General features: G+C 39.2%; 1 protein-coding gene across 1 annotated transcript; it reads right to left on the bottom strand.

Moving 5' to 3' along the window:
* Positions 1-45,438: 45,438 nt before the first annotated feature.
* On the bottom strand, positions 45,439-68,299 carry LOC309436576 (desmocollin-1-like). The gene is made up of 16 exons (XM_082045853.1): positions 68,056-68,299; positions 65,473-65,557; positions 62,749-62,951; positions 62,174-62,284; positions 60,805-60,960; positions 59,769-59,913; positions 58,383-58,549; positions 57,014-57,148; positions 55,566-55,751; positions 53,865-54,124; positions 53,522-53,664; positions 51,889-52,104; positions 50,074-50,307; positions 47,980-48,101; positions 46,439-46,675; positions 45,439-45,674 (listed from the first exon to the last, which is right to left on the bottom strand). The coding sequence occupies exons 1-16, from the start codon at positions 68,092-68,094 to the stop codon at positions 45,477-45,479; spliced, it is 2,637 nt and encodes an 878-aa protein (XP_081901979.1). The 5' UTR covers positions 68,095-68,299; the 3' UTR covers positions 45,439-45,476.
* Between the last annotated feature and the right edge of the window lie 3,790 nt (positions 68,300-72,089).

Below are 72,089 nucleotides of genomic sequence, written 5' to 3'. Positions count from 1 at the left end.
TTTTATTAGTTATTGATTACCGAGTTTGTAAAAATCTTTCTGCTCAGAACCTTTTACTTGCTTATAGCTAGGTGCAATGGACTTTTTTATCCCTTAATGAAAAGCAGGTTCTCAATCTCCAGGTTCCTGACTTCAGGTTCTGTCTGGTGGTCTTTTCTTTTAATGCTGATTTCTTTGGGATCTCTGCCTGAAAGCTATGATTACTGAAGTTTTGAGCCAATAAGTGTATATATGAAATGCTAACCATGTGTTTGGGTGCTGCCTAGTGGGTTCTAGAGAACAGCAGGGAAAATTTTTGGCCTGATACAAACTTATTATTCTGATATCTTTTCCTTCCTAGTGCTTTCTCTCTTGCCTTCATTCTTAGATAACCTTACACAGCCAGTAAAATAAGAGAAATTAAGGGAAGGCTTAAGGGGGAAGAAAAAGAAGTAATAACAACAAAGCAAGAAGAAAACAAAGTATATATATCAAGAGGAAGTCCATGGAATTAGACTCTCAAGAAAAAGTGAACTGCTCTAGCCATCTCTTGCTACTAACCTAATTAACAAATCAGAGCAAGCTCCTCACCATTCCCCAGCACTCATTACGGGGGCCAGTTCTGTTTAATATCTTTGTCAGTGATCTGGATGAGGAGATCGAGTGCACCTTGAGTATGTTTGCAGATGACACCAAGTTGGTTGGGAGTATTGATCTGCTTGAGGGTAGGAAGGCTCTACAGCAGCATCTGGACAGGCTAGATCAATGGGCTCAGGTCAATTGTATAAGGATCAACAAGGCCAAATGCCATGTGTCCTGCACTTGTGTCACGACAACCCAGGCAGAGCTACAGGCTCGGGGAAGAGTGGCTGTAAAGCTACTTGACAGAAAAGAATCTGGTGGTGTTGGCTGATAAGCACCTGAACAGGAGCCAGCGGTGCGCCCAGGTGGCCAAGAAGGACAACAGCATCCTGGTTTGTATGAGAAATAGTGTGGCCAGCAGGACTAGAGAAGTGATCATCCCCCGGCACTGGTGAGTCTACACTTTGAGTACTGTATTCAGTTTAGGGCCCCGCACTACAGGAAAGACACTGAGGTGCTGGAGAGAGTTCAGAGAAGGGCAACTAAGCTGGGGAAGGGTCTGGAGCACAAGTCTGATGAGCAGCAGCTGAGGGTCAGATTGGATATTAGGAAAAATTTCTTCACCAGAATGGTTGTCAAACATTGGAACAGGCTGCCCAGGGAAGTGGTTGAGTCACCATCCCTGGAGGTGTTCAAAACACTTATAGATGTGTCAATTAGGAACACAGTTTAGTGGTGGACTTGAAAGTGTTATGTTTACAGTTGCACTCAGTTATCTAAAGCGTTTTTTCCAACCTAAATGATTCTATGATTCCATGATTTTTGCTGTTCATATAGCTGCACTCAGTGGCCCTGAGTTTTGCTTTATTCCCTGAAGTAATGTTTTCTATATGACAATGTTCTTTCCCTGGGAATACATTATTTGACCTGAGATGTATACTCAATGAGGGACAGAAAAAAATAAAAAGACCAGGAATTTTCAGGTGCTTTGAAGGATAAAGGCAGATGTTCATCTATTGGAAGTTGCCTGTTACATTAGTTTTTGCTTATCAGCTGCCTGTAGATGTGTTGTCTTTGTCATATCTGTGCTTACATTTAATTACTTCTGAAGTTCTCATTGTTTATTTATGAAAACACCTAATCTATTTTTTTTAGATTTTCTGTTCAAATTATTTCTTTTAAATTAAGCCTGAGTCATGTTAGTGTTCCAGCGTGTTGACCTTTAACTGTCTGCATTAGTTGTAATGAATGCATCAGCATTGCCAGTCACAAGAATCCACTGCTGTAGAAGCAGGAAGGCTTCAATTTTCCCCCTGAAACAAGAAAAGTAGGTTGTTGGGTTTTTTTAAATCCAAATAACAGCAGAAATAACAAGTCTGTAATTATTAGCTGGAAGGTGCTAACTACTATCTTACCATGCCTTTTTCTTTATTTTTGTTAGCTGTTTACAATAAAATGGTAGTGAAAAGTGACAACATATGGAAGTGGGCAAGGGAGAGGACACATGGGTAATGGAATGTACCAAGACAAAAATAAGTAAAAGTCAAATCTGTACTGCTGGGTCATTTTGTCTCATCTCTGCATGAGGTTAATTAACAGCAAAATATGCCTTACATATACTAATGTGCTCACTGAGTCTCACAGTAAATTATTCTGTTTTCATCCATTAAATTACAGGAATAGCTTGTGTTTCTCAGCCTTTAATTTTAACTTGAACTGGTGAGACAGAAAAATAAATAAATGGGACTTCAAACTGAGCTTGAAAAGCATTTTGGGTCTTCAAAATATGTGACTTGGTTTACATGTGAGTCAACAATATAATGTTGTAACACATGATTTTTGACTGCAGCTGGAAAAGGGATGACTTGTACTTTCTGCCTTAAATTCTTTAGAAGACCAAACGCTGGTCAACATAAAAAGTTGTTTCCCTGGTCCAGCCTGAAAGAGCAACAACGCTTTAATTCCCAAATTCTATAGGTTTTGTTTGTGTTATCTGCTCCATTTAATTGCCTTTGTAAATAAATTATTGGACTTGTTACAAGCCTGACAGTATTCAAGAAGCAATTGGACAATGCCCTCAGACACATCGTGTGAATTTGGGGGTTGTCATTTGCAGGGACAGGAGTTGTACTCAATTATCCTTGTGTGTCCCTTCCAACACAGGTCGTTCTATGATTCTGTGATTCTAAGAAAAGTAAAATGTGTTCTGTTTTTAATTTAATTTAAGGGAGCAAGGAGAAGACCATGGCTTTTAGTCTTAGAGAGATGTTGTTTCTCCTGTTGACACGTGTTGGCAAAAGCAACATTTGTGTTGCTGGTAGATGAGCTGCTGTGCCTTGACTAGCAGATTATATGTAGTCTTGGCAGAGTCAGTAATTGTAACAGCAATAGATTCTAGCTACAGTAGAGTACAGTTTGATAGGATATAGTGCTAAATGCCTAAGGGATGAAAGGATGTGCATTCAAGTTCCCCACTGAGACTTTGGATCTTATATTAGCACATACCATGTAGTAGGACAAGCACAAGAAAGGAGCACTCTCTTGAATGCAGTGCATAGAGTCTAGTCTCTTTTCTCTGTTTCTCTCTCTCCTTCCACCAAAAGGCAGATCTTGGAGTGATTTCTGAAAGAAGCAAACCTAATATAATTTCCATAAGCCTACCTGTACTTTCTCTTTGTAAAAGAGCTTCTGACTTCAGAGACTATTTGTTAGTTGGTACTGAGCACAGTGATGGTCATAGTTGTTCTCTATCTCTCAATTTATCAAATGCTCTGATATGTACTTGGAACAAAAGACTTTACAATGAACTTTAGTTTATAATAACCTGTTAACCTCAATACTGTCTTATTTCTTTCTCTATTATGTGTACATGCATATATATTTGCTATTATCTGGGCATTTGTTTTCTGTATTTCTGGTTATCATTTGATTTTTAATACTGAGTGCTCAAATATTGCTTCCTTAACCATCAACACAAAACTCTCATTAACTTTCTTCCCAACTTCTACTTCAGTAGTAACTAGCCTTTTTCATTGTAAATGTTAAGCTGGGGAAAGCAACAGGTTTTATGTCCAACTATGACTGATATCTTCAGACTTGGACTCTTGTTTTGTAGTATTCTGAGGCTGTGGTGTTTTCTCCAGGTAATCGTTCTAATGGCGGCCTGACCTAATTTACCTAGCTGTTCAGAACCAAGCTATTTTATGAAGTATTTTGTTTCTTAACAAGAAATAGAATGGCTGAATTCCAGTCTCTCAAATACAGTGAATTTTGTTGTGTTTCTAAAACAGATTTTTTTTTTTCAGTTTAGTGCATGACCAAAGAGTGGAGAGAGCTTCTACCGTTCATCCAGTTCTCTCATAAAGATCAATTAAGGATTTGCTCATCACCCAAGAGCAAGGAAATGGAATGAAGCTGCATCAGGGGAAAATAAGGTTGGACGTTAGGAAAAGGTTCTTCACTGAGAGAGCGGTCAGTCACTGAAACGGGGTCCCCAGGGAAGTGGCCACATCACCAAGCCTGTTCAAGGAGCATCTGAACAAAGCTCTTAGTTATATGGTTCAGTTTTAGGCAGTCCTGCGAGGAGCAGGGTGTTAGACTTGGTTATTGTTATGATCATGATCCCTTACAACTTTATATATTCTATGATTCTATGATTTCCTGATGCTAAAATGGAGCAGTCTAAAGTGTTCTTAGGACAGCTAGATATTTTCTGAAAGCAATGATTTTCCATCATGTGCTCTATGTGCTTTCTATACCAGTGGCTGAAAAGAACAGAAATGGGTAGAGGGAACTTGATCAACTTAGTTCTACTATGGGGCAGTGGGAAAGTCTTTGCTATGCCACAGCCTCCCTCTGTCTGCAGAAATGTACAGCAACAAAAGAATAACATACTGTCTTTTAAACCTGAGACTGTCATGTAGAAAGGGAGAGAAAGCCAGATGGCTTTAAATCCTGGTCACAGATTGTGGAATGTCTTACTTATCTTTTGAGCTACTGATATTGGTACTAACCTGATAGACTTCAGAATTGTTGCTGCTGTGCTTTTGGAGTATAATTTATCAAGAGCTATATTAGGGTCCCATGCTATCACTTGATCTAAGAATAATGAACACCAAAGGTGGCAAATTTTGGAGTAATCTTGATACAGGGAACTAAATAGCTAACACTTAAAAAGCTAACCCTTAACCTACATAACAATTGCCTAGCTTAGAGCTTTGTGTAACTTATTGTATGAGAAACAGGAGTTCGCTGACAACTTCACAGGCCTTGCAAAGATAAAAATCCCTAGCTACGTCACTGGGTGAACTAGATAAAGAATCTTGGGCACAGGACACAAGATATGCCAGTTCTAACCAACTCATCAGTTTGAGTCCCAGCCAACTCAGCACACAGGCCAGAGGTAAAAGCGTACAAAGATCTCATCCAGGAGACCCTGGCCCACGACCACCAGGTGGCATCGTGCAGGCGCAACTGGGAGGTGAAGACTATGGAAATGATTTCCCGGAACTCATTGTAATAAAAACCGCCTCCTCGGGGACAGGTTATGAACATGTATAGGCATTCCTAGAACTGTCATTAATATATAATACTTTACAGCATTTAACCAAGCTCGCAGCTGCTGGAAATTCACACATGTCTTGGGCAGAGCTATCCACCGTGTGTCCAGCTCTGAATAAACATACCTTCTTTATAACCTCACAGGTTGTAAAGTAATTTCTGTGTCTCAGTCTGACTCATCTTTCTACCAGTGACATGGCTGGGTGAGAGGCAGACTAAAGGCTAGGTTGACTCTGTGCATCTGGTGGCTGGGCTGACATAGATAAAACACAAGTTTCTACTGACACAGATATTGTGTTTAGGCCTAAGTGCAGGGCTGATATCATCATCTCAGTCTATCAAAGTCTCCACCTAGGCTGATTATTCCATTATGTTTCTTATTTATTTGCAGTAACTTGAGTGTTGTCAAAGGCAAAATCTCTGGTATGTAATAGCATTCCTTACTTTCTCAGGGGAATCCATTCAAATAGTCCAGTGTCCTAGAAAACCTCTTGAATGTTGCTTCATTTTGAGTGATTTTGTCTCCTCTTTCATAACTGATCATTGGTGGTGGTTTTAAAACTATTCCTGTAATAATTACCTGTACAACAAGGAATGTTTCCCTTGGGCTGTTGCATGACATCATGCACTTAGTAGAAAGTGCAACAGGGGGATATAATTGCCCTATGATTGCTACGAGGCTTTATGTGGTATATCCCATCTTACTGGTCTGGACAACTCATCTGGGCAAGTACCACTGCTCTTCATACACACGTGGTGCCTTGTGGACTAATAGGTTCAAGTCTCTGCTAATTTGGGCATCTCTGCAGTTTAACCCTTTGCAGAGTATCAAATCTATTGACAGAGCTAAGAGCTGTCAGATAACTGAAGAACGAGGACTTACTTGCCATTCTCTAATGGGGACAGATCTTTGGAGGTGGTATATAAATGCCCATAAAACAAGTAAGCAAAACATGAAATGTGATGGGCTTCCCATTTAATTTGGAGCTAGCTTTCTTATCTGAAATGAATACTCTTCAGGTAAAGCTCTTCTTTCTGTACTGTTTTAAATACTACTAGCTCGGAACACCAGAGTCAGGCAACCTAATTACTGGGACATGATTGTATTACCTAAACTCAAGGGAAAAATCAGAAAGACAAAGAAAAAGGGTAATTTTTGGAAAAAAAATGATAGTGAGGTCAATGCATGCATGTTGTTCTCCACTCTGTGGCTGCTGAAAAGTACATGTCCCAGAATTTCTGTCCAGTAGACCAATATTGCTATGTTTTCTGACTTGTTCAGTAGATTGAATTGGGTGACACTGATGAGTTCTTTCTATTATAACTGTGAGGCCTGCCTTTTATTTTTGTCAGCAAAATTGTTTAACAAGTAATAGAATGGACGATCGAAAAAAAATATATCCTCTTTAAAAGCATTGATTTTGTTTTTTCTTTGATAGTTTGCCTTTTCACTTCATTACTCTAAAACAAAACCCTCCTTTATTCTAAAGGTAAGAGTATGCATATCCAGACTTTTAGACAACTGACCTCTACAGTGAAATAGAAGAGGCAGGAAAAGGTTCTTTATAGAAGAGACATCTAAGTTCTGTTTTCACATCAGGATAGATTTATTTTACAATTTGGATGAATGTCAATAGAAATGTTTGTCTTTTCTGCAGAATTGTCTACATCTCTGTAAATAATTTAATTGAGCTGTGAATATGCAGTGATTGAAACCTAATTACTTTGTGGCTTAATTTGAGTACTGCCTGACTGCTCTGGAGTTGTGGGCAATTTAACAATGTAGATAGTACATGAACATAGAATGTTAAATAGTGACTGAGACAGTGTTAAAAATTAAAAAATAACTCCTACAGTTTAAAAGAATGCCACTGACTGGGCTGTTTATACCATCCAAGGGCTTTATGCAGACAGCTTTATGCACAGTGCTTTCTGAAATATATATGGGGATGTTTTTATACATCATTAAGTAATTGCCTTCCCCTCCCCATAGAATTTTGTAATCATTTTGCTCATAAAGTTTAATGATGTAGCACAATGAATCGCATTCACTCCTGTGAGCTTCAGCTTTCAATTGTAATAGCAGGTTAGGCATCATGCAGTTATTTTTCCAATGAGTTTCTTTAAACATTTCCACCAACAGTCTCATTGTTTCTGGAGGGAATGTGAAGTCTGTGGTTTCCTTGAAGAGATATTTCAATCATATTAAATTGCAAAGCATGTAGTGCTTCTGCTTTGTGTGTTTCTGATACCCGTAAAATGCAGCCATCATTTAATATTTTTCCTATAGGACTTTAATCCCTGTCTTCTGGGGTCACAACAAATCAAAACTGTTATTCCTCTTATATATGATTCTATGCTTCTAGTTTTCATCTGCCTTGTAATAGACTCCTAGTATGAATGTTTACTGTTAAATTATATCTAGAATTAATATTTAGCTGCCCAGAAATTAGTATACTTCTAAAGAACTCTGCATTTTAAATTGCATTCTCATTGTTTAGAAGTGATTGGGCAAAGTTCAGGGAATGTGTGAGGGAATTCATTTGCAAAAAAAAATGTGTACTATGGACTCTTCAGTGGAAAACAAGGGAAACACCAATAACAGAAAAATGAAAGCACATGAATAAAGATGATGCACAATGCTTGTATTGTTCATCTGTTCTATGAATCAGTCACCAATAGTGATGTAACCAATAATTTACTAGCAGTTTACTGAGACGAATAAATACAAATTCCCATTAATTTTTCGGCCTGTTATCTAAGTTTCTGTTCTATGCCCATATATCCCAAGGAAAAAGTGTAAGAATTGTCAGAAGAATGGGTTTAAGAGCTATAAGGGTTTCATTACAATGACCTAAAAGAATTTAAAGATGCTACTCTACTGATGTAACTACTATCATGATAAAAATATTTGTTGAGTTTGGTTCACTTTCTCTAACTATGTGCTTACACGAGTAAAATGTGAACTTTTCACAAGTAGTTCTCATCTTCAGTAAATTAGCTGAAGGCATAAGGGGAAGAACCTTGCAGTTCAGGCAGGCCTTCAGAGTCAATATGTGTTAAGTATGTTAGATTACTGCATAGACGTTGCAAAACAAAACCTGTGAGCTTAGCCCGAGCAATTCCTGAAGCAGGTCAGAGCCTGACTGTGCTCTTTTAAGAAGAGGTCTCTCTTTATTGGGCATCACATTACATCAGAGATGGGTCTTCTGCAATGCCAAACAGAGTTCAGTGCTGCAAGAGCATCAAGAGGTGTCCCTGTGGCATAATAGGGTTAGTTCTTGGGAATGACTGTAACAGCCATTATAGCCTGATGCAGAAATAGTCAACCAAGCTACAGGTGCAGCAGGGAATCCTTGATCTGTTAAAATAAACAAACAACCTCCACAGGCATTCTTGATTGACTGAGGTGTTTTGGTATTTTAATATTTGTTCTGTCCTATTTGCAAATCACTGTAATAACACTGCTTAGTTTACATTATTTCCTTACTTGGTTTTTAGTCTACCAAAAATGTTTCAGCAATATTAAGGAAAATTTCTCCTCCCTAGGTTTTTTGAAGCAGAAACTCAGGCATGGATTCCAGAAATTATTCTTAAATAAATAATTTGTTGGTAAGGAACAACAAAGAGAGAAGTTTGAGCTGGGTGCCTTCAGAAGAGAGACCCAAGCAATTAAAACCCTGGGCAACTATCTATTTATGATCTAAGCTTCCCACCCATCGCACATTGGTTGGGGTCAATTGTAAAATCAGAGCCTGGGGTCTCCCCGTTCTTTGTTGGATCATTTCATTTCCATCAGATGGGCCTTTTCTTATTTCTGTGGGTATTATTTGTTTTTCACCAACCAGACTAGGTGTTAATCTGAGTCCTGTCCCTCAGCTACTGTTTTGTGCCTGCATCTGGGAAGAAAAATAAGACCTTGGCAACAGCCAAAACATTATTCTGCCTCTCATCTGCTTTAGACCTACCGTTCTGCTTTTTTCACTTATTTCTAGGAATGCATCTCCTATTGATGATAGAAAGCTCCTTTATCTTCAAGCTTGTACCAAATCTAGGACCCTTCTAGGCAGAAAGTTCAGAAGTTCACGGCTTGTGGCCTAAGCAAACTTAGTTACTTATGCTAACTGGGTTATGCAAAGCAAGTTCTATATAAGCAGTTTCTGGCCATGTTCTATAAGAAGTATACTAAATAATTCAATAAGATAAGGCAGTCTGTATTTCCTAGCAGTGAGTATTCCTAAATTTGTACTTTGGCTATATCTTTATTCTGCTCATACCTATGCAATCTGCAATCTGTCAAAATAAACAGTAAACTTTTTAATCTTTGTCACATTCCAAACAATTCACAGCATGTTTAGAAATTCATGTTCTCCCAGAAACTGCACTGCACAAAGGAGACCAGAGTAGAAGCTTGATCTTGGATCCAGGCTAGCTATTGTGGCACTGCACTTTGGCTAATACTCTCCTCTAAGAGTCCAAGCTTGTTTGGATAGATATGTACAGTTTAACTCCTGAACCAATGGCACTGCAGTGTATTGAAACAGCTTTGATAGTGTATCTTGCAGATTTTTCTGTTGTGATTTAGGTACTGTATAAGGGGTGGAGGATGGTGTGGTGTGGTGTGGTGTGGGTTGGGTTGGTTTGGTTTGGTTGAGGCAGCCTACTTTGCCCCTGCTAAGAGAGGGGAAAGACCAGATTTTCTCTACTATTGTAGCTTGATGGGTGGAATTGGTGATTAAACTCACCTGGTGCAACAAGAGCTGGACCACTCTCCATCATCTTTGCCAAGTCTTGGGAGACAGGAGAGGTGCCTGAGGACTGGAGGAAAGCTAACATCACCCCAGTCTTCAAAAAGGGCAAGAAGGAAGACCCGGGTAATTATAGACTGGTCAGCCTCACCTCCATCCCTGGGAAAGTAATGGAATGACTTATCCTTGGTGCCATCTCAAGGCATATCAAGGATAAGAGGGCCATTAGGGGCAGTCAACATGGCTTCAGCAAGGGGAAGTCGTGCTTGACCAACCTCATAGCCTTTTATGAAGATATAACGAGGTGGATGGATGATGGCAGAGCGGTGGATGTGGTCTGTCTTGACTCCAGTAAAGCATTTGACACGGTCTCCCACAGCATTCTCATAGCTAAACTGAGGAAGTGTGGTCTGGATGATCGGGTAGTGAGGTGGACTGCGAACTGGCTGAAGGAAAGAAGCCAGAGAGTCGTGGTCAATGGGGCAGAGTCAGGTTAGAGGTCTGTATCTAGTGGAGTGCCTCAAGGGTCGGTGCTGGGACCAGCACTGTTCAATATATTCATCAATGACTTGGATGAGGGACTAGAGTGTACTATCAGCAAGTTTGCTGATGACACGAAGCTGGGAGGAGTGGCTGACACGCCAGAAGGCTGTGCTGCCATCCAGCATGACCTGGACAGGCTGGAGAGCTGGGCGGGGAAAAATGTAATGAAATATAACAAGGGCAAATGTAGAGTCTTGCACCTGGGCAGGAACAATCCCAGGTTCCAGAATAAGTTGGGGAATGATCCATTAGAGAGCAGTGTAGGGGAAAGGGACCTGGGGATCCTGGTGGACAGGAGGATGACCATGAACCAGCACTGTGCCCTTGTGGCCAAGAGGGCCAATGGCATCCTGGGGTGTATTAGAAGGGGGGTGGTTAGTAGGTTGAGAAAGGTTCTCCTTCCTCTCTACTCTGCCCTGGTGAGACCACATCTGGAATATTGTGTGCAGTTCTGGACTCCTCAGTTCCAGAAGGACAGGGAACTGCTGGAGAGAGTCCAGCGTAGGGCAACAAAGATGATTAAAGGAGTGGAGCATCTCCCTTATGAGGAAAGGCTGAGGGAGCTGGGGCTCTTTAGCTTGGAGAAGAGGAGACTGAGGGGTGACCTCATTAATGTTTACAAATATACAAAGGGTGAGTTTCACGAGGATGGAGCCAGGCTCTTCTCGGTGACAAACAATGATAGGACATGGGGTAATGGGTTTAAGCTGGAACATAAGAGGTTCCACTTAAACTTGAGAAGAAACTTCTTCTCAGTGAAGGTAACAGAGCACTGGAACAGGCTTCCCAGCGAGGTTGTGGAGTCTCCTGCTCTGGAGACATTCAAAACCCGCATGCACACGTTCCTGTGTAACCTCATCTAAGTGTTCCTGCTCCGGCAGGGGGATTGGACTAGATGATCTTTCGAGGTCCCTTCCAATCCCTAGCATTCTGGGATTCTATATGATTGTCTCTTTGCAGCCTGATGGGATCCAGACCTCTAGTTGCTACTCCAGGCTGTGTCTACAGGGCAGTTCCCTAAAACCTCCTTCTGCTATAGAACCCTGGAGGCATATAATAGCTTGTGGAACTTATTTTTACCAGAAAGGCTTCCTAGGAGCCTACATAGTCCTTCGGGCAGTTGGGTGTTACTCATCATCTCTCAAAGGGTAAAAAGCTCAGGGAAGGGGTCTAAGTGGGATAAGACTTCAATTGTGACTACCATTGCTTCTACTGAGAAGACAGGTTCACCATGTGCATCACCTTAAGGATCTGAACTGCACGAAAGGAGAGAGTTAAACTTATACTGATTCAGAGCAGTAACCACATTGGATGACAGGAAATAGAGTCAGTTATCAGAAATTGCTCCATGGAGTTTCTACAGTCTGTGCCTTCCAGCAAAGCTTTCTAGAGTTATTCTGTATGTCATAAAATAGGGACAGAGCACTCAACTCACCCATCATGCAGACGAGAGAATAATTCATAACCTGAACAGTATCCTGAGGACTAATGTGTAAGCTCCCCAAGGAATGGTGATATTGCACTATCTTATTCAATAAAAAGCATGTAAGCTATTCCTGGATCAAGGATCTATCTATTTTTGTGGTATTCTTTTACTGCCCTATCTTATCAATCTTTCCAGTATGTCACAATATATATACAAAAAGCTCAGATTCTTTGAATCCTAAAACATTACTATCTGATCCCTGAAAATGTTCTCTGCACTCCAGAGGATGTGAATAGAATCTTTTTCTGCTTCTTCTCTCTTTCCTTCCTCCACAAAACTCACTGTGGTGGTGTTCATGAGCAACATCTCTGGCATAAGGGGATCTGAACCCTTTCAGGGTATGCTTGCAAAAGTTTTAATCACTTAATGATGCCATTTGCCACTTCAAAGAGAACCCAAGAAGTGCCTTTAATACAATTTATGATTCCAATTGTCTCTCCTAGGATTGTCTTCAATCTTGAGGATATTTTTCAGAAGTTGTGTATATCCAGAGGGTGGCTCCTTCAAACTTCCTAAATACTACAAAATGCAGTCCCTTTACTCCTGAAAACACTATAAAAACATCCTACTGGCCCAGCCACTTTTTCTTAAAAGTACTTTGTAACACTTGAGGTACGCAGAGACCAGATTAAGTGTGGGGTTTTTTTTAACGGTAAAACTACATAGGAACAAAATAACTTTCCAAATTCCATCGATGTAATGAACATTCTCAGGATATTTTTTTTTAAACTCACGAATGCTCTTACAATGGATACCAGTAAGGAAGGACTTCACAAATTCTACTTTTCCAGGAGGTATTTCTTCAAGTAACCCATGAATTCAATCCAGATGAGGTGCCATAAGACAACTGTAAAACTTTATTGAAAAGTAGGACACGACAAAGGGTTTTGTTGTCCTATGTTTGAGAAGGTGGAAGGAAGAGGTTAGCCATGAAAAAAAAAAAAAATCACACATTTCAACTGCTTTTTGAGACAAGACATGATTATTTTCCAGTGCTGCTACTGCTGTTATTTAACTCCACCAGCAGGAGTAGGAAAGGAGCTGCAACACCGGGAAGCACAGAGAATCCTGTGCATTCTGTGTCAGATGGATAACTGAGGGATGAGTCTGTGCTAGTGTGCTCTAAGTAATATGCTGCAAGTTATGCTGCAAGTTATGCTGCAAAATGTAGAATTTTTGAGTGACTCAACAGATTTCTATACTCCCAATGAGCTAAAAGTTGAAGAACAGGATTATCCATCACTGTGGTTTACTTTGCTCTATGAAGAGCAAAGAGTTCAAGTGAAGTCCTAGTAGTGAATGGGAGCATCACAGTAGGTTTGCAGCAGCTGAAACATTTGTCACCACCAAAACAGGTTCAGTGACTCACCATAGCTTGAGTCCTTATACTGACTCTAGTCAGTAAATGCAGTGCAGGATACTTCAGACTTCCTTGTCGATTAGCACTTTTTTTCCACCCAGTATTTTGTTCCTTAATTAAGTCAATCTTCTTAAAATGTAAAGTTAATAGTGGTATGTTGTCAAATGGAACAGGTGGAGAGAGTAACCATTTGTTTAATGGGAATGGTAACAGTGAAAGTGAGTGTACTACAGGGTTCAGTGTTAATAGCATGTGATAAAAGGGAAAAGTATCATGAAATATGAAACTAACACTTTTATTGGAATCACAGAAAAAATAGGTTGGAAGGGACCTTCAGTCAAAGCAGGGGCAACTTTCAAGTGACATCAGACTGTTCATTCCAAACATAATTCAAAGTACCTCCTGGCAAGGCAGTGTAGAAGATTCACATACTGATTTTTTTTGTTTCTTCCATGGCCCTGAGGAATCAGTCCATTGCATTCACAAGTTTCTTAAGGGTTTGCTGTTTAAAAGTACAGGAGTAAAATGCAAGACACAGCTCCAAAATATTACATGCTGTGTTTCTACTCTCACTCTTCCCTGGGTCTTCTTTCCTTGATGCAATTCTACATAGCACAGGGTAGGTAACAAGAAAAGGTAGCAGAATTCATATAGGGAAACTACAGGTATCTGAAGTTAACCTGATCTCTTATGTTCTCCACAGAGAGGATTATGCAGAGCACCAGAGCTGAAATCCCATTCTGAGCTGTTCTTTGGAACTTTGTCTCTACTAAGTAGGAGACTAATTTCCAAATCTAGGTCACTGTCAAAAGTATGAATGCCTCCCAGGGTGCAAGTTGGTGTCAAATAAGAATTCCAAAAGGCCTAGGTGGCCTTACTATCCAGGAGGTCAGATATTCATAGCCAACTTTTTGCAGGTTGTCAGTGTCTAATTGCTTGCTTGTGTCTTATCTGGGTAATGCAAAGATTATTTGGATGCATATAAGCAATCTGGCCCAGTACTATAAAGATTATACAGTCCCTTCACACACAGTACACTCTTGACTTGAATTCAGTGGAAGGAATTATTTTTCTCCTGCAAAATCACCACTAGTTTCATTTTTTTTTTTCTGATTCTTCTAACTGTTAAAATACTTAGTGATTCTAACGTGCTTCCCTGCTCTACTCACTTTTCAGCATCTGAGTAAGTGATAAGTGGAAACAGCCAATTAACAACTGTTTCTTAGTTGCATTTTTCTCATTTTAGGGAAGCATTCTCTTAGTCAATTTTGAAACAGATACTGCAGCTCTTCATATGACCTGACACTTGTACAAACCTGTCCCTTGTATAAGAAGTGGTGTCCAAACTGGCTGCAAACTGGGAGCTTCACATCTACTGGTAACGGCAAACCTTCCTCTGGAAAGACTGAGACGTTATTGTTTGCTCCCCTCTGTACTTTTGCATCCTCTCTAAAAGGAGCTTCCCAAAGTAATTGCTATTTAATGCAATTACTTGGATCACACACACATGCGCACACACCCCAGCCATGAAGGAACAGTAATTACTTTGACTTAAAATTACTTTTTCCTCAGTACTCTTAGACATTTTCATGATGACTCAGGTCTTCCTTAGACCTGTGTTGACCAGCAGAGATTCAGATGAGCTGTTTCTTATTCACATTGCTTCATGGACCACTAGTTTGGGAAGAAAGAAGCCTGGTTTCTTTTGTTCTCTACTCCCGAGCATTGCTTTCACAAGCATGTAAACACTCTTCTTTCCCATTGCCATAGCTGCAATGAAAACTTCTTTATAGATTTAAATTCCATTCATTTATTTTTTTTCTTCTGTACTGTTACCTTCATGTAGAAGGTAGATTTTCTAGCTATCAGTAAATTTTGTAAAGACTTTTGAGCCAAGCTCTTCTTGCAGTTTGAATAGCAAGGGATCACTTGTCAGATTTGATGTACGTTTGCTTTGGGTACAGATAGGCAATGGATAAAGCTAAGAATTTTTCTTGCTGTCTTGCACATTTGATCTACTCTTCCCACTCTCGCAGGAATAGTAGAGTAACACAAGTGACTAACTACTGTTTCTTTCCAGTGTAATAAAGATCTGAAAGTCTCTCTTCACAGTTTCAAATACAACACCTTTACATAAGACTAATTCTTCTTCCACTAGGATTAGAGAACTACAGTTATTCAATTTAATAAAAAAGGTGCTTAAATACTTTAAATGACTTTAAACTGATGGACATTGATAAAAGAAATGTCCAAAAAAATCCTTGACACAGGCAAAAAAGAAAAGGAAATATATTCAGCTTACTCTAGGGCTGGCTTGCAGCATGCAGGCTGTAGATATTGAAGGGGAACCTGCCTACAGGTTCAGTAATGGAGTTCCTCCTGTCAGATGAAGGGAATTCAAACTGCTTTATTTCTCAAGGGGCTACTTCCCCAGCTAAGGGCAAGAAAAAAATCCTGTTTGAACACGGAAACTACACTTAAGAAATGTTATATGATAGCATGTAGCACTGAGCTGACAAATAAATGTTTTTCTTTAAACTTAAACTAACTTTGCATGTGGTGAGACTGTACTTTTTACTCTCTTCATGCACTGTATCTCATTCAATATTCCCTAAAGCCTTTGTTAATGCTTGAATGTATTCCAGCAGATGGATCAGCAGGAGTAATGGAGATTTGCCAAACCTGGGTAGTCCAGTCTGCCTTGAAAGTCCACTGAAGTTGTAGGGCCTTGGCTGGTCAGTCACTATCTCCAACAAAAATTCAGGTTTCAGATTATAGCACTGATTCTGTTTATACTGATCACTGTTCATTGTGATCACTATCTATTAATCCTTCATAAACATATGCCAAACTATATTTTAATAGAAAACCTAATTTTCCTTATCACTGCTTCAGCATTAGAACTAACTTGAAACTCTGATATAACTATTACCAATGGATACTGTAGGGTAATATCTAGCATTTATAGTCACATTTATGCAATATTAAATGTAGTAATATTGCTTGATTAATCCAAACTGTATGAAGCAACCAAAGATAAGCTTATTAACATACAGCTTGGTTTGAGGTAAAATCACATAAGAGACCTTAAAGTATAAATGATTTTTCTTCATATTAACCCTTTCAATAACATAAAATGCTAAAACATAAGTTTAGAACATTAAGTAAATTCAGAAAAGAGGGACGTTATTTATAGTGTTTTTCAGTGCAGCTATTTCTGTTCTCAATTATTTTTTTATTTTCTTATTTGCCAGTCTGTAGTTAATCTCTAAGGCACTGCTGTATATTTTCATTTTCTATCTTTCAAGACATAGATACAATCAATTGTTTAGGTTCTGCACACAATGCCAGGGGAAAGAAATTTGAAACTTTATCCTTCTGAGTGCCATAAATAAATAGCATCAGATAATGAAAAAAAAGAACACCAATACTTTTGGGCATAAAAAAGAATTGAGAAAGCACAAGCTATTACTTTCATTTTTACTGTGCTCCCTAGACTTTCCCTTTAACCTGATTATGCCTGAGATTGTTATGGAAAGCTAAGAATCTGACTACCTTTGGTTCTCACTGATGGTTTCTGTAAAAGCCTGCAAGCAGTAACAGTGCTCTGAAACACTACAGTGATTCTGAAATGGGAATTTCTCTCTCTGTCTTCATACATATTCCAAAGGATTGTTCAGGGTCTCTTCTCAAGCTGTGTAAGAGATATCAGCTTTCCAGAACAGTCCAACATAACCAGTGATGGAATGCTATCTAGCATTAACAGTGTAATACTCTCACATACTATTTGACAATGTTTGGGATTAACATTTTTTGATTAATTCCTTTGAGTTTTAGTCTAATATTTCTTACCAATCAGAAGAGGAATAAGTCAGAAACAGTTTTATTTAGAGAAGAACTTTCTTAAAAGGAAAAGCACACATGCAATTTTCTGCTGTATTACTTATCACGTGTTTGGGTGGTTTTGTATGTTTTATAAGTAAACACATAGTATAGCAAATGCTCTAACAAAATATATTGAAAAATTTGTTAAAGAACAAATAAGACAGTGACAAGATTATTCAAATGATCACCTTGTCAAAGAAGGAGACTGTTGGTTGTCCCATATGTGCCACCTGATGGCACTCAGGATGATCTGCTCCACGACCTTACCCAGTACTGAGGTCAGACTGTCAGGCTTGTAGTTCCTGTATCTTCCTTCCAGCCTTTCTTGTAGATAGGTGTCAAATTTTTTAACTTCCAGTCAAAAGGGACCTCTCCGATTAGCCAGGACTTCCAATATAATAAACAATAGAAAGTGGCTTGGTGAGCACCTCCACCAGCTCCCTTGGTACCCTTGGGTGGTTCCTACTTGAATGTGTTGAAGTGCCTAAGTGGTGTAGCAGGTCGCTAGCCAGCTCAGGGGGCTGGGTACCTGGAGAGCAACTGGTTTTACTATGAAAGGCTGAGACAAAAAAGGCATTAAGTACCTCAGCCTTTTCTTCATCCTTTGTCACTCTGCTTCTCATCACATCCAATAAAAGATGGAGATTCTCCTTACCACTCTTTTTGTTACTAATGTATTTATAGAAACATTTTTATTGTATTTTACAGCAGTGGGCAGGCTCAGGTCTAGTTGGGTTTTGTCCCTTTTAATTTTCTCCCTGCATCACGTTTGTAGTCTTCCTGAGTTGCCTACCCCTTCTTCCAGTCTTCATAAACTCTTCTTTTCTTCCTCAGTTCCAGCCAAAGCTCTCTGGTCACTCCAGCCAGTCTTCTTACCTAATGGCTCATCTTTCAGCACATGGGGACAGCCTGCTCCTGTGTTTTTAATATTTCTTTCCTGAAGAATGTCTGGCCTTCCTAGACTCCTTGGCCCTTCAGAATTGCCTCCCAATAGCTTATTTTTAACAAAGACAAGCCTGAAGTATCAAAAACATCAGCTCCACCTTGTTTCTATTAGGTTGTTGCTGAATACATATTTGTTTAAACAGATTTCATAACCACAGAATAATTAGGTTTGAAGGAATATCTGAAGGCCATCTGTTCCAACCCCTGCTCAAAGCTCATCAAATAAGATCAGGTTGCTTAAGATGGTGTCTAGTTGCACCCTAAATATCTCTAATATTATGAGCTTATCTGGGCATGCTTGTGTTTGGCCACCCTAATGAGCTGGAATTTTTGTATATGTTTTGGATAATAATAATAAAAATGATCAGAATTTCATGTTTTCTGAATTGTGTTCATTGGATCTTGTTTTATCACTGTACACTGCCAATAAAATCTCAAACTCATCTTCAGTCTATCTTCTGATAAAGTAATTATAATACCCTTCCTCATAACTCCATGAAGAAAGGTTTCATGAAAACTAGCAATAATAATAGTATGTGTTGCTCATTTTTGAACCAATTTTTAAATAAATTGGTCATCCCTGAAAACAATACAGTGTAGGCAAAAATATATAGGCTGCAGAAGTTCCTATTATGTCATTAGTTGATTTATTCACCCTCTGACACTTTGTGGAAAAAAAATGTAAGGAATCATATAGAATTCATAAAGCTTTCAAAGCTTTTTGAAAACTGAATTCATTAGATGATTTATTTCTAGGAAATAATTTAGCTACTTTGACTTATAATGGAGCCTGAAGTGGGGAAAACTGTATCCTCCTAACAAAAATCAGACAGATTGGTTTCTAATTACACTCTTATATGTTCCAGAGCCATGTAGTCTTCTGGGTTTTGTTTGTATTTTTCTCTGAGAAGAAACATCCATATAAAACAGCTGCAGCTCCAAAAGGACTTTCAGTGGTAAATTGATTTGATTGATTCAAATTTGATTACATACTGGAAACACATTTAGTTCAAGTTAAGCACATTAGCACACATCAGCTAGAATAAAATTCCAATTGCTTCTTTGTTATTCATTAATGGAACTTAATCACTCCAACAAAACATTAATGAAGAAAAAAATACTGGCTTGCATAATTCATTTGGAAAAATTAATTAATTGTTGTATTAAGGGCAGCTTGTTCCATATAGCAATTACTGAAGCTTTGGTGGGGAATTGCTTCACGATATTTATTTTGCAAACTATTGTTTACTCCTTTCATTTCACATTGATTTCGTTATGAAGATATATTTTTCCTACAGAAAGAAATTAAACACACTTTGAAATGATCATAACTAAGTATTTACAATTGATATGGTGACTGGATGTTTACACTCAAGCTGTTAACGCGATGTTTACTACATTCAGCATCTGTTGGAAAGATAAGAAAATTTGTCTAGACTTAATATATGAAGTCAGGAAAGACATTTGCAAGAACTAATTAACCAGTTCCAGTGGATAACAGAAATAGTCACTTTGGCTGAGCTGTACCTTTCTAACAAGTAGAAAATAACTTCTGGGGACATATTTTCTTCTTGCTAAGTTCTGTTAAGAAATGTGTGAGGACTTTCCATAAGATCTTAATATTAAGGCATCTTCAAGAAGCTTTTTTTTTTGTTCTTTTGTTCACAAGTTACTTGACAGCCACAAGCAGAAATTTATTTTAATGGATGTAAAACTTTAAGTAGAGCTAGACCTAAATTAAGTCCCTACACCAATCAGGTAGGAAGACTTGCAGTCCAATCCCCTTTCCCTCACACATGGTTTAATACTACGCTTTTTCAGGTCTAATGGAAGAATAAATCCAGTACAGGTGAGATTTTTACAGGTGAGATTTTGCAGTGGAGTTTTTTGGTGTGGGGTTTGTTTTTGTTTGTTTGTTTGGGAGTTTTAGGGGGTTTGGTTTGGCTTATTTTTTAGGCTCCTAGCACCCAGAACTAATGATCAATGAAGGCCTGGGTCTGCTACTTACTCCGATCAGGTTTTGTTGAAAGTACTTTGCAGCTCTCACAGGTGCTATAGGTTGAAGTTTACTTAGCATGGAAACCAGATCAGTATGGAAAGACAGGGATGGAGCAGACTGAAGTGTCGAGGGGACTGGAGTGTGCCCTAAACCCCAGAAAAGAGAGGTGTGAGGTTCCCATATCCATCCGTCTGTGGGTGGCTCCAGCTTACATCCCAAGCATTGTGATATATAAATGAAACACATCATAAGGAAGTCCGAAAACGTAAACTAGATTAAGCCAACAAAAGTGTTGCACATAAATTTTTTGTCTCCTTTTTGTTCTAGGTTCATGGTTCAGCATGCTGCTCCTTTTACTTTATGTTAGTGTCAGATCACTTTCAGTGGAAGGGAAGCATGAGCAAATAAACACTTAGGACGGGAGAATAGGTGCTCCTCTCAGGATCCTGGCCCTATTCTGTAAATTAGGCAAACAGAAGCTCAGTATGTAATTCTCACTTTTAAAGGAGTCTTAGAGCTAACCTTTAGCTGATTTTTAATTGAAACCTGACATGAGAGTGACTTTAGGTTAAATAGCAGCCAGTGTCATTCAGTAGTATTGTTGACAGCAAAACCAAAGTTTGCCTGGAGGGATACAGTTGACTGGAGCCAAGTGTCACTTACCTAATAATGGACAGCCAAAAAAGAAAAAAAAAAAAACAAAAAAAACTCCACAACCAAAAACAACACAGCACTTCTTTAAGTGTTTCCCCAAGGGCAGTAGGACTTTGTTTTGTTTTGTTTCTGTCCCTGGAAAAGAAATATTCTTTTATCAGTGTAAGGTGAAAGGGAAATATGTGAGTGAAAATATTGCAGGCTTCTATCCAGACTCCCAGAAGAGCCAGTTCACCAAACACTTGGAAGACTCTGCAGGCTCTAGATGTAACGTGGAACCATACATCATCATAATGATAAAACTGTACCAAATAATTCAGAGGCTTGTTTTGTAGTTGGCTTCTCATTGCTGCTTAGAAATTTGGGTGTTTCAATGAACAGTGCTTGGCTACTTAACTACTGCTTTAATGGAAAAGTAAAAGTTGCTTATATATCTTTTGGCATTTTGATCACAGCCCATGTACCATGTAAGGTTTGAGTTTCGTCTCTTGCCTGACCACAGGAGATATGAACCAAAGCTAACTGTAATTTATGTGATCTTCTTGCTGCACTTAGTAGGATTTGCATTAAATTTTGTACTTAGAAATATGCATGGAACTTACTAGAATAGAAAACAGATACTGGAGATGCATTAGTTTAGGTGGTCACGGTTGGAATGAATTGCTAAAATCCTCTAGAAATAGTTTCCTTAGGTGGCTATTTTTCTACAAGTACAAAGTCCTCTCATTTTATGACTGAGGCAGGAGACAAAACAAACTAGGTAATTCTCTTTTATGGTTTTAGGGGATCAAGAGAGGACTTTTACCCAATTTCTCCTATGATAATGGTTAAAAGGACAAATTGTTTATGTAAACTAAGGTAGAAAGTGAAATTCTACTACCAAATAAGGACAGAAGTTTCCTTCATCGTAAGTGAAGAAGATATGATTAGTGGTCATTAGCTTCTGGTCACTAGTATGTAAGGCTCTTTCCAGTGAAGCTGAGAATGACCCACAATATCAAAGGCTCAGCAGGGTTTGACCAGCATGACAGGCTGGATTTTCTGCTGCTTTTGCAAGTAAAGGACAAAACCAGGAAAGAATCTGAAGAAAATTCCAAGGCACTAACGGGGATTTAAGTCTTCAGTCTCTCTCCTGACTGACACTTCTGAGCCAGCAGCATATGAAAGGGGAAGAAAGAAATGGTGGAAAACAGATAAAATTTATTTTTTTAAATTTTCAACAAATGAACACACAACATGCCACATGATGGCAGCACAGGCTGCAAAATGCAAAGGAGGTACTGTACATGGTAATCAGGGCAAACAGAGAAGATAAACTAATGTTGGACCTCCGCTGTTGCAAATGCTTCTGAGCGATAGGGTATCATTGAACACAACCAGCTGCAAAGTTCAAACCTGACCTTTTCCTGTACACTATTCATGTCTATTGAGAGCACTTTTCCAGTAAAGACCCTCTTCTTGAGTATTTCTGCTCAGAAGGATAAGGAATCATCATCTCTAAAGACCTTCTTTTACTTTCACACCACCCCAAATTTTATATGCTCTCTCTAAAGAGTAATTCCTTCAGCTCAAGATACACTTGGTACACTCTGGGACCTGTTCAACCTGCATAAAGTTAAGGTTAGAGATTAGCAGGGCAGGAAACATTTCTAGCAGAAATCTCGGCTTTCCACATACAGCTGTCTCTGACACCATTTCAAAATATTCAGGTTTCAAAAGAAAAAGTAAAATGAACCACATTGATCACGGGAAGGAAAATAGGCTGCAATTTTGCTCCATAATTGAAGGTGGGCTTGGAATCTGTGATGGAGAAGGCATCACTCCGACAGCTGAGTAAGATCAACACTTCTGAACTGGCTTTTAAATTTCTCTTTTCTTCTTTTTTGCTCCCTTTCTGTGCAAGCTTAATCCTGACCATTGCATTCTGTGCTGCTTTTTCATGTGTCAATGATTAAGTATATAGGAGATGAACATGCAGTAAATGAAACTATGAAAACCATAGCACTTACAAACAGAAATAGCAACCTAGAAACAAAAACTAATAAATCACTTTATCTGGATATGGGGCAGTGGTGCCTTTTAATTCTATTTTATCCTAAACTGATTTGTGGAAGATTTTTGCCGTTTAAGAGTTACTGCAGTGTTTATTTTTCATTTTGCTTGTTTGCAGCAAATCAGGATGCATATTGGGGTTGGAACAGGTATTTCAAACTCTCGCTTTACTGCCATCGTATGCTGCCATCCTGAGGCCGATGCTTGCACCGCATGTTAAACCGAGCAAACTGCACAAAGGCTGTGCTTCACTGCCTAGTGAAATATAACTCCAGACCATCATTTGAGTCTATTTTAAATCACTGCCATTTCAGAGGTAGCACATGATACTTTTTAATTTTCATTCCAAGTAGGCAAATTAAATTTCATTTTTAATAACCACACAAGATTCTACTGCACTTTTGACACGTATTTTTGGTTTGAAACTGTGCTAATCACTATTTTTATGATTGAAGTCTAATTTTATGTTCTCCTTCACTAGATACATACAACTCTCCCTGATATAATTATTCTTTGACTTTCGCAAATCATAGATTATCTGTCTAAAAGTGGTATATAACCTACAACTTGTTATCTTTGAGTTCTAAATGCTACCCTAGAATTTGAGGAGTGAATATGTTATCTTCACAGCTGCATGCTATTTCTAATGTATGTTTTGGTCATAAGAAAAAAGGCCTTGAAATGAAACTTAATGTTAAAGTTAAGCAATGATGTATGGAGATAGGGAAACTAGGAAGTTATATTTTTATGATTACTCAGAAAGCTGAAATACTTAACTGAACTAGTAAGAAACTTTGTAGATTATTTCCTTTGTGAATGTATATGTAATATCTCCCTCATCTCTTTTCATTGACTGAGTCACAAAGAGTGCCGAACCTATTTTGTCACATCTTTTTAATCTAGGTACTCATTATTTCACCTGCTCTCCTTCCTTTTTTTTTTTACCCTGTTTCTCAAGGAAAGAAATTAAGAATTTCCCTGAGGAGAAACAGAGTTCCACAATTTTCTTCCACAACCCACCAAGGCAGAACTGGTGAAAGATTCAGTGTAAGATTCAATATGAGTTTATCTCATCTGTTTGCCCCAATGACTGTGTGCAGTAACTCCTGTGCAAGAGATTTGCTCCTCTGTTCAACTGTGGGTTGCTGTGTTCCAGGCAGAATGGGAATCGAAATATGAACCTAGTCATGTTATAGTAGTTAATGTAGTTCTGTATCATGTTTCACATTTTAAATGATGAAGCATAAAATCCCTAATTATTAGCAATGAAATTGCTTGTTTTCAACTAGTGTTAGTCTTACAGCAGGAAACATGATAGCTTTAACTGTTGTTTCTGCCATCCTCCCTAATGTAATTGCAATGTTTTCTTCTTTGTATATAGTATGAACTGCTTTAGAACTAACTGCATTAGAGTTAGCCTGTCTTCTGTGGCCAACTGTAATATTTAAGATCAGTCGACACATTCAGGATGGAGCTGTATTGACAAGAAGCACAGGATAGAGCTTCAGGACATGCACTTTCTGCAGAAGGGCTCGAGTTTCTCAGGCCCACTTTCAATCAATTTGAAATAGCTGCTGTCAGGATCTTCAAGAAACAACAAAAAAAGCTCAGCTAAACATCTTGCAAGGGGTTTGACATCTGGGAAGAGGGAAATGTAGGAGTAGAAAGTCATGGGACAGGAGACAGAAAACTTCCAAGCTCTCTGTACTTACCGTGAGAGAGAACATTGAGCTGTAAAACTGATTCAGTGTCTTTATGCTGTGATTTTAAGTTAGACCAAGAATAGCCTGTAGCTAGATGCCCTTTTCAGAGTGTCTACAAACACAAATACATGAAATACGGAACTCTAATGTTTTTCTGCAAGGGTTTTTTTGGGTACACTTGAAGGGCTAGTTCCAATAAAAAGACAGTTCTGGAAATACCACTGGAAATTCATACTTTAAGTATGAATTGATATGAGTATTTATCTCTTTAAGTGCATGCAGCTAGATTTGCTTTTTTTTTTAAGTTAATTCGTGGTTTGATCAAATTCTTGCTTACGGAAGCGAGCTTGGAGAAAAACAGCTTGTAACATATTTGTGAGAATATTGTAATTAAAATATTAATGACTTGTCAAAACTTGTATAATTATGAAAATTGATGCAGTAAAGACACTCAGTTATCATATATGAATATTAGGAAAAGAGGAAAAGTACAGATGAACTCAACTGAAATACAGAAAGTTTCTGTCCCTTTACAGTAACATGAAATAAATTAAGAAACATGAAGTTTGTAAATAAGTAATTGTTTTACAAAAATGATAATTATAATTTTGAGAAAAAAGGTCATGTTTTCCATTGTAATCTGAAAACAAATATTTGTATTCCTATGAGTACACAAGAGAAACAGCATAAAAATAGCATCATATGATAAATGTCAGGTGGAATACTGCAGTAGCGTTACATCTGTTGACTGGAGAAATAGCCAACTATGTTAGGCAATGTTGTACATCTAATAATGCTGTCCGCCTTCATAACTTCTTCCCTCCTTCCCCCAGCTTTTGTTGCTGATCACCAGATGATACCATATGGAATATCCCTTTGGTCAGTTGAGGTCATCTATCCCAGCTGTGTCCCCTCCCAACTTCTTGTGCACCCCCAGCCCACTCACTGGCAGGGCAGCATAAGAAGGAGAAAAGGCCCTGATGCCATGTAAATTCTGTTCAGCAATAACTAGAACATCCCTAAGCTATTAACACTGTTTTCATCAAAAATCCTAACTGCAGCACAATACAAGCTACTATGAAGAAAATTAACTCTACCTCAGCCAAAACCAGTGCAACTTCTTTAGAATATATACACTGTAGTGTGGTATCTTTTCATTTGCTATCTCCTTTTATAGGTTGGGCACAATGAATCTCTGACCTATGAGCTTTACTGTTAATGGGAGTGACTTAAGACACTTAAGTCTTTAGCTACAAGGCTGGTAGCAGCCCTCTTACAGAAATAAAGGATCGAGGTAAAGAAAAATATCTGCTGCAATCTAAAAAGCATAAGCAAGTTCTTCAGCATTAAGCACCATCATACTTTTTTATTCCAGACCTTCATTCCATTGTTGTTGGTTCCTTTACTAATTTTTTGCATGCAACCAGAATAGTTTAGGCTAATACCTTGGCAAAAGAGGTTGTTTCAGCTAGAAAAACATAATAAACCAGTTACTAATTAGAATGTAGAAAGTTACACTATGTTAAAATGAGGAATTGGGCAAAAGTCTTCTTCTGTCTGTCTTAAAGTACTTCATTGTGTTATCAGACACATATTTAGCGAGAGTTGAGCAACTTAGGTGGCTGAAGGAATACATAACTAAACCAGCATTTGTTGCCAGCTAAGTAAATGGATTTAAAAGAAAGGAGCAGAATGTAAGCATCACATAAATTATTTTAAGAAATGAGACCCAAAATCCCAAACCTCTAAGGAGAACAATCTTCCCATAGGTACTACTGACTGATTATACCAGGACGACAACTACAGTGTTTCTCTAATCTAAGTCCCTGAGTGTCTCTCCATGGAAATTCTCTGTCAGGACAGGTTTATCCCTGAGAATGAACTGAGAATTTGAATATTGAGGGTATCAATGGAAAACGGGGGATATGTCTGATAAGACTTATATTGTCTTCTATGTCTTGCAATGTGCAACTCTTTCAAGAAGACCTGCGTAGTATTTTCTGCATTACATTAGTAGCACTACTATTTACAACACTAATTCTGTTTTATATAGATACAGTCAGCACACTGGGCTGAAGTGACACCTGATACAAAGCTGCCTTTGGCTTTAACTAAAATCTTGCTTCCGTTCCAAAGTGTAAATGTTTTTTGTGTTTTTGCAGTGTTTCCATTTCTTCCTTTCAGAAGGTTTAAGTGTCTGTACCCCAGTAAAATATCTGCTCATGAGACACACTTTATATGTGCTCATACCACACAGCCACATGTGATTTCACCATTTAGGATGGGCATGTATTTGTGAAAAGGTGATTGGCCACTGTAAAACTGAACATCACTTACCACTAAATAGATGAAGCAGCTGTCATTCCAGTAATTTTAGGGCAAAACAACCCATGTTGTTTTGTCCCTGCAAAATGGTCTTCACCCACAGCCAAGAGCAGAACTGGCATCTGCCCAGCCTGTGACAGGATAAATTCTCTGCACCCAGCAAAGTAGCTTTTGATGCTTTACCCTGCTGTTCTTACTGGTGCCAATTCATTGGGAATCAGCCCAAGAGATGAATACTGCAAGTGTGAAAGGACACAAAACTTAAAGAAATACTGACAACTTGCTCTTTCTTGTATTTGTATCTTAGATGGCAGTGAAGTCTATGCACTCCATCCTGGTTCACTTCACCTGTGAACCTCAAGAGTTACTACTTATCCCCAAGAGGCATTTTTGCCACTGTTCCTTTTGCTTACAGTCTTAATTTCCTCTGACAGCTAGTATACTACAATATTATAGTAGAATACATATATATAATATATAGTATATATATAACATACATATATTTTTATATAATATATAGTATAATATATTCCATCCCCATAGAGTGAAATCAGTGTGCTCAGCTTGCTCCCTGAAATGCCTGTACACCAATGCACGCAGCATGGGGAATAAGCAGGAGGAGTTAGAAACCTGTGTTCAGTCAGCAGATTATGATCTGGTGGCAATTACAGGGACATGGTGGGACAGCTCACATGACTGGAATGTGGTCATGGGTGGCTATGTCCTTCTAAGGAAAGACAGGCCAGCCAGGCGAGGTGGTGCAGTTGCTCTTTACGTGAGAGAGCAACTACAATGTGTTGCGTAGTGTCCAGGGACGAATGAGAAGCAAGTTGAGAGTCTGCTGGTGAGAATTAAGGGGCGGGCTGGCAGAGGTGATACTGTTGTGGATGTCTATTACAGGCCACCAGATCATGGTGAGGAAGCTGATGAAGCCTTCTACAGGCAGCTGAGAGCAACCTCACAGTCACAGGCCCTGGTTGTTGTGGTGGATTTAAACTTCCCTGATGTTTGCTGGAAGGACTACTCAGCCAGCCAGCCACAGTCCAGGAGGTTCCTCCAGAGCCTTGATGATAGCATTCTGATGCAAATGGTGGAGGAGCCAGCTAGGAGAGGAGCACTGCTGGACCTCATCCTCACTAACAAGGAGGGTCTGGCTGAAGCAGTAGAGGTTGAGGGCTGCCTTGGCTGCAGCAAACATGAAATGGTGGAGTTCAGGATCTCATGTGGCAGGATCAGAATATCAAGCAGAATTGCAGCCCTGGACTTCAGCAGGGCAAACTTTGGCCTTTTCAGGCAATTGCTAGGGGAAATCCTGTGGGCAAGGGTACTTGAAGGTAAAGGGGCCAAGATAGTTGGTTAGCATTCAGGGATTGCTTCTTTCAAGCTCAAGATCAGAGCATCCCGACATGTAGGAAGTCAAGGAAGAGAGTCAGGAGACCTGTGTGGTTAAACAGAGAACTGCTGGGCAAACTCAAGTGGAAGAGGAGAGTTTACGGATTGTGGAAGGAGGGGCGGCCACTTGGGAAGAATATAAGGCTGTTATCAGAGCTTGTAGGGAGGCAATGAGGAAAGCTAAGGCTTCCTTAGAATTAAACCTTGCAAGAGTGCTCAAGGACAACAGAAAGAGCTTTTCAAATACATGGCAGATAAAACTAATATGAGAGGTAATGTAGGCCCACTGATGAATGGGGTGGGTGCCCTGGTGACAGAAGATACAGAGAAGGCAGAGTTACTGAATGCATTCTTTGTCTCTGTCTACTCTGCCGGAAGCTGTCCTGAGGAGCCCTGTACCCCTGAGGCCCCAGAGGAAGTCAGGACAATGGAAGAGTCTGCCTGGGTTGATGAGGACTGGGTTAGGGACCAATTAAGCAATCTGAATTTCCACAGATCCATGGGTCCAGATGGGATGCACCCATGGGTGCTGAGGGAGCTGGCTGAAGTAATTGCTAGACCACTCTTCATCATCTTTGCCAAGTCATGGGAAATGGGAGAGGTGCCTGAGGACTGGAGGAAAGCAAATGTCACTCCCGTCTTCAAAAATGGCAAGAAGGAGGACCCAGGTAACTATAGACCAGTCAGCCTCACCTCCATTCATGGAAAGGTGATGGAAAAGCTTCTCTTTGGTGCCATCTCAAGGCGTATCAAAGATAAGAGGGTCATTAGGGGTAGTCAACATGGCTTCACCAAGGGGAAGTCATGCTTGACCAACCCCATTGACTTTTATGAGGACATAACGAGGTGGATAGATGATGGCAGATCAGTGGATGTGGTCTGTCTTGATTTCAAGTAAAGCATTTGACACAGTCTCCCACAGCATCCTTGCTGCTAAGCTGAGGAAGTGTGGTCTGGATGACTGGATAGTGAGGCAGACTGTGAACTGGCTGAAGAAAAGAAGCCAGAGTCGTGGTCAATGGGGCAGAGTTGAGTTGGAGGCCTGTATCTAGTGGAGTGCCTCAAGGGTGTGGGTACTGGGACCAGTACTATTCAACATATTCATCAATGACTTGGATGAGGGAATAGAGTGCACTGTCAGCAAGTTTGTTGATGACACAAAACTGGGAGGAGTGGCTGACATGCTAGAAGGTTGTGCTGCCATCCAGCGAGACCTGGACAGGCTGGAGAGTTGGGCAGGGAAAAATTTAATGAAATATAACAAGGGCAAATGTAGAGTCTTGCATCTGGGCAGGAACAACTCCAGGTTCCTGTATAAGTTGCGGAATGACCTGTTAGAGACCAGTGTAGGGGAAAGAGACCTGGGGGTCCTGTCCACCTGAGTGGACAGCAGGATGATCATGAGCCAGCACTGTGCCCTTGTGGCCAAGGAGGCTAACGGCATCCTGGAGTGAATTAGAAGGGGGTTGGTTAGTAGGTCCACAGAGCTTCTCCTCCCCCTCTAACTCTGCCCTGGTGAGACTGCATCTGGAATATTGTGTCCAGTTCTGGGCCTCTCAGTTCAAGAAGGACAGGGAACTGCTGGAGAGAGTTCACTCCAGAGCAACTAAGATGATTAAGGGAGTGGAGCATCTCCCTTGTGAGGAAAGGCTGGGGGAGCTGGGTCTCTTTAGCTTGGAGAAGAGGAGACTGAGGGGTGACCTCATTCATGTTTATAAATATGTAAAGGGTGGGTGTCACAAGGATGGAGCCAGGCTCTTCTGGGTCACAACCAATTATAGGACAATGGGCAATGGGTACAAACAAGAACACAGGAGGTTCCACTTAAATTTTAGAAGAAACTTCTTCACAGTGAGGGTGACAGAGCCTGGAACTCACTGCCCAGGGAGGTTGTGGAGTCTCCTTCTCTGGAGATATTCAAAACCCACCTGAACACCTTCCTGTGTAACCTCATCTAGGTGTTCCTTCTCCAGCAGGGGGATTGGACTAGATGATCATTTGAGGTCCCTCCAATCCCTAACATTCTGTGATTCTGTGGTTATTGATTTAGATATGAACATCATAAAGCATTTGAGAACACAGTGAAAAAAAAAAAAGAAGTGATATAGCAGTTCCCTCTACATAGCACAATGCCGACAAATAGGAATGGACCTGTAGAGCAAACTAACAGATGTTGAGGAGCAGTGTCTGCACTGCATGTGTCTCAGGGGAATTTATATTCAACCATGTCTATAGTATATACGAGTTGGGTATACATGTCGATTCTGATCCCATGGGCTGTGTGTTCCTGTGTGTTTCACTCTTCAAGGTGAGGGCCAAAAACAGGACAATGAAAAAGAAAATATAATGTAAAAACAAAGAATTTTCACAAGCAAGTAAAAGAGATTATGTTGATGACATAGCAAACTAAAAGAAAGATCCACGCCCCAGCTTCTGAACTCCCGCTTCTAGGCCTTCACTGATCACGTTTGTAGATTGACGTTCTGTAATAGGTTATTCACTTTGAAGACTCTAACCTTCCTTATAGTTTAATCTTCCTTTCAAATATGATTTTCTGATGATTGCTTTGGCCCAGTTGCCTCACAGGGCATTGTATTTTAATATTACTTTTCAGGTGAGTAAACTACAGAGTATTTTGTCTTTTGGCAAACTTAGCTTTCCTGAGTGTCTCATGTGGCAGGAGTCAGTTTTAGTTGCTCAACATCTCTCTTCTTCTATTACATTTATGTTTGATCTTGTCCATGACTGAGTCATTGTTGCACGAAATTTTGCAATCATTGCTCTTTGAGAATTTTTATTATCATAGTAATTTGATGAGAGCCAATTAAATCATGTTGGTAAGACATGTTTGGACAGTGAGAGGAGACTGCCTTGTAGCAGAGAACAATAATCAGTAACAGTGTCAAATCACATCAAGTAGCAAACCTCATGAACAGATATATGAATTTCAGCTTACTTTTTAAAGCAGGTTGCATGACCAAAATAGAGACTACCAAGTAAGCTGATATAGAATCATGGAATAGTTTGGGTTGGAAGGGACCTTCAAATGTCATCTAGTCCAACCCCCGCTGCAATGAGCAGGGACATCTTCAACTAGATCAGGTTGCTCAGAGCCCTGTCCAGCCTGGCCTGGAATGTCTCCAGGGATAGGGCATCTACCACCTCTCTGGGCAACAAGTTCCCGTAATTTACCACCTCCATTGTAAAAAACTCCTTCCTAATGCCTAGTCTGAATCTCCCCTCTTTCAGTTTAAAATCATTACACTTTGTCCTGTCATAACACGCCCTGCTAAAAAGACCATCTCCATCCTTCTTATAGGCTCCTTTAGAGTACTGAAAAGCCACAATAAGGTCTCCTTGGAGCCTTCTCTTCTCCAAGCTGAACAACCCCAACTCTGTCAGCCTGTTCTCATAGGATAGGTGTTCCAGTCCTCTGATCATCTTGGTGGCCTCCTCCGGACCCTCTCCAGCAAGCCCATGTCTTTCTTCTACTGAGGGCTTGAGAGCTGAATGCAGAACTCCAGGTGGGGTCTCAGCAGAGCAGAGAAGAGGGGCAGAATCACCTCCCTTGACCTGCTGGCCATGCTCCTTTTGGTGCAACCCAAGACATGATTTGCCTTCTGGGCTGCAAGAACACACTGCTGGCTCATGTCCAGTTTTTCATCCACCAGTACCCCCAAGTCCTTCTCTGCAGTGCTGCTCTCAATCCCTTCATCCCCCAGCCTGTATTGTTAGTGGTGGTTGCCCTGGCCCAGGTGCAGGACCTCGCGTTTGTTGAACCTCATGAGATTCGTATGGGTTCACTTCTCCAGCTTGTCCAGGTCCCTCTGGATGTCATCCCATCCCTCAGGCATTTCAGCTGCACCACTCAGCTTGGTGTCATCTGCAAACTTGCTGAGGGTGCACTCAATCCCACTGTCTATGTCATTAATGAAGATATTAGACAGCACTGGTCCCAGTACTGACCCCTGAAGGACACCACTTGTTACCAGAGTTCATCCAGACATTGTGCCATTGATCACCACTCTCTGGGTGTGACCACCCAGCCAGTTCTTCATCCACCAAACCGTTCCCCCATCACATCCACACCTCTCCAATTTAGAGAGAAGGACATTGTGGGAGACCATGTCAAAAACTTTACAGAAGTCCAGGTAGTTGACATCCATTGTCCGACCTTTGTTCACTGATGTAGTTACTTTATTGTAAAAGGGCACTAGGTTGGTCAGTCAGGACTTGCCTCTCTGGTGAAGCCATGCTGGTTGCCCAGAATCACTTCCTTGTCCTCCATGTGCCCTAGCATAGCATCCAGGAGGATCTGTTCCATGTTCTTCCTAGGTACAGAGGTGAGGCTGACAGATCAGTAGTTCCTGAAGTCCTCCTTTCTACCCTTTAAAAATTAGGTGCAATGTTTCCCTTTTTCCAGTCACCAGGTACTTCACCTGACTGCCATGATTTCTCAAATGTCAAGGAGAGTGGCTTGACCACGTCGGCCATTTCCCTCAGGAGTCTGGGATGCACCTCGTCAGGTTCCATGGACTTACCTATGTTCAGGTTTCATAAGTGTTCATGAACCAGATCCTCACAGTGGGAGGGACTTTGCTCCCAAAGTCCCTGTCTTGTGGTTCATTTTCCACTTGAGAAGTGTAGGAAGAGAGCTTGCCTGTGAAGACTGAGGCAAATAAGCTGTTGAGTACCTCAACCTTCTCCTCTGTTGTTACCAGTTTACCAGTATTGCTCATCAGGGGGGCATGCTTCCTTTGACCTTCCTCTTTTGGTTGACGTACCTGTAGAAGCCCTTTTTGTTATTCTTTGCATTCCTTGCCAAATTCAGCTCCACCTGCACCTTGGCCTTCCTGACCCCATCTCTGCACAATCAGGCAGTGTCCATGCACTCTTCCCAGGACACCTGTTCCTGAGTCCACTACTGGTGCATTTCCTTCTTGGCCTTTAGTTTGACCAGCAGGTCTCGACTCAGCTACATAGGCCTCTTGCCCTTCTTACCCAATTTCTTACACCTGGTGATCAAGATCTCTTGTGCTTGATGGAAAGCATCCTTAAAGATCTGTGAGCCCTGTTCTGCTCCCTTGTCCCTGAGGGCAGTTTCCCAGGGGATCCTGTTGACTAACTCCTTTGAACATCTGCTGATGGATGCATAGGTGGAAGAAATACTTTTAAATATAGTTATCATCTTCTCTCTTCAGAAATTTTATTCACTGAGCAACTAAGTATTTTAGCATTTTGGAGGGTTTGCTGGAATACACATAGTCTCTGCTCATTTCCTCTTACAGCCTTTCTCTTTCCTCTGTTTGCCTGGAAGGAAAAGAAGACTTTTATGCAAATTTCAAAGAAAAAAAAATCGGAAGTACCATTTTGAGAAATAGAATATGTTCTTTTCAGAATATAAGGAGATTAAGGTGATATTCCTTCTGTAAATGTAAAGAATTACTTCAGTGCATTAAAGTTGTAATGATTTTTTTATATGAACTCAAATATGTGGTTGGTATAATACTTTTTTTTTAAACTTGGCTTGAAAATTGTTTTCGACAACTCATATTCACACAGCCATTACTATACTTAAGTTAACTAGTTTTGATATGTGCCTTCTGCCTTGATCTTAACTACTTTTAATATTCTCTTCATTCTTGGTATGATGCTATCAGTTGTCCCAGATTCTGCACCTACTATGTCATCAAGGGTTTTCTATGCTGTGCTAGCAAGATATTCACCAGTTTCTGCACAGCTATAGACTTACTAGTTGATCCAGACAAAAAAATCCTGTTTTCCTTGTGCACTTGAGTTTCATAGCCTGGGGTGCACATGATCTTGACTTTACATATCAACAAATTTGTCAATTGATGTTTTTATAATATTAAACTTGTCTACTTTCTGCTTTTATTGCAATGAACCTGTCTTTCCATTTGGAATGCCAGAGACAAATGTGGTAGCTGTAGCTGAAGGTAGCTAGAAAAATATCATATACTCAGGCATCTTCAGTGAAATTTGATATGAAGTCCATGAAGAACCTCATGAAATATTAACTTAGAGATGTCTTCTTACTGTGTCAGAGGTTTATAGCAAATCTTAGATCTCACATTCCTTTGACAAGCTGCTGGATCGTATGATCCCTTCATTGGGCAAGAGTCCCCTAGTCATCAGAATGGTGTCTACATTGACATTTTGCTCTACAGCATTTTGAAGTGAACGTCCCAGTCATCTTTATCTACTGCATGCCAGTGCAGTTCTCAGACCAGTTTTGGTACCAGAAATCTGGATTTGTTTAGGAGGAAACTCAATCAAAATTTCTACTCTGTGTGTTCATCGAACACACTCATCACCTGTAATGAAAACATAAAGCTTCGGCCAGCGAACAGCCCTTTGAATAGCCTCTAATCACAGGAAGAGGACATTCAGGTCAGGGAACCAGGCTAAATCTTGATTGAGGCCACCTGAAATTGCCCTAACCACCTTCAGTGTATAAGCAGAGGCCTTGGCAACATGTGCTTTAACCAACTGTTCCAGTGTCGGTGTGCCAGAGTTTTTGTTAATGTAAAAGTAGCCTGAGACTCCTACAGCCCCTGCTGAACTAGTCTTTGGGGCTCGGGTTGCCCTTCGTGTAGTGTGCAGGAAGATTCTGGAAAATCTATCTTGTGTTAGCAACTTCCAGCACTGTCTTGCAATGGCCCAGCTGCTTGATTTTAAACAATATTTGAAAAGGGAGTTATTGCTCCCTTGTAACCAAACAGATCTATGCAGATGACATGTTATTTCCAAACTCAGTTTTTACTTTGTTTCAAGTCTTGCAATAGTTAACTTATTGCACATTTTACTCATTCAAAAATGTTTCAGTTTACTTTCAGTAAGAGTAAAGCATGGTTTCAAAGTTGTCTGTTCTCATGATATTTATTCATCAATGTCCTCTCTAACTCTCCCTAAACCAGATTGTATGTGGATGCTTATTAAGGCATAAATGTTGAATGATTTGCCTATTTTTTGTTGCAATGTTGATCACAGCACAGGCTACATATCCTGGGACGGATGTTCTGACTATCAGTCTGTTATTTTAATGTTGAAAAGAGTCAATTAATACTTCCTTTTTAAATCTGAATTTATATGTATCATAGTACATTTATACTCTATCATTCTACAAATAACTAAATAATGCTCTGTTCCCATCTTCTAAACTTCCTTTCACAGTTTCTGTTTCTATTCTGCTCATGCTCCTATCACTAACGAAAACAACTTTTGGTCATAGCTGTGGTCCTTATTAACAACAGTGCAGCACTAATCACTTCATGCACAAATGTCAGAGAAGGGCGTATTCTGTCAGTCAGTGCTGTTAGTCTCTGTACTCGCTTATCTTTATATACGTAAATGCATGTGAAACAGCCACTATCCAACACTTTGCTATAAGTCTGCAATAGCAAACATAACTGCGCTTCTGGGATCAGCTGATTACACAGGCTATCTCCTGCTTAAATCAAACCACACTTTTCAGCTGCAATAACAACTAATCAAACTGTAGTTTATTTTATTACAACACCTACCCTGCTCTGACCAATTAAACCATCTCTTATCATTCAAGCAGAAGTAACTGCCTTGGAACTGCAAAACTGTCTGACAGCTTGCAAGGTTCATCCTCCCTGTTAAAATCACATCAAACAGATTCTTCATCTCATCTACATGTTTTCCTCTCTTTTGCATATATAGAGTCATGTGCATGTATATCTTCTCAAAAAAGAAAACATCTTGATGTCTAGAAAATTAGTTCCAAAATTTGTATTTGTCAGAAGGGCAGCACTGCTGTTTACTCCAGCAAACTGTCACAGGAGAGGTTAGGGTTAAGTGATATTCAGGAATGAGTTCATGTCTTTCTGTAACTGTATTAACATATTCAGAAAATTTATAGTGCTGCATTTATGACAGGCATGTATTGCATCACTGTCTGGACTCTGGTCTTCCCTACAAACTCATTTCCAGAAACACAAAGCACAGCACGCCTGGCATGTTGGCACGTTCTCCTTGGCTTGGCATCTCCCACAATACCAGCAAGAGCTGCCTCCTTGGGAAGCAGAGATGAGAATGGTGTAGCAAGGTGCAGCCTTGCTACAAGGGAGGATGCAAGAAATGAGGCAGATATTGGTGCCATAAACCCTCATTCCTGCCCACAAGTCACCCTTTAGTAAGAGTTTCAAATGTCCTGTCCTCTCACATGCTTCCTCTTTGAATGAGCAAATACTATAAAAGGAGTACTGAGAGCAGAAGTCACATTTTTTAAGCACTCAGGAGGGTACTAATAATAGAAAGAAATACATTTTCATCCAAAAGTGATGGCTCAGAGATCTTTCACATAGTGTTTTTTACCTCATTCTCATACATGAAAATGCAGTAGCAAAAGAGGGTGTCAATGCAAACACCTAACAGAAATCGGAAGAGACTTTAGCAAAATGCAATAATTTTAATAAGAATGGTGAGGCAAATAGACTTTCATTGGCCAGTGTTTACACTTGACTTCATTCAATGCTAAGTGAGCCTTGTAGTGAATGGAGAGGACACAACTATTTCTAACATCTTCTTGTCACCATGTCATGCCTTAACATAGCACTAAAACAGCTGCTAGAAAGAAAATCAACTCTATCCCAGCTGAAAACCAGGACACAGCATTTTTCTTGTAAGAGTGGGCCAGGCTTTCTTTTTTCCCAATTATCATGTTTAAGACCAGCGGATCCATGCTATACCAGTACACAAACAAGACCGTTATCCCAGGAAACAATGTCATTATTTAAAACATCAGTAGCTAAAGGAATTTTTTTTCCTGAATCCATAGTGCACACTAGGCTTAATATTTTATCAAACATTTTTTTTCTCCCATACAACTTCTGTAAGATAAATAAAACTAATAAAGCTAACACAGCAGAGGTTATGATTGTCTGCAGTGCTACCTCATATAATGGTATGATCTTTGAATTTTAATTTTGATATTGTTATTTCCTTCATAGTTTTTAAGTATAAAAGATAATATGTTGTGTAAATGCTTGCTGGTGTTTAAAAGCACTGTGACTTTGGAGATCTAACTATCATCTGGTTAATTCTGGTTGTGAGGTAACAATTAAAATTTTATTTTCAGTGACTTATTCAGCCATCCATCATCAGTGAAGCCTCTTCTGTGTTACTACAGAATTCAGCAGTGTGAGAAAATCATGTATCCTTTGATTATTATCTAAAGGCTTCCTGTATTTGCTTTATGTTAGGGTTCTGTGTTTAACCTCTTCCCTTTAATTTTGTTACTGATGTAACAACTGTTTGAGCTGTGTACAAAACAAAATCCAAGTTATAAGATGATCTTAAAACCATGTGTTAGGCCTAGTGGCAGGGAAAAGGTGCCAAATGCTTTTGTGTTCGAGAGCACAGGTGGAGCATAAAACCTCATCATATACCCTTTGATCTGGTCAAATTATAGCCTCTTTAAAGTGGGAGGGAAGAGACGGGTCTTTACGGGTCTATTTATCTGTTTAAATATTTATGTGATAAGTTTGTAGTGGTTTGGTTGTAGTTGTGGGATGGCTTAATTATAGGTTGATCCAGAAAAGCTACCTGTATTTAAAGAGTTGCATAATGCTTCCTTGTTTGCCCAAAACTACTTTCAGTCACACATAATGATTTCAACAGATGAAGATCATTTGCATTGAAAATGTAAGTTGTTTAGGATAAGTGGAGGCTGATTTTTTTCTCAACAGCCTATTTACCTTTAGCTCAAAACCATAATGTTTTCTTAGAAAGTGAGAACAAAAATAAAATAAAAAGCATTGCATACATACACACAACCTGCCTGTTCAAAAATTTCAGTGTCTCTAGCTTTTAAAAGAAAAGCTTTGCTATTTCCCAGGGATTACTCTACTGTCAGGTATATGTATATTGGTATCATGGCTGTCACACTTGATTAAATCATGAGTCTGATTTGCACTTTGCAGACAAGTCATTAGTGTCTGTTGGCTCATATGCAAAGAATGACCTTTCTGAAGTGTGTTTAGTCTAAGGATATTTGAGGCTGACCAAGGCTTTCCTTTTAGTTGTCACTGTAACCATAGGCCTCATAATTGAAATTAGGTACACAGGTCAGATTTGCTTGACCAAAGCGAGACCTTTATCTCAGATTAAATGAATCATTATCCAAAACTCTGCTAACTATAAATTCACTGCAGGATGATTACCTTATTTGTAGTTATTTACATTTTAGATGCTTATGCTAAGTTATTTGCTTTTTCCTCACATAACCCATACTGCCTCTCATGGTGTGCAGATAGCCAACTCAGAAGCAGATGACAGAGGAGCTGAACTGAAGAAGAGAGGGTAAATTGGAGAAAAGGTGTTTGAGGTATGAAAAAAAAAAAAAAAAGAAAATAGGCCTTTTGGGATGTAAGAGATGATTCCAGTATTTAAAGAGAGATGTCCTGGGGCCATGGCTGAGAACAAAGAAGAGACAGCTAGGGTAAGAGAGGGATGTGGAGGCTAGAGCTAAAGTGGACAAGTCCTAAAATAGTATGAGAAGGCTGGGCTCAGAGAATAGAACAAATTGTTTCGGGAGTTGCTTGTATATTAATAATGTCAGTTCTCCAAACCATACAAAGCTAGCAGTTTGGGGTTGCATATTTCTTCAAGGTACTTGCTGGTGCAAAGCACTGCATAGAGAGTTTTCAGTGTGCTCCAGACAAAACAAGACTCTAGATATTTTGAAAACTGTGCAAAACAATGTATCACTTCTATAGATCTCCTTGCTTAGGTTTGCTTATCATCTGTATTACTTGAGCAACTTCCAATCAATTTTTATGCATAAACTCTTTTAATGTCACAGATTCATCTGAAAATATTACAGAGTTTCGAATGAATATCCATATTGTTCCACTTGAAGTGGATATATAGTGAAGGTTAATAATCAATGAATATTTCTGTAGTAATCAAAAATACTTGATGGGAAAACACACACAGTCCTCTAAGAGAGATAAACCTACTAATGTTCTTAGGCCAAAACAAAACCCATGGCAAACAATGATAGATCTCATAGAGGTCTATTTTCAATGTAAGTAACTATTAGACAAGTCAGTGCCCTTCTCATCTCAGGTATATTTCTGTTCTAATAACACAGTTCTTTTAATCCAAACAGCTTGCATAAAATGTATTCAGAAGGCTCTGAGGCGAATTAAAAGAGCAAGAACAGTGTCTTGTGTAATAGCCTTCTGAAAAAATAATGCTTTGCCCCCTTGCCTCCTCCTGGGAAAATACTTAAAACATGGAAAAAAGCAAGATTAATGGGAGATTTTTAATCCCATTTTCATAGTAGTGTTCAAGTATAGCCTCAGCTTGAGGTTGACTGAGGTTGTGGTGACTCAACTCAGTTTCAGGTCTTTTTTCTCTCCCCTCCCACCAGCTTCTTCACAGCTTAGCTGCCCCAGCACTCAGCACTGTGGATGTAAGAACTCTCCATCTCATGAACATGGCCTGCACACAAGTGCTGAGCTCAGCCCTCTGACACTTGCTGCTCAATGAGGCAGGAGGGAGTGCCAGGGCACACCAACTCCCTCCATGCTGCCTGTGTGCCCACACTCCTCCTTGCCTTACAGGCTCCAGAATATCAGGTCATGCAGGTCTGGAAGAAGTGGCTCCCTTTGTATGAACTGCAGCTGAAACTCATCAATTGCCTGAATATTGACAGTAGGTGAATACTGAAGCAGACCCACTGCCCTCAAAGCTGAGGAGGAACCAGGTGTGCTGTCAAAAGAAGCATCTGGGCCGACTGACCCTGAACCATGCAGAAGCACCAGGAGGAAGCAGTGAGTGACAGCGATGGGCGAATCCCTGCTGCAAGGGATGGACACACCCATTTGCCAACCCAACCTGTTGTCTAGAGGAGTTTGCTGCTTGCCAACTGTGACCTTATGGGTAAGAATTAAAGAGCAGACCAATATGGGTGACAAGGTAGTGAGTGTCTGCTAATGGGCCTCCTGACCAGGAAGAACAACTGGATGAGGCGTTCTGTGGACAGCTAGAAGCAGCCTCCCATTTATGGGCCCTGGTCCTGAAGCGCTATTTTAACCACTCTGATATCTGCTGAAGTGGCAATAGAGAAGGGCATAAGCAACTCAGGAGTTTCCTGGAGAGTATCGATGACAACTTCCTGACACAAATGATAGAGAAGTAAGGGAGGTGCTCTGCTGGACTTCATAATAAACAACAAGGAGGGGCTTGTCAGTTATGTGAAGGTCAAAGTCAGTCTTGGATGCAGTGACCATAAAATGGTGGAACTTAGCATCCTGGGTGACAGAGCAGGGCAAAAAGCAAGATTACAATGCTGGACTTCAGGAGAGCAGACTTCACCCTCTTCACATATCTGTTTGGTAGAGTTCCATGGGATAACAACCTGAAGGGAAGAGGATCCTAGAAAGTTGAATAATATTTTCCTCTTCCAAGCTCAAGAGTTCCATCCCAATGAATATTAAGTCAGGGAAAAATGGCAGGAGGTCTGCATGGATGAACAAGGAGCTCCTAGCCAAACTCAGACACAGAAAACAAGCCTACAGAAGGTGAAAGCAAGGACAGGTAATGTGTGAGGAATAAAGAAACACTTTGCAAGCATTCAGGGATGCAGTTAGGAAAGCTAAAGCCCAAATAGAAATTATTTTGACAAGGCATGTCAAAGGCAACAATAAGTGTTTCTATATGTACATAGGTGACAAAAAGAAGACCGGGGAAAATATGAACTCATTGCTCAATGAGATCGGCGACCTGGTTACACAGGACATGGAAGAGGATGCAGTACTGAATGCCACCTTTGCCTCAGTCTTTACTAGTAGGAGCAGCCTTCAGGTATCCCAGGTCCCAGAGATCAGCAAGAAAGGGTGGAACAAGGAAGACGTACCCTTGGTGGAAAAAGATTAGTTCAGTGAATATTTAAGCAAACTAGATGTACGTAAAGGGTACACTGCAAGTGCTGAGGGAGCTGGCAGATGTCTTTCCAAAGCCATGGCAACTGGGAGAACTGTCCAAGGATTGGAGGAGAACAAATGTCACTCCTATCTTCAAGAAGGGCAAGAAGGAAGACCCAGGGATCTACTGGCTAGTCAGCCTCACCTCAGTCCCTGGGAAGGTGATGGATCAGCTGACCTGGAAACCATTTTTTCAGGAACATAAACAACAAGAAAATCATCAGGAGCAGTCAAGTGTGGCTTCAACAAGAGGAAGTCATGCTTGACCAACTTGATAAACTCCTATGATGAAATAACTGGCCTTGTAGGTGAGGAGAGAGCAGTGAACATTGTCTGCTGGGACACTGGTAAAGCCTTTCACACCGTATCCCATACGATTGTCATAGAGAAGCTGCTGATGTATGGGTGGAGTAGTGCTGGGCTCAGCACAAGAGAGACATGGACATACTAGAGTACAATGAAGGGCCACAAAAATGACAAAGGGGCAGGAGCATCTGTCCTAGGAGGAAAAATTGAGGCACACAGGACTGTTTAGCCTTGAGAAGGTTCAGGAAGGATCTCATTAATGTACACAAATACCTGAATGGAGGACACATAGAGGATGGAGCCAGGTTCTTTTAAATCATGTTCAGTGACAGGACTAAAGTCAATGGGCACAAACTGAAACACAGGAGGCACCACCTGAACACCAGGAAACATGTTTTTACTGTGAAGGTGACTGAGCACTGGAACAGGCTTCCTAGAGAGACTGTAGAGTCTCCACCCTTAGACACACTAGAAAGCCATCTAGTCCTAGACAACCAACTGCAGGTGGTTCTGCTTAAGCCAGCAGGTTGGACCAGACAACCTCCAGAGGTCCCTTCCATCCCCAGCCATTCTGTGAACATACCTCTTCCCTTGAAGCCAAACAACCGAATCTGATGTTCGGCTGGCCCCTTGATCATAGATTCACAGGGATTGCACAATCCCTAAAATACTAATATCCTGCAGCTTATGACTGCCAAATATGTGAAAGTTTGGTATCTGCTGCCCTTGGTTTTCCTCGAGAGGTTTTGAAAATGGGCACGGTGTATTTTTTTGCAATTTATCAGTGAGATGACAGAGTAACACTTTGTACTTTTAAGATCCTGAATTCATCAAGTGTTCCATGATCATTTTAGGAGCATCAAGGAAGCTCCAGACAACCGTCCAACTTGTGCTATAAAACTTCATCTAGCACTCAGCACTGCTCATGCTGCAAGGACAAGTACTACTAACCTGACAACACTATAATCACACAAGAACACTTCAATTAAAATTTAAAAATCTAATCCCCTTCAGAAACAGATATGCTTATCTTCATAAACTAGTTGATGTACAATAAATGAACAGTTTTTGTAGAAGATCCTTTTATTTTGAAAAAAAATTTATTACTCACTGTTGTACAAAATATACCTAAAACATGATGTTAACATAATGTTGACACAACTAGATAGTTTGCAAATTATCTAGTTGAGAAGAACAAATCTTCACAATTTTTAAAGCGATTTGAGACAGTAACAACAAGTGAATTATACATTTTGAAATATTTCATTTTTAGGCTTCACCAAATGTTATTTGGTACTTATATTTGTAAACCTTAATGCTTTATACAAAATTTTCATTCAGATTAGAGGATACAATAAAAATAATGATTTACAGTTCATTTTTTAAAGCACCTCAATTACCCTTCTACTCTTGGTTTTACAGAAATAACTGGTTCAGTTCAGAACTTTAATTTTTAAAGAGACAAACAAGTAGAAGTGCTTGCAAATTTGTGCTTTGTTTGAAAATGGACAAAAAATGCACATAACCAATTATCTATGTTTGTTGAAATGTAAAAGAAAAAATAAAAACATTTTTAAGGCAAATTGACTAGAAAACATTATTTTGGTTTCAATAAGTTATTATTTTAACTCCAGAGTGGAAAGGGGACAACCATCTTCTTAAAACAGCCAACATCAATTAAAACTCATACACATTTGGTCTATTCTTTTAGAACAGTACTAATATTGTATTTCATGAGGAAAGAAAACATATTTGCAGAGATTTGTCTATGCCATCCCTCAAGTAATTTTCAAGAGTGCATTCTGTTATTTATCCTAGGTCCTTCCGAATGATAGGATTTTTATATAATTTAAAAACCAAAAGAAAACACCAAACACTAAAAGGAAGGAGGGGAAGACATTAACACTACCTTAAAAAGTGTATAGCAAATAACTGAAGATAAAGATGAAAGACACAAAGAAGTAAGGACATCACTGCGGACAGATCTTCACTTGGCATAAAGTCAACACAGCCCCACTGGCATCAGCTGAGCCATCCTGCCCACGTCAGCCCCAGATCTGCCTGCCCATGTGCAGCAAAACTCATTCACGTTAGTGATAAAGAGTAGTGTCCAGATGAGTACTGTTAGCATGCATTTTTAAAATCAAGTAAGTTCATAACATCTTGGTTCTCATCTGGTGTTTTGCTGCTGGTGACTGTTGCTCTTACCACTGTCAGTGTATCCAGTTCTGGATGAATTCATCACCACTTTCAAATGATGGAATATATTTAACATTGGTCCACAAAGTTATTAACCACAATTAGTTCTTATCAGAAATAGTCTGAAGCCCATTTACAGTGTGAAATGGAAGGTTTCAAAAGTACTATTTTATAACTTGGGTAAGTTTTTATACTGTTATGGGTTTTCACTGACCGTAACCTGTGTGGAATGAACTTCAACCACTGGAAGTCAGCAGCAGATGCACACTGAAATTTAGAGCAGCGTGACTTTTTGTTGTTACTAATAGTTCCTTTTACAGATCATTAGCTATAGTAAATTTTTAAAAATATCTCCATAAAGCATATGTTTACAAAGCAACTCATAAAAGCAGAATTATAACAACAGAAATAAGTAATTGCACAAGTTTCTCTTTCTGATAGGCAGGAAGACAATTCTTTTAAGGCACAAGAGAATTCCCAGATTGCAGAGGACAGACTACTTAACCAGGAGTGCAAATATGAAAAACACAGGAAACCTGGGAAGCAGAGGCTGAATTCCAGAAATAGCTTATGGCAGTATTCAGGTCTCACTACTGTCATCTGCCAAAGGTATTTCAGACTTTCATATATATATAGTGTATATGTATGCTTAATCTAGTAAAACAACAAATGGGATCCAGATGATTTCTGCCAGAGATCTGTGTAAATGCATACCTCTACATCCACCACATAAACACTCAAAATAGTTTAACTCTGTGTAATTTTGCATCTCAAATAAAGCTATTTTTAAAACACATTATTAATGCAGTGTATGCTCAGTCCATTTGAGTTGTATTTTCTGTGAAGTTCTACTTACAGAAAGAAACATTTTAATGAAGTTGGTAACAAGGCAAGTAAAAAAGGTAGTGGTAGCTACACTGAACAAAACTCTTGGCAATGCTCATCATTTCTGCAGTGATACTGTGTTAAAACTCACAAGGAACTGAGGTACAAACTTATGTGAAGTAAACATGAGATTTGTCTTGCACTCATTAGAATTACAATAGTCACCCCATTTCCTGATTTTGTTTTAAATCTTTTATTTCCTTAAAAGAAAAATATATACTCGCATACAATGCTGATACCCTATGTGGTGACGCCATAATCCCTTAGGATAGCAAGTTTGATGGGTGGTAACCCATTAGGAGAAAAATATATTTTTGAATATTATTTTACATATATACAATATATATATTTAATTTTCAATCAAAATATAAAAGTTTCTAATGTATTAATCAGTATTTTTAATGTGAAAAATGAAGAAGTGTTTTGTATTTCAATTCATTTAAGTTAAAAATTAACAAGGTATTTGATATCCACCAGTAATGTTTTTTGGTTTATTTCTACAGCATTAAAAGAAAACAAAGAAACAGTGAGTTAAAAAGCTTTCCTTCTCCAAAGCCAAATACAATAAAATTTTGAGGCTGAATAATTAATTAAAAGGGCAACACCAAGTTTTGCATTTTGAGTAATCACAAAGAATAGGAAAGGTAATCTAAGTAGAAACTAGCTTCACTATATTAACATAGTCTAAAGAAAAATCATTTTGAATCCGTTATTTTCAATGGAATGTGTCTAGCAGAGATAAAAAAATAGTTGTAAATTTTAAGTAAGAATTAGTTACATCAGCCTATACTATTTTTGATAAACTTCTCTCTCCCTCTATTCCAAAATACCTAATATCACAAAAGTATGACAGCCACTTATTTACAGGTCTTTTTTCAGCACTGTGAAAAGCACATTTATCTCTTTACGCATGCTTCTGCTAATGTCCTAAACTTGGGTTCCAGCTGATCTAAGAAGTCAAGTGCCTCTTCTTCATGCTGATCACTGCAGCAGCCTACAGAGCCAGCCAAGGATCCTTTTCCTTCATAGTGATACGAAAGAAGATAATCTTCAGAATGCTTCTGCTCTTCATCCTGTCTGCATAGGTGCACCTTCTGCATAGGAACAGAACACACTGTATTATTTTCTTAAATTGATTATCCTAAACATATTGCATAAAAATAATTTCTTTTGATTTACCTTTCATTGATTAATTTTTAATCAGAGTGTGTCCTCTAATGGATTCCTACATACAAAAAATGCACATGATTGGTCTATATCATTAAGACTACAAAATAGAAGTATTTAATAAATAAATCATTTCTATTAACCACGTAGGTAACAATAAAAGAGGAAGAGCCTGTTTAGATAACCTGTCAAGCAACTAAAATTCACTCAGTATTAAAAGTCTGATTTACACATAACTAGTCAGGCAACTAGTGAGAGTTTTTGATCTCCAAAGCATGGAGCAACTACATTTCTAATGCTGCGCATTCTCTCCCGCACCATTGCTAAGTATCAGGTTTCAATTAGTACAAAGCAAGCAGTTAGGATAAAAGCAAACAGTCATTCTCAGAAAAATATCAAAAAAGCTTGAGTAATTATTCTAAAGAAGTAAATATTCTACATGAAAAATAGCATACTGTCTATAGTTTAAGCCAAGAAAAGTGATTTACACTGATGTCTAAATATGTGAAGTGTGACTTTTTGAAAGGACAATATTCCAAAGGGGATGCAGGGGAGCAAAGGAGAGGATAAACAAAACCAAAAAGAGAAAGCCACCTTTCTAGCACAAACACTTGTCTTCCTTCAAAAGTCTGTATATACTGACCACAACCTACACTCAAAAAAAAAAAAAAAAAAGTTTCAGAATACTTACTTCACCTAAACGAGGATGTGTGAAATTATGCCATTCTGAGTAGGAGTATCTACACGTATCCATCATAGTCTGTCCTCCTCCGTCTTTAATTGATCCCAGAGTCTGATGTCCGCCTCCTTTGGCCGATTCCAAGGTATGCCCTCTTCCTTTTACCGATTCAAATGTTTGCTGATCTCCTGTTTTTATTCCATATCCTCCTTGATCGGTTGTAGTTTGTAGAGGAATTATATTATGATCCTAAAAAGAAAAAAAAAAGTGGGGATACCATTACTTTTCTTTGTTTATCTCTGTGCGCCCCCCCCCCCCCTCCATTTTTTTTTTAATTCAAAAGATGAAACAGCAATCAGGAAATGTCGATACTGAAAACTAGAAAGCCTCCAGCTTTGCACTGTGATATCTTGAACAAAAAGCTATCCTTAGTAATTAGTGTAAAAAGATGAATAAGTGGTCTTTGGAAAGGATACTATGACAAGTGGGGGAGGAAAATGTGCCTTTAAATACGATATGAGATACAAAAACTGAATCCTTATCCCAATGAAAGCTGTACTATAATCCATATACTAGTTTCTTAAATTGTCATGTAAAAATAACATTTGGTTTTCAAAGTCAACAACCTGTAACCCATTAGGTGTGGTATATGGTCATATGCATCAGTTTCATTCTGTTTCTTCACACATTAAGTCCGCATACCGCGTGAAATATGGAAAAACTAGTATGGGATCACAAATGAAAAACTACACTATCAGTTTTTAACAGCACTGCATTACGATTCATAGACAACAAGAAATTTAACACTTGTCACCATTAGGATTTCTTGGTTTTCAAGGTGAAGTAAACTCAATGGGCTTTAAACTAATCTCCTTTTCTTGCAGAGGGCAAAGTCAGATGGTGGAGGGTAGAGGAGAAGGGGAAGAGTCTGAAGAGCTTAATCTTTGTGTATAAATGCAGTCCCAGGCTAGAATATGATAATGGTAGACTGAATCTTAAAGTTTAGATGCCAAAAGCAATTACATATTTCACAAACATGGACTAATCAATTATATTTTTTCCACTGGCTCAAAACATCAACTGTATTTGGGGTCTTTTTTTCAGGGGAAGGGCAGAAATTGCACCTGATTTTACAACAGCTATCTGCTAAATTTAAAAATCCTTCTCCAAGGAAAAGCAATAACATTTTTCCATAAACATACATTCAACATAGACAAAATAGTAAATTTCCATCTGATCTCATTGTTGAAAATGACTGACATGACTAAAATAGTCATCTGAAAGTTCCAACCAAACAGCTGAAGTCTGGAAAAACTCTAAGCAGCTGGGCTAATAACTACAGGATATGTTTAAATATATATGGTACTACCAACTGTGCCTAAAATACTAATTTTCAAATTCTTGTTAAATAGCAAAGCATATCCAACAATATGTGCATTTATTGCTTATTCCCTTTACTAAATCACTTATTTGCAGAGGGTCCCGTTTTCAGACTAAAATGGTATGGATATCTTAATTACATGCTTCTATAGTGAAGTAAACAGGTGACTTACCATCACTTCTTCTCCTGGAGCTTCTGTATTCGAAATTATTAAATTGTGATTGGCACAATCATCAGTCACATGCCTGTGCATTACCCCAGTGCCACAGCAGCCACAAATTGTGATCAGGATTACTATGGAAAGGAAATCAGTGAGGAAGATACTATTACCTCATAATGGTATCTACTTCTGTTAGATAACTACTCTTGTTGTATTAGCTTTTTTAAACACTCAAGCATCAAATATGGTTTAAAAAAATATTTTTTTCCAAAAATGCCCATACTCAAACTGTACATATGTACATTTTTTTCAAACAGTATTCAGAGTTTTCACTAAACTGTTGAACTAATTCATTCTTCTAAAATTCATCTTGGTTTCCCTGAAAGAAATGCAAGCATCCTTTATAAAAACACTGTGACTGCAAAATTTCACAGTAAAAAAAAAAAGATTAGACCAAATCCACATGAAAAATCATGTCTTATGCACATCGTTGTTGTAAGCATAAGACATTTTTCATCTATGAATAAGCAGACATCAAATTATATCATAAGGAACTAATATGCAAGCTAAAGGTCCCAATACCAGAAACTTCTGTTTCCCAGAAAAGGTCAGCAGAACCCTGGAGGATTTCAAGCATTATGTTACAGCACAATCTTATTTAATTCCTTGTATTCAGCTTATTCCTCCTACAATACTACTTCATGTTGTCATGGAGACTCAGCCAGAAATGACTTTGTATAAAAAAATCATGAGCAACTAATACCTCTCCTAAACAAAGGACTAAACATTTCATTCAGAGAACCACTCTTTCCTTCTCTTTTCAAGTTGACAGCTTAAAAATAAAGAAGCCCAGGAGGAACAGAAGAGTTCTGCCTAACCGCCCACCGAGCAATCTGATCTCTGAACATATAGACTTCTGTGGAAATTGGCCAAGAGCCACTTTCAAGTTTATTTAGCTTCTGCAGCTATCAGCTGTCAGCCAGATCTGCATCAGTGGTTCCAGCAGGCCACTGGCAGATGGGAAGAAGACATCCGTGACAGCACTGAGCAGAGGATACACACAGTAAAACCTAGCCACAATAAAATAGTGGCTCTATCTGGAAGGGGTGCACTCAAAGAGGCAGTGACAAAAAGGTAGCTGACATTTCACACAGTCCCCACATCTGAATGTTCCACCTCCAGGCTGTATCACAAACTTAGGTACCTGTGCTGCTTAGATAAAGCATGGCTCTATCTAATCTTCAGAACACGTGCAGGTCCCAGTGTTCTATCTGCCTGAATAAGAACAGTTAGCTGAGACTGAACAGGGGCAAGATAGGTTGATCATTCCAGATAAAATCGAAAAGAAAGAAAAAAAAAGAAAAACAAAAACAAACTCTGAAGGATTTATTGCTGTAGTATATCCTCTGGTAATTAGTCAGACTATGTCTGATTCTGGTAAAAAAAATGATCTGACTTTGCTATTACATACCACTGTCACCACCTCACTGGTTAACAGCAATATTAAGCTGCTAAGAATCTGTTTAGTCTTTGGGCAACTCCAGTAATACAACATGTATTCAAGGCTTTGGTTTGTTGTGGAAGTCTCCAACCTGCCCTTCAACATCATGCTGGCTCTTATAAAATCCCTTGTGAAATCCTGTGTCTCAGTCCATGTTTTAACCCATGAAATAAGAAAGGCCACAAAAAGCTCTAGGAAACGGATGTCAGCATTCCCACAAACAAAAAACGTGCATCCTAAAACCAGCACTAACCTCACAAAAAACTTTTGCTATCCTAACCTCAAGATGAGATCTGATAAGCACTACAAATCCTATGTTCTTTCCTTTCAAGTGCTGAATGCAGTTTTTTTGGCCTTGCTAACATGAACACACAGAACATCTCACATAAAAGATACTTAAAAGAATAAACAAAAATCCACACACAGTAACTACAGGACAAGATGAGAGCGAGAAGCCTGTGACACTGATACAAACAGAGCAGATACATGAGGGCTACGCAACTGCTTGAATAAAAAAAGAAACATTTGAATCAAGTTTTAATCAGGTCCTCTCAATTTTAAAATTAAGTGTTTTGTATTTTATGTTAAAAAACAAGTCTACTTACACAGCAGCAACAGTGATCCTAAGATCATTGCAAGGATGGCCCATATGCCAAGAGTAACGCTTCCTTCACGAAGCTCTCGGGTACTACCATTGCATTCAGTTGGAGTCATGCAATCACAGTAGTTAACTTTTACATGGGTCTCTCCTACCTTTCCTCCATTATCAGTCACACTTACAGGAATATCATATATTCCAAATGGAATATCACCCTTTGGTGAAAGATACACAGAATTATCTGTAAAAAAAGGAAGACAAAACCAGATCTAGTGTTAACAATACCTGAAACTCTGCTGTCACAAATGCAACTGTAATCACCATCTTCCCTTCTTTCACAGCTATACTGCTACCAGATCCACATTAGCTAGTTTAAAGCTAGCTTAAATGTGTTGACAAAAAACTACATCTTGGAAGGATTTATACTATCAGCACTTTTTAAATGTTAGAACTAAAAAAGCAAACCTTATACATACTTCTGACAACATGTGATTTGAAACTCTGAAGTTGATTCGGTTCATTATATGAAATTACACTATTTGGGCCTACTAGTAAAGAACCATCAGCTGAACTGACATGTACTAAAAGGACTTCTAGCAGTGTGATTGGAATAATTAATCATAAACTTAATAGACCTAAAGAGTGAAAGAGCTATAAATTGCTATAGTCACTGAGAACATCTATATCCAGTAGGAAGTAAAATTCATTTAGTTAGCTGCCCTGCTTAGTGGCAATGATTAGTGGCCATTAAAGGGTGAAAATATGTACAAGATAGACACTGATGTACATAATGGTTGCTTCATGATGAGGTATATGAAACTGCATGTGCCATCTAAAATGTTTTTTCAATTCGCCCAATATAAACCTTAAAACTCTCAGATGTCTTTGCTCTCAGACTGCTGTCTTCTGCCTTTCATTGGTGAACGTTTGATGGAACACTTCGGAATCAGATTCTTTTCAGGCTAATTCATGACAACACAGTATCAAATGTACCTGCTGTTCTTATTGCTATCATCTGGCACCCACTAGGAAACCACCATCAGCTGTAACTTTCTATATTAGCAACCTTCATGAAACAATTATTCCTATTGTAATAAATCGTTTATCTACTCCTACCAAAATTATAAAAGTTAACGTAAACATATATTAACGGAGATAGTAAAGTCTTCTTTCACCCAGCTCAGCTTTACCAAAAACGTGCTGGCTGATTGCAGTACTAAGAAAAAAAAAAAAAACAAACATCAGGATATTTTTAGTCAGCTTCAAATCAATTTTAAGTAAAGTTTCAGTTTCCAGTCCTTGACCATATCAGCCTAAGAAAAGTTGTATTTTTCTTTGGAGTATTACCAATTTCACTCTTACGAATTATGAGTGTATACTTCCTTTTCCAGAGGGTTTGATGCAATGTATTACATCAGTTCTTGTTTTCCAGCTAATCTTTTTATATCATAATTTCAGACAGCAGCTGATTGCTGACCCAATGATGCTAGGACAGATTCTTGTTCAGGCTTTAAAAGGCAGAATATCATATCCTTCTCCTTGTCTTTGTGATGCCAACAGTGCCGCCTTCTTATCTTCTGCAAACTGGTCAAGGTAAAGAATACTTTCACTGTTGCCCTTTATTCCTGGCATACTCTTATCTCCTGTGTGGGCAATGAAACTGAGGAACCACTAGAGATCAAGGCTACCTTGTCAGTCCCACTAACCACACCGATTCCCAACATACTTTCATCTAATTTATCCTTACAGCCCACCCAAGGCAGAGGTGGCAAAGCCTCCTCTGGCAACCAACAGTCAAGTGAGGAGGAGGAAGTCAACATACCATTGTGTCGAGTTATCTTCCACGAGGAAGCCAAGTTACGGTCAGTTATGCGATATACGAAGGGTGCACTGTAAGGAGATGCGTCACCATCCTGTGCAGTAAGGCAGATGGGTTTTCTGTCCCTGCACATTATATAGTCAGTTTTCAAGATTCGTGGGTAATTCTTGTTCCCAGGCTGGATGACAACCTGAATTGTTCCAGTGCCTGTTTTGCCATCTATGCGACAAAAATAACTCCTTTTAGCACTTACTTTTAACATTCACGTATTTTTTTATAGTCCAAACTTTCACAATGAAATATCATCAACTGTAGTATCCAATTTTAGAAGTAAGTTGGAAAGCAGCTGCTGATTTAGCCAAAAAGAGAGAAGGACTTCCCGCAGTCTCTCTTGGCTGCTTCTCTTTGCTTGGCTGGCTGTGGAACAGATCAACAGCTCCCAGAGCTCCATATTCTGCATGTGCAGACATTGTATTTTGTTGAGCATGTGTATCTGTGTAGAGACAGATACTGTTCTAACAGGAGGATAAGAGAAGAAAGAGCCCATAAATCAGGGGCAAAGGATGCTAAGCCAAACAGAGAGTTAAAAGCAGAAGGTCTCCAGCCTTTCCACTTCTGGAAGCAGAAAATAAATTATGCTTTCCCTTGGGAACACAAACACTTTCAGAAACAGTGGGCTTCTTTCTGTCCTCTTCTCTCTGAGTCACCATGCAGTAGCATGATTCAGTAGTGACACATACTATGTCACCAAAGTCTACATGAAAGAAGTGAATGAGCTCTCCCTCCTAATTACATTTTTTCCAATAAAGGCATGGGAAATGCTTGTATATGCATTCCAATGAAATTACATCAAGTCTAATTTTCAAATTTCTCTAGAGATACCTGACTGCAAATGAACATATCATGTTTACTAAGTGATAAACAATTTAAATTCATTTTATTTACATTTAATTTTAATATGCGAGATTTGGATGGAGTCAGAATTTTTAGCTGTAAACCACCTTCCAAAGGTCTGCTCTTCACTCCCATTGGTATTTAAGCACATAAGGGCTCAAACTAAATCCTGCCATTGGATTTATAAAAACAGACCATTTTTCCTTTTTAATGTAATACATATTTTGGAATTAAAAGTGTAATCTATAAGCCTAACATTTTTCTTTGTTAATCCATTTGCTAAATTTAGTATTTGGGAAGTGAAAGTCGTATTAAATCTTCTTGGCCACATGTCGTTGAGGCAAAACTATGTCTTTTCCTACAATAAATACATACACCCAAATTAATCAAAAATAATAGATGATTGTTCACATTAAATCAGAACAAAAAACTGTTTCAGAATGAGAATCTGAGTGTACAACCCTTCCTTTACAATCAGAGCAATTTGTAAGAGCTTGTCACCTGAGCAGCATATAGTGTGACCAATCACAGAACCTGGATGACTCAGAATAAGAGCCTCAATTTCTTAAATGCTTTCCCTGCTGTATAAAATTCCCTCAGCATTTGACAGAGCTATTCCAAAGACAAGACAATGGACTAGGTAGGCCTATGGTCTAAAACAGTATACCTGTGCCCACACAAAACTTGCTCATAAGCATCTTGTTATAGATCACAAAGAACACTGACAACATTTAGTACTCACTTCTGTCTATTGCGAGGACTGTGATATTGCATTGACCTTGTCTCATTTCTGCTACATCTCGGTCCAAGACTCTAACAGTTCTGACTTCACCAGATTTTTCATCTATGCTGATCCAATTACATTGGCCAGGTGCTATCCGGTAGCTGTCAAGAATAATTTGTTTGTTTAAAGATCTCAAATACATATGTATACATACATACATGTACATATATAGATACATGTATTCATATACACTCACGTGTGCACACACAGATATATATATACAATCAACAACTATTTCCCTCTTCCCATATCCCATCCATGCTCCACTCCAAAAAAACTAGCAGATAGTGTTGTTTCATACCATATGCCTTCACTATTTCCCGTCTCTGGATCTTCTGCTACGTATCTCCCAATACTTGTCCCAATGTCTTCACATTCTTTAACGTCTATGCGTAAGAGACAGGGTTTAAACACCGGCCCCTCATCCACATCCATGACATGCACAGTAACGGAGCTGGTGCTCTGGGAAACTTGTTGTGAATGTGGTGCCAGCATGTAGGGTGCCTCATTGTTGACTGCAATCACCAGGACCCTTTGCTTGGCAGTTTCATAGTCCAGTCCCTGTAACAGAGGTGGGGTGTTGTTTTTTTTTCTTCAAACTAATACAAAACTTGGTATTGTTTTCACTGCTCAATTATGAAATAGATACAACTGTACCACATTTATTTACAAAAGAAGTCAACTATCCTTCTAGAACATCCAGGTAGAGACACAAGAAAGGGACATAATTAAAAAAAACAAAAACAAAAACCACGTTAAGTTCTAAGTCAAAAAAAAGAACCTGAGGAACTATCCCTAATAAAGTAAGCAGCAACACTGTAAAATTTTAGGTGAATACTCTGACAGTCAATTACTAATAGAACTGAGATAAGAATTACATGTAGTGGGGGATTTTCTCCTTCTGTACCTAGTTGGCCATTATTTTTTGTTACAAATATTTTCTTTTCAGCACAAGTCAATCACACTTCCCACTAGCACCTACATTTATTTCCTAGTAAGATTTCACCTATGGCAAACACATCTGAACTTGTGGGGTTGGTAAGTATCTATCACTTAGTCTTTTGAAACCTTTTCCAACGTTGTCATATGCCTTTAAGAGAGCTATTTATATCCTAAAGTCATAATACTCTCTAGCCTACTACAGCATAATACTAAATATTAGAAATTTCAACTGGGTTACTATACCAGGGACACAGCTTTACAAAAAACTCTAATGATTACCAGCAACAAAAACAAACAAACAAACAAAAACAAAACAAAAAAAAATGAACTGGCACATCTACCCTTACAATTTACATCTTCAAATTTTAACATTAATCTTCTCTGCTCCTTAGAAGGTACCTGTTACTGCAGTTTTATCAGATAATGAAAAAGAGGCATGAAGAGGCAAAAGGACATGCTGAAGTAGAGCCACAGTGGTCTTTTTACCTCACATCTGTAAAGTATGGCATATAACAAGTAACTAATCTAACAGAAACTCACATGTGTATGTGGATTCCCCCACACCTCAGACAAGCAAACCTGAAGTCACTACCGTGCAAAATAAAACCTGGAGAGTTTTATGCTGAGTCAGTAAGTTAAATCAACTCCTGAAGAGAACAAGACTGGAGGAGGTGCTCACCCTTCCCCCCGCTGTGACACACTCCTGTTTCTGTTAAAAAGCCAGCCATGACGCATTCCTCAGTTACATCCCTAACTCTGAACAACTTCAAAAGCTTCAGGTTCTTCTGGAATGACAAACCAAAGGGAACTCCTTGAATTCTGCACACACAAAACTGAAGAGTAGTCTGGAATATGAGATTTGTAGGTTATGTATCACATGAGCCTCATTGGTATTATGCAATCTCCTCTAGAAGAGAGTTCAGATCAGGAAGAAAGCATGATTCGCATGATAGTTACAGATATTCTTTGAAAAAAAAAAGACAGGCTTCTAGATTATTGGTTTTAAAAGCAACACCTGAAGACACACAAATTTTCCTCTAGCAGTTCTATTTCTACTTACCTTAACAACACACAGTACTCCTTCATTTGAGTTTCTATCTGTTGTAATTTCAAAGGACCGATCGTCATTTCCTCTTATAATTTCAAACACTGCTCCTGAGGCAGGCGAACGAGGTTCATCGAGATCAACAACAGGGATTCTCAGTATTTCTACATTCACTCTGTTTTCCTCCACTCGTACTTCATACTTGGAGTGTGCAAAAAAACAATAAATTTAAATCAGAGAATACTGTTCCATGATGCCGCACTGAAGAACACTGTATTTAAATATGACTATTTAAACCCAAAGAGTCAATCTACCAAGCTACTGTAACCATTTATTTTGTTTTCATGCATTATCATATTTCTCCCACTCCTCCCTCACATCTTAAGTGAAAGAATAAACCTTTCCTGCCAGCACAATTGGAATCTCAGCTCCTTTGTACACTCAAACTATCACCGATTTAATTAAGTCTGGAATTCTTCTTCCAGGAAAGGTAAATTAGCATAGTTTCCCCCAGTTAAATCAGCTATAGATGCTAATTCACATACAATATGATCAAGCTGAGCATTAGAAAAAGTATCGGGGTAACTTAAATAAATAAATAAATAAATAAATAAATAAACAAACAAAAAACCCACAAGAATTTGAAGAAAAGCCAAAAAGGGTGAAATACATGTCTATGAAGACGGCAAAGGATGAAAGGATTTTTCTTATTCTTTAATCTTTTTAAAGAGCTGTGCTATTCTGTACAAGCTCAATAAGCATAGATAAGAGTGAATCTGAATTAATATTACCACTCTACAGTAGTGAGTGGAAAGGATAAGGTACATGTATTCCTCATAGATAATTAATTATCTTTCATAAATTTCATATTACAAAATCTCCTGTAGTATTTGAGCTCTATATATGCTTATTGAGACATACTCTGCCCTGAATAATTCAGATGGCTGCAACAAGCAAAACCTTAAGGCTGAGTTATTGGTGAACCAGAAGTGGTTTAAGTAATACTTCTGTAGAAGAAAAAAAAGTTGGAAAAGCACTGAAAATCTCAGTGAAAATCCTTGCATCTACTCACTGACACTAACACTTTATTTTGCAATACATAGTAGCCAAAAGCTGGTGAATGGTAACAAGATCATGACAATGCTTAGGAGTGTCCCCTCCCTGAAAATGGTTATACTATGGGATTTCTAAGACTATGCATTGCAGCAGAGGTGAATGAGTGAGTCATGTCAGCTCTCTCCCAATGGACACAAGGCAAATGACTCAAAATATCTAATATACCAACAGCTCTCATTACCAAACAGCACAAGCAACAGAGCATTCTCAAATGTCTTATTTTTGTATTAACTGTCTCAGGCTTCATATCTGAGAGACTGCCCATGAAGAAATCAGAAAGAGGTTAAAAATAGTCGTCTTTGTTTGTTTTTTACCTCTTTACAGACAATTAACTTATGAAGACTTACTTGTGTCTGTCTAAAGGACGGTGCGTTGTCATTTGTATCTTCAATTCTAACAGTAACTGTTCCTGTAGTGCACAAACCAAAAGGCTGACCTGCCATATCTCTTGCTTCTATTAACAAAAGGTATCCAGATTCCACCTGAAAAGATTAATAAAACCATACAGAAGTTTGACATACTCTTTTTTTTTTTTTTTAACCACATAGTTACACACAAGAGTAGAACTAAATATTTTATTCCCATTCCCCAACTCTGCCCTAAATTCAATGCTTCCCTACAAAATGAGGCAACTAGCTTTGAGGCTTTTTCTCCTATAGTTCCAAAAGGAAAACAAGCAAAATATTTTTCAGCAGCTAAGCAACACAGAATTCAGCATCTGTTAGTAAATGTGTACACCATATCCTGCATCAAATAAAGCTTCTCACAATGCCAGCTTTATTTTCCAATACTTGAAGTTTTGGAAAACACATATTTTGCGTGCCAGTGCATGTCTCTTACTTCAGTGAGGATGGTCAAAAACAGTGCTGCCATCTGCCTTTGTCAGGACTATAGGTGACAAGGCACCCCAGGGTCTGGCACAGGAGTCACTGCCCTTAGCAGTTTCAAGGTGATCACTGATAAGCAGCCCACTTAAATCCCTGACTTGACTCACAAGATCAGAAGGCTTTTTTAGCCTTATTAATACCTAAACAATCCAGGGATAGGGGAACTGGACACAAAATGAGGGAGTTTGTAAATCAAGACAGTAACTCCCATTCTGGATGCCTGGAAGTAGCGTTACGTTTCTCAGGTGAAGGATATAAATGTTCTGTTCAGCTTGGTAAGTTTATCTTTAAAAGATAGGTAGTGGACTCCTTTTTGAAGCTTTTCTTCCCTCAGTAGTTACTGTTTCCTTAGTAGTCATGGGGATGCTCACAGTCACTGATAAGAATAATGGTTTGTGCTTTAATTTTAGGAAATGTTATACTGCTGTTTAGGTTTCAGATATCGGAGGCATTTCTGTTGAGTACAGGATGACAGACTACTTCCAGAAAAGTTGGCTCATCTTTCCTGTAAGGAAGCAAGAAGCACCTCAAATAGAACTTGATTAGGTGGCTCATGGGATTCATGAACAGGCAAAGAATAAAAATCTGTAGGATTTTTGACCCATAGGTCAAATAGGAGAGCAGATGGAGGGCCCCTGCCAAGATTACCTAGAATATGGTAATCTATGCAGAAACTCTTTGGACCAATTACAGGACATTGCAAAGCTTCAGAAGCTCCTTAGGGAAATAAAACCAGAAATTATTTATCTGGTGATTTCCGTGCCAGCAATTCAGAGTTAAGAGGCTACGTGCCCTAGATGACAGGTAAAGATGCTTCAGGAAAGATCACCTCTCTATCCAGCTGCGGTGATGCTACAGAAATGACACCTGTGTCACCATGTAAAGAAAACACTGGGGGTATTGGTGGATTTTGTGACACAATGCGGTATTTCAAAGCAGTATGCAGAGTATAAGGCTCATCTTTGTCCTCTGCAGTCACTTTTCCAACAATTATACCTGTGAACACAATACAGCAACTTTTAGTTCCAGAAAAAATGTAAATAATCAAACATTACTTGAATGGGCTCTTCTACTTTAGATACATGAAAATAGCTATTCAATCATTTAGCTCCAAATTAACATAATATTGATAACACAGTAAATAGTAGTGAAAATACAGTAGCAGTGTAAAATTGTCTATTTTAATCCTCTGGCTGTTATTTCTCCCTCTTAGACAAAGCTGTAATTATTGCAGCTGTCACAAAGTATAACCAAAAGAAATATTAAAAGTTTAGATTTCAGTGGTTTTGACAGTGACTTCTAATTGAGCATCCCAAACACAGCTGAAGAGGAGTTGCTGGGGGGGATGAGGTGGAGTTTCAGCACCTTCTGACACAGTTTGAGCTGCAGTACCGCCTCTCAGGAACCACTGCTGTCCTTCATCCCTATAGCCCAAGTGGTTTTGAAACTTCACTCTAAATCAGCAACTCACCCAGTAAGAAGTAGAACAGCTCAGAGAAAGAAATGCAACTGGTGTTTGGGGGCAAAGGGGAAGATGCTTTGCTTCCTTTTTTTGTGAAACAAGTTAGATTTTCCCCACGGTGATGCTCCTAGCCTAGGAGATGAGCGAGGAAGGGCAAACCAGGGCTTTGGCATTCCTTATTCTCTGGGGTCCATGCTTCTCCCTGCTTTTGTCCTCTCTTACACATATACGTGAAGGCAGTAATGCTCAAACCCCTGCCTTTTACAGGTATGTGCAGAAAAAGAAGACCTTCTCCCTGCCACCCCAGGAAAAATCCTACCCTTAGTGTATCAGCTTAAACACTGTAAGCTTAATCAAAGGCATTTCATACCTTAGAAAACCACTGATTTAGTTGCTTAGGAATCTAATTTGTTAGAAACTGCCGTTCTGTCAATGAAAACATTTTATGGAAATAGGTGATTTTGGATAAAGCTATAAGAATAATGTTCTGAAGCTCTTCCATATTTTTAGGAACACTAAATCATCTCAATTTTTAAGAACTTTTTTACACAATACTTTTCACTATGATTGAGATAGTATTTTGGAATTTCTAATCATTATGAAATCTTCAGCTGCTCTTTGCAAATCCAGCCTTTGCTGTAAACAAACACTCATTAGGAAATCCTACTGAAATTTATTAAAAGGCAAGCTTATGCCTAGTCATACTGGTATGTAACTGAGCTGAGTAGTGGTAACTGAGTTCACAAGTCTTACCAGGTTTGGAATTTTCTGGGACAGAAAACTCAAAAAGGTCTTGTGTAAAATACGGAGCATTATCATTATCATCCTCTATCCTGATTGTATGCAGAAGTGGTACCTCTGGTGAATAACCATCAGGAGTGGTTGCAAAGCAAATGATCTGTAAAACATAAATTAAGTAATTTGCCTCATGCTTAAGCAACACAAAGTATTATTACACTTTTAGTTCAATAGAGGAATCAATAAAATGAAATACAGCATGCTAAGTATGCTCTTCTCAAAACCAGGCTCTTCAGCCACATGGAAGGAGAAGTGACTGGTGTCTTATGAGGACAGCAACACAAAACCTTAAAATGCTTCCCAGTCTTTCCCCTTTCTATTCCTCACACTACAGGTATTTGAATCACTTTTTTTTTCCCCCCCTAATTCTGTCAAACACTTTTACCAACTCTCCTGGATGCATTTTTCCAGGTGTCTAGGAGACAATCTCAGCCTTACCAAAAATCCAGATGTAAATATTGCTATTTAAAAGAAAATCAAGAACAACAGCAAAACTATTTACCCATTCCAACATAATGTAATAAAATGCAGTAACAGAATCTGTTTCTACTAACTGTCTTCTTACACTTCTCAGCCAGTAGAGAGAGCAGTGTACCTTATTAACAAAATACCAAAGCTGAACAGCTTAAAAGAAAGGCCAAAAAAAACAAACCTGTCTGGAGTTTCTCATGATTTTGGTTTTAGGCAGACCTTTTCAATCTTCCCTAAAAAACTCTGGGATAACTTCAAACTCTTCCTAAACGTGATGAAAACCCTCTAGCTCACTACACTTATGGTGTAGTGAAAAGTGAAACTCCTCTTAAGATCTAAATGATCAGCTATTTCTTTATTTGTCACTGATTTCATCTCTACACCACCAAAGATATTACTCAGAACAGATAGCTGATTCCAGATCCTGTCTGCTCCTGGTTTCTCCTGTAATCCAGCTTTCAAATACATGCATGACAGAAATAAAAAGATCTAATTATATTTACATAATTTAGGCCTGTACCTGAAAGCTTGGATATTGTTCACGGTCTACTGCACGAGTAGCAAAGATATTTCCAGTTTCTCTTTCTATGTAAAACAAACCCTTTGGATCTTGATCAATTCCCGGTCCACTTGCAGAATAATAAATGGTGTAGTTCTGAGCTGTGTCTGACTGGACCTATAAGGAACACATTTTTAAGCTCAAGAAAAAACAGCAGCATCATTCTAATACATTTTTCAATTTTTCATGATTAAATCTTGCACAAGCAGAAATTCTTCAAAAAACAAACCTCAAACTTCATCTACTTCTTTAGCAGCTTAAACTTCACAGGATAAGAGAAGAGCTTGCCATGTAACTGCCATCCTTTATAATGTGTTTGCATGAGAAGGGGTAGTTAATCCAAACTCAGAAGTGTTTAGGACTATGGAACAATTAAAGAAATAATGGTGTGCATAAAAAATTATTTTGAAATCTTTTTTCTCTAGGAAACTGCACATACAAGGCACATTCAGATACAGATGGCTTCTTATTTCTGTCCCTGTTCAAGAGATTTTGGTTTAGTGCACTCATTGAGAATTTGGTTTGCAACTGCAGAAGAAAAAGCAAAGCAGAGAGAAAGAGACCACCTAGACTACAGTCCAGAGATAAGCCAATTCAGATAGCCTCTCTCCATCTCATTACAAACACCGAGGAGGTAACATCAGCAGTTACCTATTTATAAACACTCTCCTCCCCAAATACTTGCTTTACCTACTGAATGCTAGAAGTGAGGAAGGTAAGATTAGTAAAAGAATGATTGCTCTGCACAGACTCTGTTATTACACTTGTCTCTACACATCAGCTACCAGCTACTCTCTAGAGAGGGCTAGATGGATCTATGATAACTTTAGTTCTTGCTTTTCTCTTTCATGCCTACTTGTTTTCTTACAGTAAGTACTTTTCCTAATAATATAGGCCACATTCAGTCTTCAGTGGTAGAGGAATATACCTCGAGCTCCAGAAAGGATGTAGATGTGTGGGTAATGTTGCCCCCACTCTGTGTCTACAAAAGCTTTTTCTAGGCAAGGCTTCGTATGGGGTTGTATATTTTGTTCGTTTGTTTTCTATTACACACCACTGATCTACAGGCCAAAGAGCTCTCTTCTGATAGTATGTCACTCTCCTTTTTACAACTCTTTCCCATCTTCAGTTCACCCCAATAACTATGACCCCAAGTTATTTCAGTTACAAGATCACAGATATACAATGAACAGGACAGAACAGACACAGCAATAATAGCAGGAATGGCATCAGTAGGAAATATGAGCGCTCACTTTTGTTCCTCTCTTATTATAAAAGTCACATACAAAACTACCTTGTGTCATAAAATTAGGATCCATATAAAATATACCTGCTGAATTTGTAGCGGAAAAGGTCCCAGTGAGTTCTCTATCATAACGGATGGAATAGGGCCCCACCTTCTTTTGGTTCGCTTGAGAACTGTATCTCTAGCATGCCTGGTCTAGAAGATAAAAAGACAGGTAAGAATATAGCCAGCTATATTCTTAACTGTGTATATTTTTGCTTAACTACTGTCCTGCATTACCATCTTTTTTTCCCTCTGCTCCAGTTTTCTCACTGACCTTTTTTTTTTTCCCAAGGTCTCCATTTCTGATTATACCTGTGATAGTATTCCAAGAGTTTTTTCGTTTATTATAATTTCCACACATAAAATCTGCTTTGATTCCTCAAACATGGCTTTTAAGGTTCTTGATATACCTGATTAAGTTCCTGGCTATCAGTTCCCGTTTCAGAAGGGTCGTCTGCTGACTTAAGCAACAGAGTAATCAACAATAAAAATACACTCTATATCAGAGTGCTTTGCCCGATTATTTGAATTCCAAAATTCAGCTACAACTACCCAGCATGAAGCTGTACTCTGTAAAACAGTATGTCAAATAAGTATGGTTGATATTAGAGGCTCACCTTTTTTTCTTCTTTCACCAAGCTAACATGTATTTTCTTTTGTACATGTTCTTTAATGTCATTAAGTAATATGGTAAAATTATTTCTCTCAGCAGACAAAGAAATAGTTGATGTTGTGTACACAGAACCATCCTCTAGAATTTTGAAGTTCCCATCAGTGGAACTGATGAACTCCGCAGACGGAAGGCATTCTTTCAAATCAACTGTAAGAAAAAGCATTCAGACAATAACTCAAACAGCGAAAAAATAACATCCCTCACAAAACAAAAACAATGTTCCCTAAGTAAAAATTATATTTACTGACACATGGAGTCTTCAAACATTTGTTCTTTCCGTATTTAAGTATCACAAATACAGACTCTAGAACCCATTTGTCCACTCAAATTTACAGAGTCTACATGAATTGCCTCTTTGGTGTTCATAAGCATTTCATAAAGGACACAGGTGCATCATGTATATCTTTCAAGACATTATTACACTAGTAAAATAATTGAAGTATCAGAGATGAACTAATACATTTAAATGCAAAAAAAACATTGTAGACATGCTCATTATTGGATCAGTAGCTATTACATTTGCCTTGTGCTCCATGCCCCACAAAATCAGTGAAGATGATGAATTAATGCAAATGCCCAATGGAGATAGTACATCTGGAAGTTCTGCCCTCAGGAGGAAAGCAGTGACTGGTACTATGTGATTTAATAGTCTTAGGAGGACAAAGACCTTTAAATTATGAGGCAGACAGATGGGAGAGATAAAGACTAACTCTAGAACAAACGATTGGCAGGTTTTTAATATGTACATGATAGAAACCTATGCAGTTTATAGAAGTACCAAGTAAGTTCAGCATACTCCTCAAGTTTGTTTTGTTTTGTTTTGTTTACTGCATTTGCTATGACTTGTGGCTAAAATAAACTTAAATACACTTCACTAAACTTGGTTCATCGGTATAATTCATCACTCTGTAAAATCAGGGTAAGCATAATGACCTGCAGTAGGACCACAGCACTAAGAATGACCTGACACCCTGAAAAAGATGAGGGCCAGGGACCTAAACTCTAGACAAATGACCCTTGCAGAGTACAAGAGGTGTCAGTGTAATGTTCCCAAAATCAAAACTCTTCAGTACTTCTCCTATGTTACCACAGTGGATAGGGCATTGCTCTATGAAAGCTGATGGCAAAATTCCCAGAGTAGATTCAGAATTTTACCCCATATATGTAGATGATATTTTCAATAAACTAAATTTCACTTCTCTTTCAAGAACACAAGAACTGATGGGAAGGATAACTTTAAATATCATGCAATTTCTTCCTTCCTCTTGTTAAGACTTTCTTTTAACTGCTCAATTAGACGTTTCCTAGACTTTCTGTAGCACTGCAGCAGTCACTACTCTCTCTTGTCAATTTGTACAACGAAAATTTAGTATTAAAGAGAATATCATTGCCTCACTTAAAAGTGTCTCATACTTCTGCGTATTACAGCACTGCATTTCCACAAATACCAGACTGGAGATTTTGTTTCTGGTGGTTATGTGAGTCAACATTATGCTCAGTTAGCCATAGCTTTGTGGGATCTTTTTTTCTTTACAGCCTCTCATATACAATGCACAAGTCAGAAATATAAAAATATCTTAAAACAACCAGGAAAATTCTCACTTATTTTATTGTCAAGGTATGGACCTTGCATCATTGCAAAATATAACATGCTTTCTCAATAAATGTTTAAGTAATCTCATTCAAGCTATAAAGGTTTTGTTAAATGTTTGAAAAAAAAAAAAAAAGTTCAATGTTCTGCAATTTCTTTCATAGCACTGTAATAACATGGAATTTTGTTTTTATATAAATCAAGTTTATTTACACAGGGAAATGCTAACATCTCTGAGAACACGCTAAATACTTAAAACAGCTGTAGCAACCTTTCATTTTAAAATTTAACAGTAAGGTCAATTAATTTTCATTTTTAAAGCTAGATTTTCTGAGCACTTGTATTGTCAGGAACTACTAAGCCACCTTATTTGTTCCTTCTATAGGAACACTGAGTAGGATTTCAGATTTGGAATACACGCCTCTTTGTCCTAGAACACACATAGGGCAACTCTGAATCCTCAAATTCAGTCTCAGGCAGCACAGAACCCCATAGCAGCTCCTACACCACACCTTTAAAAGCTGCCTTTCAAAGACTGGTCTGAAAAAAAAAAAAGGAATGGGATGTTTTCTGGTCTGCACGATTCCTTCTGTCCCTGCGTGTCCTGAGTGCCCCAGCATTGCTGAGAAATCACAGCCATGTTTCATGTTTCAGCTTCTGGGTGATTGGTTGTGTGGGTTTTCTCTTCTTTTATTTTCCATTATCCGAATGACTTCTTCGTATGACTCTGAGGGTTATGGGCGTGTTTTGGAATATTAAGCCACTTATTTCAGTACTAAGCCCTAGACTCCGAATTTTGAAAACATCGAACTCTGCCGTTCTAATTTTAAAATAAATAGTGAAAGCTGACAATAGCTGCTTGCGCAAAAGTCAAATGGATGCACGGTGCCAGTGTTCAAATCCGTAACAAACGCAGGGCGTATCCTTCATAAAAAGGCTGATCCAGCTGTTTAACTGGCTGTCCAGTCATCCATTCATTCCATTAAAAAAAAAAAAAAAGTCTCCTTCACTGTTAACAGCATCTCCAGCAAAGGTGCAATGTTGTATTGTTAACATAGGGATCTCATAGTTTCTCACCTCTGCCCACTAATGTGTCAGCCTCTAGTTCAGAAGGAACATGAAAAATTACTTTCTTGCAAGCTTCACAGCACAAACTCAGTACCTAGAAAACAAATTAGAAATCAGGAAAAAGAAAAAAATCACATGGTATTTTGAATAATATCGTCACTCATTGAAGCTAACTTTGGTTTGTTTAAGACAAGCCAGTTAGACAACACAGAAAGCACAATTCAGCTAAAAATTCAGGTACTAGGCAGCACAGCATGTAAAATTCCAAACTGAGAACAAGATCTGACTATAGCCCCTGGATCTGTCCATGGTTTGTGGGTTTTTTCCTAAATTACTGCAGCACCGACACAAACAGCAGGATTTCCCTTTCACTAAAGATTTGACCTACACTATTACTTTAGTAGTGTAAAGATAAAATACAGCTTTGCCATGCACTCCCTTCAACAAAACTCTTGGCCAATTTAAATCCGTCTCTGAATATTAAGGTTCAATCCACCAACACCCAGTTCAGCAGAACTGTGGTGATGCTCAACATTAAAGGGACAAGTGTCTTATTAGAACCACATGACGACACTTGCACTTACATAGCACTTTACATGTTCAAAGTACATTCTCAACAAACTAATTACATCTAGCTTCGGCAATTAGATATGACATAAATAAAGCATTGTGTATCACAGCAGTCCACTCCCATATAACCAGTTACAAAATGGGGTCCTCCTCAAAATTCAAATGAGTAGTAGATAACCAGTCCTTTTCATAAAAAGTATCATACGGAGGTACAAAGACTTTCCTCAGCACAGCGCAATTTAGTCCTGACCTTGCCTTGTTTCTATCCTGATGTTTAAAATTGTAATCCAAAACTCACATAGCCAATTAAAAAAAAAGAAAGAGAGAAATAAAATTAAATGTATTCACCCTTTTAAGGATTAAAGTCTAGCAAAAAGAAAGTAATTTTTATTCTGTACATACCTGTAGGATTAAAGGTATAAAAAAGCAAATAGCTAATGGAAAATCTGAAAAATACTTGTGATGCCTATTAAGAAAATATTTAAACAAAAATACTTTAAAATCTTCAAGGAGTTAGGAACCTACAGAAAAACTATTATCAGCTAAAAAAATTAAGTTGAAATGTGGAATTTGATCTTGTATTAAAGCAATTTACATGCTGTGTTTGCACCACATGAATAAAAGCTCTTCACGGTGTTTTTACATATATACAGAGACATAAAAAATGTTGTCTATAAAACAATTTAAACATCCTTGCTTATATATTAGTAGACACTTTTCTTATTAAGAGATACTTAATAAAACACTCTCTCCTGACAGACATTGTATTAAGTTATTAAAATCACACCATCTTATTACATTGTTCTAAGATATTTTAAGAATCAATGACATCTAAGTTTGAAATAGTAATGCCAAGCCAGTTTGATGTCAGCACGAAGAACTATTGAGGAGTTAAATGTAAATGGTGGTTATTTGCACATATAACGATATAAGGAAACACCAGGCAAAAATAAGCTGTGATGTCCTTTCACGTCATACAAAGAAGACACTTCAGCAGTTTTTCTGGGTTTGGGTGTTTTTCGTTTTTTCCTACTTGACAGGAGAATTTCTTTTTTTATTATTTCTTTTTTTTTTTGGTGTGTGTGTGTTTAATTAAATGTATGAGTAAACTCGCTTGGGTTTCTTTGGGTTCCATTATTAATATCCTAGCAAAGGCAGGCATGCATAGTGTCTGGAATGGTAACACTTTCATTAAAATGTACATATATAATTAATATAAAAATAATAAATTCAGTGCTTCAACACTACTGAGTTTTTTTCTGTCAGGCTAAAACGACCATCGGCCCTCTTTTTGTGAATGCAATAGGGAAGAAAGTGGGTAAGAAACAGAAGACAAATCACTTTCACTCATCCACTGAACAAGAAAAAAAAAAAAAGAAATAACTCCTCCGCTTTCCCCGACAATGGCCTTTCTGTAGCTAATAATTATGTACAAATACAGCAAAATGAAGGTAAAGGAAATCGCTGACATTGTCCAAGACACAGCTAACTCTTCCAGAGGAGCTTAAGCCACTCCACACCATACGCACAATACTTCCCATGGAAAAGCGACAGCCGTCGGGGGGAGATTTAAATGAAATTAACTGCTGTTTAATTTTTCCTGTGAATAATCAGAAACAGTAGCAACGACCAGAGCATGTGTCCACGGCGTAACCTCACGACACCCTCCAAAATCCACCCGACCGCCAGTCCGAAAACTGACCGAACCACCAACTGGTGCTCTTCCTTTTCTGAACCACCGCCCCGCCACAACCTCTCTCGGCTCCGGCACCCGGAGATGCGCCCCAAGGCCGCGCAGCCACCGCGCTCCCCTGCGCGGGGCACGGGCTGCCGGCCGCTCCTGCGCCCGCACCCGAGCGCGCCCCTCGCGAAAGGTTGTTGGGAATAAAGAGCCGCAGATCAACTCCCCCAGAGTTTCTCTTCTGCGCTGCGCACCCGCGGAAAAGCAAATAACAGGGCAGAAGAAACGCGCCGCGGCCGCGCACCACCACCTGACCGCTCCGCACCCCCCCACTCACTCACCAGAAGGCCGAGGACGAGGCGGGGGGCTGCGGGGACCATGGTGCGCAGGGGTGCGCGGAACAGGGGGAGCCGCCGCCGTCTGTGCTGCCGCGGCGAGCAAACGAGTGCGCGGTGGCGGTGCCGGAGGTGACGCGTCTCCGCGGCAGGGCCGTCTCCCTCTGTCCCCTCCCGTCAGCCAGAGGAGCCGGCCCGTGGGGAGGGTGGGACCGCGCGCAGCAGCGGCGACTTTAATTACTTTTTTTTTTTTTTTTTTTCCTCCTTTTGAGAAATGCCTGTCCCGGGCACGGCGCTGGGACACCCCGCCTGCTCTGCCCCGCCCGCCCACCTTCGCGGCGGGGCACCGCCCGTCCCCTCCCCTCGCTGCCCCGCCCCGCCGCGGCGCCGGCTCTGCGCGGAGACGCGCCCGCGGAGGCTCAGCCCCACCCCGCGCCCGGCCTGCCCGGCCCCGGCGCGTCCCGATGTGATCCGCTTCGCGGGGCGCAACGCGGTGCGTTGTGCGCAGGTACCGCGCACGGGGGTCCCGTCCCCGCGGGGCGGTGTCAGCCCCCGGCCGTATCGGGAGGGCAAGATGCGCCCGGCCGATTGGAGGGGTGCGGGTGGTTATCGCGAGCGAAACCTTCGGGGTTTCGGTCGGATTTCTTTTCAGGGGTTTTGTTTTCTTTTGTTTCAGGCTGTATGTGCTCACCTGTGGCTCCTCGCCTTGCGGGTTGCAGAGTGGCTTCAGATTAATAAAAGCAGAAATAATAACAATAATAACAATAATAATAATAAACAGAAATGTGGTCGCACACACAGGAGATGGGCTTTCCACAGAAACACTTCGCAACTGAAGACTTTTCAGCATGAGTGAGGAATGATGTTTCTATTGCAAGCTAGTAGATACAGGGATTTTTATTTCATGCTTTACTTCAGAAACTGTTATGACTGATTTGTAACTTTTTTATCTGCCAATCATAAAGCACATCACAAAGGACATCAAGTGGATTGGTAAATACCTTTCAATATTTGTTTACATTCAAATGCACAATTAAGAAGCAAAATATATTGAAGAAAACCTTCAATTTTCTCTCTGTATCAAGTTAATAAGGGGGACCAATGACCTTGTTGCATCTGAAAGCATAAGACATTCACTTCTTGAGGTCACTGATATTGTAGGTGGCAAGGAGGTAGGGAGAGGTGTAACCATCAGGCAGTTGCAGTTGGACACTTGCACATTTGTGTGGGCATGAAAAATGCTGGAATGGCTGAAACCACAGCCATGGTCACCACTAGTCATGTGTGCAATCTACAGAGGTGTGCGCCCTACGGACTTATTGCAAATGAGTGCACCCTGGGCCCAGTGTGCTGGGAAAGCAAGAGGTGGATTGAAAGAGTTCCTCGGGCCTAGGGCACTGCGGTAACCTGTGATAACCCATGATAACCTATGATAACATACACAACTGTATGCTGCAGAATTCCATTGCATGTTGGTGTTGCAGACTGGCTCTGTTGATGGTTGCACCGTAAATATAAACATTGCACCAGGCTCCAGCATACAGACTCAGTGGGAGCAGAGGAAATATAGCTGCAACATTCCCTTTTTTTTGTTTGTTTGAACCGGTAAGGCCAAGTTTGTCTTGAGAAGCAACTTCGTATCCCTGGTTTCATATCAGTTAGATTCACCTGGCATGAAGTTCACGTGAGCAGACAGCGAGAGCCCGCACCCCCCAGGAGTCCCCTTCAGCTGTGCCCAACCCTTCACTTTGCCATAGTGGGTTTCACAGCTAGGTGTGAAGCACAGGGCCTAATTTCTGAATATTTTAATTCATTATGCTCTCTTCAAGTAATTGTGGACATGGAAAGGGAATGGATTTGTTTGGACCTGCAATAATTTCCAAACATAATAACTCAGAATACTAACTTTGTAGTCAGAACTTCATTTTTTGAGCTTTTTAATTCTTTGTTTAGTGTCAGTGTGGGACAAATCCACCTCTGTCAGAATAGATACCTAGAGTTGGTTGACTCCAACTGTCTATTCCAAAGCCCTAATAGTCTTAAAGCTCTGGCCTGTCTTCGTACCAATCATGTTTTCCTCCTCCTACATGCCATTCAGTACTTGCAGTAACACACTGGACCCCTACACTGAATGTGAAGCTCCTTCTGTGGTTGTGAGAAGTCTGCAGGAGTTCAAAGATGGGCAAATACTGGCAAAAGACATATAGACAGGAATAGCAATGGATGGGGTTGTGGTACCTGCAGCCCAGGACTGTTGGAAATGTCATACCTGGCAGCCTTGTTCCTGCTTTTCCTGGACATCAGCTTATGGCCAAAGCTGCAGAAAGCACACTGGGCTGGATAGGCTTTGGATCTGATGCAACATGGTTGGTTGCTCATGTGCTCCTGTGCTGCCATGAGCTTCTCCCAGAAACTCTGGAGCCTACTGTAGTGTCAGTAGTGTCAAAGTTGCTCTGCTGTTCAAAAATTGGATTGGAAATTCCACCTGAGTGAGTAAATGCCTTTTTGTTGCAGCACTTTTTAGAGTCATTCACGCCTTCTTCATCACCAGGAAGCATTTGTGCAGCAGAGAGTTATTTGAAAATGGGCTGTCCTGCCCATCGAGAGAGTGGTGTTGTGTAACTGCAGTAAATCACTGCCCTGTTTGCTACATATCCATGAGCCTATGAATGCATTTCAGGGCTTTTGTTTGAACATGAGGAATCTTTCATAGCTAGAGCTCTGAATTAACTTTAGAATCAATCATAGAATCATAGAATCGTTTGGGTTGGAAGGGACCTTCAAAGGGCATCTAGTCCAAGCCCCTGCAATGAGCAGGGACATCTTCAACTAGATCACGTTGCTCAGAGCCCCATCCAGCCTGGCCTGGAATGTCTCCAGGGATGGGACATCTACCACCTCTCTGGGCAACCTGTGCCAGTGTTACACCACCTTCATTGTAAAAAATTTCTTCCTCACGTCTACCCTGAATCTCTTCTATTTTAAAACCATTACCCTTTGTTCTGTCATAACACACCCTTCTAAAAAGTCTATCCTCATCCTTCTTACAGGCTCCTTTATAGTAGTGAGAGGCTGCAATAAGGTCTCCTCAGAGCCTTCTCTTCTCCAAATTTTCTTCCTTTGCAGTGCTTTTGACCATGGGTATGTATGGAAGTGCTTATATTTAAAGTTTCTTTGAGGGAACTAGGGGCTAGAGTCAAGGAACAAGAATGTGAGGAGAAAAGCAATCCTTTATTTCATGCTACTTTGGGCACAGAGAGTCTAGAAATGTCCACAACAGAGTCACATTATTGCAGAATGAATCCTCCAACAGTGTTAAGTCTAAATTTGACAACAATATGTATCATAGACTTGGGAAAAAAAAAAAAGTTATTTGTAACTTTCTTAGCTTGGAGCCCACTTAGTATATGAGAATATTAAAGGCTCAGTGACCACATGAATACCTATATAATATTGGAAATGAATTAGCATGACTTTTGTATAGGGAAGTTATTTCTAACAAATCAGATGCAAGGTAATGCTGGACTCAGTAGGTGTATTGCTAAGTTACACCTAATCAGTGCAGAAAAGTTCAAAAAATTTTCTAAAGCCCATTAAAAAAAAATCCTAGTGAAAATTGCAATAGGAGGAGAGGTTTTACTGTGATCGTAGGTGATTTAAAATGGAGAAAAGAATTATACAAGTTCTGCATTAGGGGAGGTTGACAGCTGGAGCATGTCCATATATTCATATAAGATGTGGGAAGGGAGATTAACAGTAACAAAATAACAGTGGAGGATGTCATATTCATGACAGGCAAATCTAAAGCTGACTACCTGAATTTACACAAGGATATTACCATATTAAGTGAATGGGTGATAAATTGATAACTGAAATTTTAAATTAGCATCATCATGGAAAGGTTAACTAAAGTGATAAGAACAGAGTGATAGGCTCTATCCTTTCTGTTACTTCGCTGAGAATAGATTTGGGATAGTTCTCTGGGAATATCGTGGGCTCAGTGACCAATGTCAATCAAAGGGAAATAAACCAGCAGGAAT

This window comes from Streptopelia decaocto, assembly GCF_964273445.1.
Source record: "Streptopelia decaocto genome assembly, chromosome: 2".
NCBI lineage: Eukaryota > Metazoa > Chordata > Aves > Columbiformes > Columbidae > Streptopelia > Streptopelia decaocto.
This window is presented reverse-complemented; position numbering and strand designations above follow the sequence as displayed.

Coding starts and splice junctions, on each gene's coding strand:
- LOC309436576 (XM_082045853.1), bottom strand. CDS start 68,094: ATGGTCCCCGCAGCCCCCCGCCTCGTCCTCGGCCTTCTG. Junction 60,961..62,173: donor TTCCGCTACAAATTCAGCAG/GTATATTTTATA, acceptor TGTTCCTTATAG/GTCCAGTCAGACACAGCTCA. Junction 46,676..47,979: donor CTCCAGGAGAAGAAGTGATG/GTAAGTCACCTG, acceptor TTTTCTTTTTAG/GATCATAATATAATTCCTCT.